Raw genomic sequence first — 72089 nt, forward strand, 5'->3', positions numbered from 1 at the left:
TCCTTAAGATAGTCAAGGAACTCAGTACTAAGATACTCACCACCTCGATCGGATCGAAGCATCTTAATGTTCCTGCCCAATTGATTTTCTACTTCCTGTTTAAACTCTTTAAACCTTTCAAAATTTTCTGACTTATGTTTGATTAAGTAGAGATAACCATATCTACTAAAATCATCAATAAAAGTCACATAATAGCGATTAGCATCCCTTGTGGCGGTTTTGAATGGTCCACATACATCAGTATGTATAAGTTCCAACAAACCCTCACCCCTTGCACAAGTACCAGTGAAGGGTGATTTTGTCATTTTTCCAAGTAGACAAGACTCACAACTATCATCCGACTTGAGGTCGAACGACTCCAAGACTCCATCCTTTTGGAGCTGGCCTATGCGTTTCTTGCTTACATGTCCAAGACGACAATGCCACAAAGATGCTTTATCCAAGCTAGTAGAAGAATCAATACATAATACATTATTTCCTAAATTATCTACAACCGATACAGCTTCATACACACCATCACAAGGTAATGCTTTAAAATAAAGAACATTATTAAAGAAAGCATTAATACTACCAACTTCATTATCAAAAGAAAAGGTAAAACCTTGTTTGTACAAAGCATGAAAGGAAATAATATTCCTCGCCATTTCAGACGAGTACACACATTTATTCAAATCTAACTTTAACCCACTATCTAGCAAAAATATATAAACTCCAATCTTGGTAACAGGTGCAACCTTCTTGTTCCCCATGATTAAGTTTATCTTTCCGTGCTCCACATCCTCACTTCTTCTTAGGCCCTGCAAGTCACAACAGATGTGAATACCACAACCTGTATCAAGAACCCAAGAATTAGAATATGGTGAGTTATTAGACAATATAGAATAAATACCTGCATGGGATGGTTTCACTTTCCCATCCTTGACATCCTGCAAGTACTTTGGGCAGTTTCGCTTCCAGTGCCCTTTATTTTGACAGTAGAAGCATTCAGCATCCTTAGGGATGGAAGAAGGAGTGATAGAACCACCTTTGGTTCCAGATGAGGAGCCTTCAAGGGACTTTCCCTTGGTACCCTTCGAAGGGTGCTTCATCTTCTTCCCTTTGCCTTGCCTGATAGCCAAAACAGGGGTAGTAGTAGGAGTAGGAGTAGCAACAGACTTACTCTTAAGACCACTTTCGGCAGTCTTCAGAAGTCCTTGAAACTTACTGAGTGTGACTTCCTCCTTGTTCATGTGGTATGTCATACGAAATTGATCATAACACGATGGCAAGGAGTGCAAAATGATATCAATTTCCAACTCCTCAGGGAAGTTCACATTCAGTTTCATTAGACGGTCCACATACCTTTGCATTTTCTGCATGTGGCTCGTGATTGGTTCGCTATCCTTCATACGGGTAGTGATCATGGAGGAGATTATTTCATACCGCTCTTGACGAGCACTCTGATGGTACCTTTCCATCAGATCCTGATGCATCTCAAAAGGGTAATAGTCCTCACAGGACTTTTGGAGTTCAGCTGTCATGGTGGCCATCATGATGCATGCCACCTTGGTGGCATCTCTTTCATGTGCCTGATACTCAGCGACCTCCTCAGGAGTAGCAGTGGACTCATCAAGCTCCTTTAGCTCCTTATCGAGGACATATTCCTTGTCCTCGTAACAAGTGACCATCCTGATGTTCCGAATCCAATCCATGAAGTTGGAACCATCAAATATGACCCTCCCACAAAGGTTCATGAGGGAAAAGGAGCCAGTAGGGTTAGAGCCCGAAGCTTTGTTGTTGGAAGACATCTGAAAAGAAGAAAACAAGTTTAGATTAGATATATCGAATCCTTAATAATACACCCAAATATAATATTAAGGCTAGGATCCAACACAATATATTATAACTTAGAAGAGGGATGCCGTAATCTAAGCTATAATATATTTGAAGGTAGGTGAATGACGATTCACCAATTTCCACCATGAAAACAAAATGAATTATTAGGTTTAATTGGTTTTTGAAATTCCTAGATTCTTTTGAGATTCATTGAACTTTTCAATGGCATGTTTCAATCTCGATTGTGCCCTTCAAGTTTTGTGATTGGGATGCCGAGGATCAAAAAACAAGGTGTGAATAACCATGCAAATTCACTTGGTACCCTTAATATTATCACCTAATCAATGTGCCGGTTAACCACACACGCTCCACCGATCTATGATAAACATTAAGTCGCCCTTCGTGATCCTTACTAGTCCAAGTTAGTGTGCCGGTTAACCACACACGCTCCACCAACGACTTGGTAAGGTACAAAGTGTGAATTTCATGGGTTAGCACCATATTCACATTTTCCTAAAGTAACTAAGATTGGGAATTTATAAAAGGTTTAGTTACTTTATAATATTCATCATACTTTTAATGAGAATTTATAAGTCCTTGTCCTACCCGTTCGGCTAACGACCCTCCACCAGTCAAGCAAGCGGTGGGTGAGAGTGGACACCCATTAAGTTGCCATTTTATAGGCAACAACCTTATTCCCACCTTATAGACTGGCTTCGTGAATGAGGCGTACTAGCGGTAAGACGACTTTGATCTTATACATATATATAATAATTAACCATTAATGTCATAAATAGTATAAGGGTTGAATTTTAACTTTTAAAACTCTAAGGGTTTGGAATTAAAGTATATTAAAGTGTGTGTAACTTTACAAATTCCAAAACTTGAGGACAAGTTTTGAAACTATTCAAAACCTTTCATTTCATAACCTATGAATTAAAGGTTCATAAAAATGAAGACTCTTCATTTCCATGTAACTTATGTGTTTTAAGTGTGTGTTTAAAAGAAGTGACCTTTGGATATCCATAACTTGAGGACAAATTATGGACTCCATTAAAACACATAAATGATCAAGAATTAATCCTAAACAATTCAGCAAATAATTCATATCATCTTCTAAATTCATAAGAACATGAACATGATTATCAAAGTTTCAAAAATTATATGAACACATACAAAGCATGAAATTTTGATATATGCTATTGTAAATGGATTAGAACAATCATTACACCAACCAAAAACAAGTTTTAAAACACCAAAACAGTTTAGGGTAATGTTTCTAGTCCATTTCCAGCAGCAAAAGTCGAAAATCTGCATTCTGAGGCTCCTACTCGCCGAGTGCACGAACCTACTCGCCGAGTAGGATGAGTTTACTCATGAACTCGGCGAGTCCCCCCATGGACTCGGCGAGTTCATCAGGCAGACAGCAAAAAAATTCGACTTTTTTCACTATTTTGCATCAAGTATCAAACAAACAAGCCTAGGCTCTGATACCACTGTTGGGTTTTGAGCATTCTAACACTTCCTAAGTGTACATGCAACCCTATTAAACCTTGGATCTATGTTTGTCTAAGATACATGCAAAATATTATTTTCCAAGGTGTATAACCTATCTAGCATGGCATGGGGTACTTTTAACCATAAAAGAACTAGATGAATTACATACCTTTTGTTGATTGTTGATTCCTTGGAGTTTGAGAGCCAAGCACCAATAATGTGAATGCCTCAAATGGAAATCACAAATCACCACAAACTTGGAAAATGTATGAGAGAGTATACTAACTCTTGATTTTGGCCACCACACTTACACACACATTAGGGTGTTTTTCATGCAACATAAGCTTGTTTATATAGTGTACATGGTTAGGGTGAAACCCTAATAACCCATGTCTTTTCCTCTTCCAAGGATCCATGGGTAAAAGCTCCATGGATCATCAATGGACTTCCATATAAGCTTAGCCCATTCCCAAATGAGTGTTAGCCCACACCATATAAATATAATAGCCCATGATTTAATTAGTCTTCGTTTTAATCACTAAATTAATTCATAATTAATTCAAGATTAAAACTAATTAAGTAACATGAATTTATATTAATATATTATAACTTATAATATATTAATAAATCGTAAGTATACAACTCTCATAAAATTATCCATAACTAGTTTGGGTGAAGTGCAACCCAAATGGACCATGCCGGGTCGGGTCAAGTATATACCAAATAAGTTATGGACTTAGACACCTTATCCAACAGACTCCCACTTGGATAAATCTAATAACTGTATTTCCCTATATTACTTCAGGAACCAACCGGCAATCGTAGCTCTCGAAAACTCTTGTGAACTATGAAGCGCCATTTTAGATAAGTGATCATATAATCCTCTGCTCTCATGATATCAGCCGGACAAATACATGGAACAATGTCTTACTTATTGTCTAGCAGTTGTTTCTCGATTTCCGATTTGTTTGACAAAGAACTTAACTGAACACATCAATTTAGTTCTGATCGGGCCCCGTACATGGGTCAACACAAAATCATCGAGGGGCCCAGATATCGCTTCTATTTCTAGAAGGAATAGATAAACTTCGACTCATATGCTTGTTCTACTACTTATTGAATTGCACACAAAGGCACGTTTTATAACATCAAGTTACTGATGCGTTTACGTGCAATCAATGCACAACCAACTCATAGGTAACAACTCATATCTCTAGGTTTGAAGACTTATATGATATTACCGTCTCACGATCACTCGAGATAAATTCCATGAAGTGATACAAGTGAGCGTGGGTTTATTCCAATACTCATAACTTATGAGTACTCATGAATGTTGTAGCAACCATTGCTATGGCTAAACACCTTTAGTCATCTACAATCCCAATTCATGACAGTCTTGATTCATACCTACTTCCGACATATGACCGACTGTAGAGAGTTTGAATTAATTAATTATTCTGGAAGTCAAAACATGCAAAACTGAAACAATAGTAAATAATTGACAATGATAGCAACATTTTACTCATAAATAAATCACAAATTTTATTCATCATCAAACGTCGATTACATTTTACAAGTTTCAGAAAAGGCTATCTAATCTGTAAAACTAATATCGTCCCTCAGCCCGATGCGCCTCGCATGCTGCAAATGCTTCACCCTCGTCAGTCCCTTCGTAAGGGGATCCGCAGGGTTCTCATCTGACGATACCCTCTTTGCCACGAGGAGTCCCTCTTCTATCTTGTGTCTTATGAAGTGATATTTTCTGTCAATGTGTCGGGATCTGCCATGATCTCTTGGTTCCTTGGCTAAGGCAACCGCACTATTGCTGTCACATAAAATCTCCATAGGCTCCTTAATAGCTGGTACAACTCCAAGGTCTCCGATGAAGTTCCTCAGCCATATCGCCTCCTTTGCCACTTCACTCGCTGCTATGTACTCTGATTCACAAGTCGAATCAGCTACAGTCTCCTGTTTGGAACTCTTCCAAGTGATTGCCCCTCCATATAAGGTAAAGACCCAGCCCGACTGAGAGCGGAAGTTATCCCTATCAGTCTGAAAGCTAGCATCACTATACCCTACTACTCTCAAGTCATCACTCCCACCAAGGGTAAGGATCCAATCCTTAGTCCTCCGCAGGTACTTGAGAATATTCTTTACCGCAGTCCAATGAGCCTTGCCAGGGTTCCCCTGATATCTGCTGACCATGCTCAAAGCGAAGGCCACATCAGGACGGGTACAAGTCATAGCATACATGATCAAACCAACAGCGGAAGCATAAGGTAATCGACTCATCTCAGCTATCTCATCTTCTGTACTCGGGCTCTGAGCCTTGCTCAGTTTGGCATTGCTTTGGATCGGTAATTCTCCTTTCTTGGAATTCTGCATGTTGAACCTTTTCAACACCATATCCAAGTAGATACTCTGACTAAGTCCAATTAGTCTTTTACTCCTTTCTCTTAATATCCTTATCCCTAGGATATATGTAGCTTCTCCAAGGTCCTTCATAGCAAAGCACTTCCCAAGCCAGGACTTAACCTCCTGCAAGGTTAGGATGTCATTTCCTATGAGTAGTATGTCATCCACATACAGTACCAAAAAGCTAACTATACTCCCACTAGCTCTGACATACACGCAGGACTCATCTTCACTTCTTGAGAAACCAAACTCTTTGACCTTCTCATCGAGACAAAGATTCCAACCTCGAGATGCTTGTTTCAATCCATAAATGGATTTCTCAAGCTTGCACACTCTATTGGGGTACTCTGCACTGACAAAACCTTCTGGCTGATTCATGTAAACATCCTCAGCCAACTTTCCATTAAGGAAAGCGGTTTTGACATCCATTTACCATATTTCATAATCATAAAATGCAGCAATGGCTAGCATAACCCTAATAGACTTAATCTTTGCTACTGGTGAAAAGGTTTCATCATAATCAATACCCTGAGTCTGAGTAAACCCCTTCGCAACCAGTCGAGCCTTATAAGTGTGCACCTTCCCATCCATGTCGGTCTTCTTCTTGAAGATCCATTTGCACCCGACTGTCTTACGGCCTGGTACATTGTCAACCAAGTTCCAAACTTGATTGTCATACATGGACTGTATCTCGCTGTCCATAGCCTCCTTCCATTTAGCAGACTCCGGGCCTGCCATGGCTTCCTTAACACTGTTAGGTTCATCCAGATTTACCAATGTACTGTCACTGATAAATGTATCACCTTCTGTAGTAATATGAAATCCATAATAAAACTCAGGTGTGTTCCTAACCCTTGTGGAACACCTCGGAGGTACAGACTCGTCAGGTGGATCAACAGGAGTTTCCTCAGGTTGATTGCTAGTGTCTGAGGTTCCTTCACCAATTGACTCTTGAATTTCTTCAAGGTCAATTTTCCTCCCACTGTCTCCTTGGCTTATAAATTATCTCTCTCGAAAGACCCCTCTCCTAGCCACAAAGACCACATTCTCACTAGGTCTGTAGAAGAGGTAACCAAAGGATTTTTGTGGGTAGCCGATGAAAATACACCTTTCACTTCGAGGTTCAAGCTTTTCATGAGTCTCGCGCCTCACGAAATCCTCACAACCCCAGATCTTGATGTGGTCCAAATTGGGAACTTTCCCAGTCCACATCTCATGAGGTGTTTTGGCAACCTTCTTTGTAGGGACTAGATTAAGGATGTGGGCGGCAGTCTCTAAGGCATACCCCCAAAAAGAGATTGGTAGCGAAGCTCGACTCATCATAGAGCGAACCATGTCCAACAAAGTTCGATTGCGCCTCTCAGCCACACCATTAACCTGTGGTGTCCTGGGAGGTGTCAATTGTGAGACAATCCCACACTCCTTAAGATAGTCGAGGAACTCAGTACTAAGATACTCACCACCTCGATCGGATCGAAGCATTTTAATGTTCCTGCCTAATTGATTTCTACTTCCTGTTTAAACTCTTTAAACCTTTCAAAAGTTTCTGACTTATGTTTGATTAAGTAGACATAACCATATCTACTAAAATCATCAATAAAAGTCACATAATAGCGATTAGCATCCCTTGTGGCGGTTTTGAATGGTCCACATACATCAGTATGTATAAGGTCCAACAAACCCTCACCCCTTGCACAAGTACTAGTGAAGGGTGATTTTGTCATTTTTCCAAGTAGACAAGACTCACAACTATCATCCGACTTGAGGTCGAACGACTCCAAGACTCCATCCTTTTGGAGCTGGCCTATGCGTTTCTTGCTAACATGTCCAAGACTACAATGCCACAAAGATGCTTTATCCAAGCTAGTAGAAGAATCAATACGTAATACATTATTTCCTAAATTATCTACAACCGATACAGCTTCATACACACCATCACAATGTAATGTTTTAAAATAAAGAACATTATTAAAGAAAGCATTAATACTACCAACTTCATTATCAAAAGAAAAGGTAAAACCTTGTTTGTACAAAGCATGAAAGGAAATAATATTCCTCGCCATTTCAGACGAGTACACACATTTATTCAAATCTAACTTTAACCCACTATCTAGCAACAAAGTATAAACTCCAATCTTGGTAACAGGTGCAACCTTCTTGTTCCCCATGATTATGTTTATCTTTCCGTGCTCCACATCCTCACTTCTTCTTAGGCCCTGCAAGTCACAACAGATGTGAATACCACAACCTGTATCAAGAACCCAAGAATTAGAATATGGTGAGTTATTAGACAATATAGTGTAAATACCTGCATGGGACGTTTCACTTTCCCATCCTTGACATCCTGCAAGTACTTTGGGCAGTTTCGCTTGCAGTGCCCCTTATTTTGACAGTAGAAGCATTCAGCATCCTTAGGGATGGTAGAAGGAGTGATAGAACCACCTTTGGTTCCAGATGAGGAGCCTTCAAGGGACTTTCCCTTGGTACCCTTCGAAGGGTGCTTCCTCTTCTTCCCTTTGCCTTGCCCGATAGCCAAAACAGGGGTAGTAGTAGGAGTAGGAGTAGCAACTGACTTACTCTTAAGACCACTTTCGGCAGTCTTCAGAAGTCCTTGAAGCTTACTGAGTGTGACTTCCTCCTTGTTCATGTGGTATGTCATACGAAATCGATCATAACACGATGGCAAGGAGTGCAAAATGATATCAATTGCCAACTCCTCAGGGAAGTTCACATTCAGTTTCATTAGACGGTCCGCATATCTTTGCATTTTCTACATGTGGCTCGTGATTGGTTCGCTATCCTTCATACGGGTAGTGATCATGGAGGAGATTATTTCATACCGCTCTTGACGAGCACTCTGATGGTACCTTTCCATCAGATCCTGATGCATCTCAAAAGGGTAATAGTCCTCATAGGACTTTTGGAGTTCAGCTGTCATGGTGGCCATCATGATGCATGCCACCTTGGTGGCATCTCTTTCATGTGCCTGATACTCAACGACCTCCTCAGGAGTAGCAGTGGACTCATCAAGCTCCTTTAGCTCCTTATCGAGGACATATTCCTTGTCCTCGTAACAAGTGACCATCCTGATGTTCCGAATCCAATCCATGAAGTTGGAACCATCAAATATGACCCTCCCACAAAGGTTCATGAGGGAAAAGGAGCCAGTAGGGTTAGAGCCCGAAGCTTTGTTGTTGGAAGACATCTGAAAAGAAGAAAACAAGTTTAGATTAGATATATCGAATCCTTAATAATACACCCAAATATAATATTAAGGCTAGGATCCAACACAATATATTATAACTTAGAAGAGGGATGCCGTAATCTAAGCTATAATATATTTGAAGGTAGGTGAATGACGATTCACCAATTTCCACCATGAAAACAAAATGAATTATTAGGTTTAATTGGTTTTTGAAATTCCTAGATTCTTTTGAGATTCATTGAACTTTTCAATGGCATGTTTCAATCTCGATTGTGCCCTTCAAGTTTTGTGACTGGGATGCCGAGGATCAAAAAACAAGGTGTGAATAACCATGCAAATTCACTTGGTACCCTTAATATTATCACCTAATCAATGTGCCGGTTAACCACACACGCTCCACCGATCTATGATAAACATTAAGTCGCCCTTCGTGATCCTTACTAGTCCAAGTTAGTGTGCCGGTTAACCACACACGCTCCACCAACGACTTGGTAAGGTACAAAGTGTGAATTTCATGGGTTAGCACCATATTCACATTTTCCTAAAGTAACTAAGATTGGGAATTTATAAAAGGTTTAGTTACTTTATAATATTCATCATACTTTTAATGAGAATTTATAAGTCCTTGTCCTACCCGTTCGGCTAACGACCCTCCACCAGTCAAGCAAGCGGTGGGTGAGAGTGGACACCCATTAAGTTGCCATTTTATAGGCAACAACCTTATTCCCACCTTATAGACTGGCTTTGTGAATGAGGCGTACTAGCGGTAAGACGACTTTGATCTTATACATATATATAATAATTAACCATTAATGTCATAAATAGTATAAGGGTTGAATTTTAACTTTTAAAACTCTAAGGGTTTGGAATTAAAGTATATTAAAGTGTGTGTAACTTTACAAATTCCAAAACTTGAGGACAAGTTTTGAAACTATTCAAAACCTTTCATTTCATAACTTTTGAATTAAAGGTTCATAAAAATGAAGACTCTTCATTACCATGTAACTTATGTGTTTTAAGTGTGTGTTTAAAAGAAGTGACATTTGTATATCCATAACTTGAGGACAAATTATGGACTCCATTAAAACACATAAATGATCAAGAATTAATCCTAAACAATTCAGCAAATAATTCCTATCATCTTCTAAATTCATAAGAACATGAACATGATTATCAAAGTTTCAAAAATTATATGAACACATACAAAGCATGAAATTTTGATATATGCTATTGTAAATGGATTAGAACAACCATTACACCAACCAAAAACAAGTTTTAAAACACCAAAACAGTTTAGGGTAATGTTTCTAGTCTATTTCCAGCAGCAAAAGTCGAAAATCTGCATTCTGAGGCTCCTACTCGCCGAGTGCACGAATCTACTCGCCGAGTAGGATGAGTTTACTCATGAACTCGGCGAGTCCCCCCATGAACTCGGCGAGTTCATCAGGCAGACAGCAAAAAAATTCGACTTTTTTCACTATTTTGCATCAAGTATCAAACAAACAAGCCTAGGCTCTGATACCACTGTTGGGTTTTGAGCATTCTAACACTTCCTAAGTGTACATGTAACCCTATTAAACCTTGGATCTATGTTTGTCTAAGATACATGCAAAATATTATTTTCCAAGGTTTATAACCTATCTAGCATGGCATGGGGTACTTTTAACCATAAAAGAACTAGATGAATTACATACCTTTTGTTGATTGTTGATTCCTTGGAGTTTGAGAGCCAAGCACCAATAATGTGAATGCCTCAAATGGAAATCACAAATCACCACAAACTTGGAAAATGTATGAGAGAGTATACTAACTCTTGATTTTGGCCACCACACTTACACACACATTAGGGTGTTTTTCATGCAACATAAGCTTGTTTATATAGTGTACATGGTTAGGGTGAAACCCTAATAACCCATGTCTTTTCCTCTTCCAAGGATCCATGGGTAAAAGCTCCATGGATCATCCATGGACTTCCATATAAGCTTAGCCCATTCCCAAATGAGTGTTAGCCCACACCATATAAATATAATAGCCCATGATTTAATTAGTCTTCCTTTTAATCACTAAATTAATTCATAATTAATTCAAGATTAAAACTAATTAAGTAACATGACTTTATATTAATATATTATAACTTATAATATATTAATAAATCGTAAGTATACAACTCTCATAAAATTAACCATAACTAGTTTGGGTGAAGTGCAACCCAAATGGACCATGCCGGGTCGGGTCAAGTATATACCAAATAAGTTATGGACTTAGACACCTTATCCAACAAAGCTCAGGTGTTGGGTCGAGTGCATGCTCGACTTTGGATGCGTTCGAATTGATAGATTAGCGCTAAGTCTCTGAGAGGTAGTAGTGGCAAGGTGGAAGTGATATAGGACTGTCAGGTGGCCCGTAGCGTTCACTAGTTAGCAGTTAGACTTGAAGTGTTGTAAGACTGCGGGGTGTCCCATATCATCCACCGGTCCCTATGCAGCAGTGAGATTATGGCAAATTTGTCATTTGCTCGTGGTTTACTTCGGATGATTTAGGCTAAGGTGGGTATGTTCGCATGGCTGTAGGAGGGCCACAAAAGGTTTGGAATCAGGCATTGGTAGGATATGGGAGACCGGGTACGAGATAAGGCTACAATTGGTCCTGTAGCGTTCAGATTAGCATCGCGTTGATGTCGTGATTGTTCGGGTAATTTTTGTCAGTCGAGTCTTTCTTTTGGAAGTTGCGTGAGGCGACTGTGGGAGTGTCGTTTGGCTCAGCAGCCGGGCGGAAATTCAGTATTTCAGATAATTGGCAGACAATTTGGGACCAGGAAGGTCTCGACTGCTTGTGGGAAGCAGCCAGGAGGCAGCATGGTACTTCGGGCAGTAGTTGTGATTTGAGGTTTCGTGTGGGAGTGGGTAACTGGTTGATTGGGAAATGCTATGTCACTCGCAGTGGGATTAAATAATCTCAGAGTAATTGATTTGTCCCTATTGTGCAACTCTCGTCTGAGTCTAATCGTTGTAGGGATGAATCTTCTACTTGGAGGATTATCTGAGCCTTTTGTCGAGTATAAGTGTTCTGTAGCTGTATATGGTCAGTGACTTTGTTTCCATTGAAGCAACAATGTGATCGGGGTTGGAAGCATTTTGTTTGGTACGTAACTCTATAAGGTTGGCATGGTGGTGGTTCGGTGTGGGAAGTCTGGCAGGGAGTCAGACCATAGACACTTTAGGTTCGGAATTCAGACAAGGAAGGGTTGGTTTTTTTTTATTCAATGGATTGAGGATTCGTTCTTTGTCGGGCTTGAAGAACTATTCTAAGGATGGTTTCAGTAGATTTGGATAGGTCGTTATATGATAGGGTTGGAAGTGTTATGTTGGGTCTGTTTACGTAACTCTATAAGGTTGGCATGGTGGCGGTTCGGTGTGGGAAGTCTGACAGGGAGTCAGACCATTTACACTTTAGGTTTGGAATTCAGACAAGGAAGGATTGGTTTTTTTTATTCAATGGATTGAGGATTCGTTCTTCGTCGGGATTGAAGAACTATTCTAAGGATGGTTTCAGTAGATTTGGATAGGTCGTTGTATGATCAGGGTTGGAAGTGTTATGTTGGGTCTGTTATTCGTTGAGAATTTGCATGGAGTTGTTCCATAATGGGCGGTCTGTCGAGGAGTCAGACCATTATAGATTTCAGGTCTCAGAAAGTAGAAGTGGTTTGCAGGGGCTAAAGGTATAATTGTTGTCTTTGGGATGGAAGTTTCGGTTTGGGTTTCGGTTGGCTTGGGAAGATTGTTCTATGCACATATTTTTCAGTTGTGTTCCTCAGGTTGTTTGTTTTGTTATGAGTGTTAGTAAGGAGCGATTTCGAGGAAAAAATCTGATTTAAGTGGGGGAGAGTTGTAACGCCTGGAATCTAGAAGGTTAATTGTTGAAAATAAGCCAAATTCGAGTTGAACTCAGCGAGTTGAAGGAGCCAACTGTCGGATTAAGAACACCTTATTCATTTTTAATGGGTTTTCATACGTATTGGATAACTCCCTAATCAGGTTGTATGTAGTCTTCTCATCGACAATATTGTAAGATATGTTCTTCTCAAATGATAATATTACCATGCCAGAAGGCTACCGATCTAGTAGATTCAAGTCCTCCTGCTTTATCGCTTCAGGTTTCTTTTTGACCAAGGATGTAATTTCTTCTGTAAATGTAATCTTTGATCTGTATTCTTTAGAAATCGAAATCGTGACCTTCAAATTTTCCGATCTTAAGCTTCTCATCATTACCCATAGTGCTTCTAACGCTCGGAATCTAGAAGGTTAATTGTTGAAAATAAGCCAAATTTGAGTTGAGCTCGACGAGTTGAATGACCCAACTCAGTGTGTTGAAGATGAAGAACCGTGGGGATTTAATGGGTCAACTCGACAAGTTGAGGAGCTTCAACTCGGCAAGTAAAAGTTGTTTTGGTCGTGAGGTTTAATGAGACAACTCGACGAGTTGAGGACGCTCAACTCGCTGAGGAAACCCTAATTTTAGGGTCCAAGCCATATAAAAATGTCATTATGTCCCATGCCCCAGTTTCCTTAGCTTGGAAACCCTAAAACCTAACCCTTGTCATCCTTATGTGTTCTTGACCTTGTAAAGATCATTTTTGGTAGCTTGGAGCCTTGGAAAGAAGAAGAGGAAGTTGGTGAAGGAGAGTTAGTGAAGCTTGAGCTAAAAGATCCGAATCATCATCATCGTTTAGCACTCATTTGAGGTATAAAGTTCAGAACTTGTCTTGTATTTGCTTAGATCTCTTCTTGGGTTAGATTGTATGTTTGTAGCCATGATTCGGTGAACAATGGGGGTATAGGACGTCCCAAGTGTTTAGTCCTTCAGATCTGAATCTTCATGAGCTCTTTTGGCCTAAAGGTGCCAACTTTATGGGTTTGAGGGCTTCATGCATTCATTAAGTCCCTTATTAAGCCCTTTTTGAGCTTTTGAACTCCTCCTAGTCATGCTTAAGTGTAAAGTTGGAAACTTTACGTGGTCATCAAGCCTTATGGGGTCAAATCTGCATTTTGGGGTCGTGTCCTTGATGATTAAGTGCTTAATGATTAAGCCCTCACCCTTTTAAGCCTAGGGTTTGGGTTTTGAACCCATTTTGGTGGTTCTTCAGGGTATAGTTGGAAACTTTACCCTTCTTGATGTCATTTCAGTTGACATGTGAGTTGTGAAGCTCTTTAATTCGTTAATGTCGACTTAATGAATTAAGAGGTTGGGTTATCGGTAAACTCGACGAGTTCATGGGTAAACTCAGGGAGCTGGCTTGGTTTTTCCCAAATTTGCAGATTAAGGTAGAAGTCAACGAGTTGATGGACAACTCGGCGAGTTGGGTCAACTTTGACTGTTGACTTTGACTTTCGATTTATGTCCTTGAGCAGGTTTGTCCCAAGGGGTACTTGTAGCAATCTAAATTTGTAATGAAGGAAATTGTGGGCTTATGATAAGGCCCATATGGGGTTCGGCCCAATTTGGAAAATTGGGCCATTAGTGGGCTTTTATGGATCTAGTAGTTTTTGGCATTTTGGGTTAGAGTTATTATTGCGCCATGAGAACACGAAGTATTGGACTAGAGAGAATGGTTGGGCCTTAAGGCAAGGCCATGTAAGGGGTTTGTGCCTAATTTGGAAAATTGGGCCAATGGTTGATTTGTGGGCACTTAGGCCTTTCAGAGTGTAGTTGAGTCATAAATTTGGACAAGGTTAGGTAGGGGTAAAATGGTCCTTTTACCCCAGGCATGGAGTTGTGGTTTGGTGTGGAACTCATGTCAACTATATGTATGTGCGTATGATAATCTGTGAGTGTATGTAGTAGGATATTTTAGGGAATTCACTAAGCTTTGTGCTTACGGTTTTGAGTTTATGTTTCAGGTACTCCAGATTTCAAAAGAAAGAGCTTGGGGCGATAGTGATAAGTCCATTTTATAAATGTACTAAATTGTCATAAATATGTTGAATTGATGTATAATTGTCCAAGAATGGCACTACTTTGATGAGTTGTTGAACTTCATATGCAGGTCAATATATTGTACTAAAAGTGGGCGGAACCTGCAAGTAAAACGGATTGCTAAAGTAATGATGAAACGTTGCTGGGAAAATTGACCATGCTTCAATGTTTTGGTCATATCTTAAGTTCTGGAAACTAGACAAGATTTGCTACAACTTTCGTGTTTTGTGTTTCTGCTAGTTATGTCGTTTTGACCACCAAAACTTGCACGGAAGATGAAGGACGCCTCCAGGCGTCTAAGACGTCCCCTAGGACGTCCAGGTCAAACGGTCAACATTTCATCGTTATTTCAGAGCAGAAAAGAAGGAAGAACCCTGTCAGCGTCTTACATGGCGTCTAAGACGTTCCCTAGGACGTTTTGGCGTTTTAGGGACGTCCCGTGTTGGAACGGTGTGTTTCGGAAAGTTTGGAAATCAAGGAAGGGCATCCTAGAACGCGTCTAAGACGTCTCCTAAGACGTCTGACATTTTTGGCCATTTTTTAGTGTATTTCAAGGACGGCAGAAGGCATGTTAGGACGTACAAAGAACGCTTGGGCGTTATACACAACGTCTAAGACGTCTCCTAGGACGTCCAACGTCCCACATCGCCAGTTTTCACTCTTTTCTGTCAAATAATATAAATAGGGACTTGTGCATTTGTTTTTAGGGTTACCACCTGCGATTTTCAGGGATTTTCCTCCGTTTTTGAGGCTTCTAAAACCCTTAGAAACATTTGGAAACACAAGTCCATTCCATTTCAATCCGGATTCAAGGCAGGATTCGATTTAATTCATCATTAAGCAACATTTGAAGATCATTCAACCGGTGATTCTCATCAATTCTAGTAATTTTCAGAAACGATTACTTCCTCCCAAGGTTTATTTATTCTATACTTTGATAATCATTAGGCTACATTTGTGTGATGATTCTACGTTTGTTTATGAATTCTATTATGCATTTTATTCATTTTAATCAAGTTATTTGTTTTATGAACTCAATGGAAGGTTAAACCGTTAGGGTTACTTCCGGGGATGTTTATGACTTTTGGATGAACACACTTGATTATTACTTGATTCTAATTAATTTCAATTGTTATTTTATGCTTCATATGATAATCTTTGGTAATGATAAGTGAAATTGGGTTGTATGAATTGTTTGATGTCATAATTAAGATAGTCTATTGTCAATTCATCATTTGTTCCAAGTTCAATTAGTTTAGAAATAAAGACAAGTTCAATTAGTTTTCTCATTGAGATTTTTATTTTTAATTAATAAATTTCCAAGTTTTTGTTTGAATTTTGTTTTAATCTTTTTCGTGACAATTGCTAGTAATACTTTTCTTTTTATTGATTGCTTTGACACAAAGTTTAACCACGAACTCCTTGTGGATTCGACCCGACTTACCCTATCTACTTAGGTTAGTTGGTTTATTTTTGACCGAGACAACGACCTCGATCAAAATTTGGCGCCGTTGCCGGGGAGATTGTGCGCTTGAGCTATTGTGTTTAAGTTGTTATAGTCTTTTACTTTCATTTTCAATTCTCGTTTGCAGTTCACGTTTTGTTTTATTTGTGTGGTGCAGGCACACTGGTGCATGCATAAAAGACATAGCGGACGCTCTTCACCGCTTGCATTTGATCCGGAAATCGAACGAACAGCTCGCTCAAATCGGGTCGCCAGAAGGAACATCAACACTATGCGTGTAGATAACGTTGTCGTGGAAGATGTGGTCGAGGGGCATGAGGATGCAGCCAACAATCCTCCACCACTAGTTCCTCAATTCCCAAACAACAACAATGGGAATAATGGGAATAACAACAATGTCGGTGCACCAATCATCCAACCAGTGCAACCACAACCAAATAGAAACAACCGTGGCGAAAATGGTGGGAATGGAAGAAATTGAGCACAAAATATGGGAGGCAATGCAGGAAACCACAACGGTGGTAATGTTAGAAATCAAAACCAAAATCCTAGAAATGTTGGTCCTCAATTCGGTAATGGTGGTAATGGTGGTAAAGAGGATGACTGGGATTTTGATGATGGAAGTGATAATGGACTTGGTTGGAATCAGAACCACAACGGTGGTAATAGGCGGAATCAAGGCAATCGGGGTGGAAACGGGAACTACAACAATAACTGGAACAACCAGAATTTTCCCAATGGTGGCAACAATGACTACAACGATGGGTTCGGAAATCAAGGCTTTGGGAATCAATATCGAAGGAATCCAAATGGTGGATTCAACAATGCAAATGGAGGATACTACAACGAAGGTAACCAATTCCCTCATCTTTACTTTCCGCAACCTAATAGACAATCCGTGGCGTCTCATTTTCAGCCGGGAGAGTATGATGATGCTTCACCTATACTCTTCGCGGAAGGAAATGAGCATCACGTGGAAGTAAGACCACAACTAATTAGCGTCTTACCCGTCTTTAGAGGCCATAAAAATGATGATCCATACAATCACCTCTATGAGTTCCTTGCAATTGCTAACGCGAATACTCCACGAGGAACTAATAGAGATTCATTTAGACTTCACTTATTTTCGTTCACTTTAAAAGAAAAAGCTAAGTATTGGTTCACTTCTCTTGCCCCCCATAGTATTACTACTTGGGAGCAATTAAAAACTAAATTTTTGCAAGAGTTTTACCCTGCTAGTAAAACAACGGAAATAAGAAAAGATATACAAGATTTTGCACAAAAACCCAATGAAGAATTTCATGATGCATTTGAGCGCCTCAAGGAATTGTTGCGTTCATGTCCACATCATGAATTTCCCCGTTGGCAACTTATACGTTTCTTTTATGATGGAGTCGACACTGCCAATCAAACTATGATTAATGCCTCATCTGGCGGCACTATCATAATGCAAGATAGTGAAGACGCTTGGCGATTCTTGGAGCAGTTGAGTCATGGTTCAAAAACCAATTACTCAGCTAAGAAACGGGACAACCCAGTTTCATCTGCTGCTTCAGTTGGACTAGACAAAAACTGGAAAAATGAAGTCAAATCTGATATTAATTCTTTAAATAAAAAATTTGACTTACTACTCTCTAGTCTAGGCAAAGATAAAGGTGTGTTTTCTTCGCAGGGACAGAAGATATGTGTAAGCTGTGGAGATTCAGGACACATTGCAGATGAGTGCATGAGAAGTCAAGAGGAAATCAGTCAAGTGCACGGCTATGGTCAATTCCAAAATAATCCACGATCATTTAATCGGAACTACAACCGTCAAGGGAATTACCAAAACCAAAATCAGCCAAAACAGTTCCAGCAGTCCAACTTTAACCAGGGTGGAACATCAAATAAGGAGGAAACGGATGGCAACAAGTTGGACAAAATCATGGAGTTCATAACACAAACATATCAGAAAGCCGACACTAACTCCAAGTCCATAGCTGCTATCGAGAAGCAGATTGCTCAACTGACGGAGCAAATTGGGAAAAGAGAAGATGGCAAGTTTCCAAGCACCACAACAGTCAACCCATCTCACACCCAAAGACCCGAAAAAGAGCATCAAGTGAATGAGGTAATCACCTTGCGTAGTGGGAAAAAGGTTGAGAACAAGGTAAGCGCTCCTACTTTAGATAATGACAGTGACACTGAGGTCGTTTTTGATGAAAAATAAGAGTTTGAGAAAAGTTTCAAATCTGAAAAACAAAAAGTAGTTAAGGGTAAAGATGACTCTAAAGTTGGGGAGCATGGTGTGGAGGTTAATACCGCACCATACCCTTCGGCTTTAGAGAAACCGACATCCTTCCCTTTTGGAAAGCGAGGGCCGAAAATGGAAGACATGTGGGATCTATTTAGTCAAGTTAAAATAAATATCCCGTTAGTCAAACTTATTAAGGAGGTACCTTCTTATGCTAAATTTTTGAAGGATTTGTGTGTTCAAAAACGCAAACTCCAAGCACACCTCCCTAAAAAGATTGACTTAACCGAGCATGCAAGTTCCATAATATCAAATAAACTTCCACCCAAGCTTAAGGATCCCGGAGCACCTTTAATTTCTGTTACCCTAGGTAATATTAATATCAAAAAGGCGCTCCTTGATCTTGGAGCTAGTGTTAATATAATTCCGGGAAATCTTTTTGATCAACATGACTTAGGCACTTTGGAACAAACTGATATTATTTTACGATTGGCCGATAAGTCAACAAAAATTCCCCGGGGTATATTATCTGATGTCATCATTAAAGTGGAAGATTTCTATTACCCAGTTGATTTTCTTGTGCTTGACACCGAGAGCACTTATAAAGAAAGTCAACCTTCTATTATTTTGGGTCGTCCATTTTTAGCAACAATAAATACACAAATTAATTGTAGAACAGGTGCAATGGATATCTCTTTTGGAAATAGGAAACTTAGAATTAATATTTTTAATACGTTTCCTAACTCACCATCAGATTATGAATGTTATCGTGTGGATGTGGTTGATGACTTAGTGCATCAATTCACTCCTAAAATCTTACACCCCGATCCGTTGGAGTTTTTCTTTCTAATGACAGGGACGAAGTTTTAGAGTTGGATGACATCAAGATGGTTGAGGAGGCATTTGAAAATGCTATTGAGCAAGAGAGGCCACGATGGAGTTATCAAGTTGAAAAATTGCCAACAAGTTTTTCGAACCTACTTAAGCCATCTTTGGAGGAGCCACCCACTCTTGAACTTAAAACTCTTCCTTCACATCTTAAATACTCTTTTTTAGGATCTAACGAGAACCTACCAATTATCATATCTTCTGATTTGACAGGTCCACAGGAGGAAGCATTACTGAAGGTGCTTTCCAAGTACAAGGGAGCAATTGGATGGACCATAGCAGATTTGAAGGGAATTAGTCCAGCCACATGTATGCATCGAATCATCACTGAAGCTGGAGCAAAGCCATCCCGAGATGCACATCGAAGGCTCAACCCAAATCTAAGAGAAGTTGTTAAAAAGGAGGTGCTGAAATGGCTTGATGTGGGTATCATCTACCCAATATCTGATAGTGATTAGGTGAGCCCGACACAGACAGTGCCAAAGAAGTCGGGCATTATAGTGGTAGATACAGAAGATGGAGAGAAGATCTCAACAAGACCGGTCACCGGATGGAGAGTTTGCATCGACTATCGCAAACTCAATGCTGCAACATCAAAGGACCATTTTCCTCTCCCTTTTATTGATCAAATAATTGAGAAATTGTCCGGTAAAAAGTTTTATTGTTTTTTGGATGGATACTCGGGGTATAATCAAATTGCCATCCACCCCGAGGATCAATCCAAAACCACATTCATGTGTCCCTATGGCACCTTTGCTTTCCGAAGGATGCCATTCGGCTTGTGTAATGCCCCCGCCACATTCCAAAGATGTATGATGGCTATTTTTTCAGACATGGTGGGGGATGCATTAGAAATTTTCATGGATGATTTTTCAATTTTTGGATCATCTTGTGAGACATGCTTAGACCAATTAGAAAAAGTTTTGAAACGTTGTATTGAGTCTAATTTGGTTTTAAGTTGGGAGAAGAGTCATTTCATGGTAAAAGAGGGAATTATACTTGGCCATGTTGTCTCCGAGCGTGGTTTTGAAGTCGACCGGGCCAAAGTACAAATTATTTCTACTCTTCCCCCACCAACTTCGGTAAAAGGCATCTGTTCTTTTCTTGGACATGCCGACTTTTATCGAAGATTTATCAAGCATTTTAGTGCAATCTCAAAACCTCTTTGTAATTTACTTTTAAAAGACGCACCATTTTCCTTTGATAAAGCATGTCTTGAATCTTTTACCACATTAAAGAACAAACTTGTTGAAGCCCCTATCTTGCAATCACCCGATTGGACTTTACCTTTCTAAATTATGTGTGATGCGAGTGATTACGCGGTAGGGGCAGTTTTGGGACAACGGGTGAATAAAAAACCCGTTGCAATTTGTTATGCGAGCAAAACTTTTTCGGATGCACAGTTGAATTACACTACTACCGAAAAAAAGTTGCTTGCGGTCGTGTTTGCACTTGACAAATTTAGATCTTACATATGGGGATCTAAAGTTGTAATTTTTACCGACCATAGTGCCATTCGCCACCTCTTGGAAAAGAAGGATGCCAAACCACGTCTCATAAGATGGATCCTTCTTCTTCAAGAGTTTGATCTTGAAATTCGGGACAAAAAGGGTTCCGAAAATGTTGTGGCGGATCATTTATCTAGAATAACTAATAATGATAACTCAACGGAAGTTATTCAAGAAAACTTTCCGGATGAGCATATTCTTGCTGTCAAAACTATACCATGGTTTGCTAATTTAGTGAATTACTTTGTGACAGGGGAAACTCCATCGTATTGGAATGCTCAACAAAGGAGGTTCTTCCACTCTCAAACAAAATAATACATATGGGAGGACCCGGATCTTTTCAAAATTGGAGCGGATCAAGTGATTAGGAGATGTGTACCACATACGGAGCAAGAAGACATTCTTCGACACTGCCATTCATATGCATGTGGAGGACATTTTAGTGCCAAAAAGACAGGGAACCGAGTTCTACAAAGTGGTTTTTTCTGGCCCTCTATTTTTAAAGATGCACATACATTCGTTAAAGCTTGTATTCGTTGCCAACAAGTTGGGGGGATCTCACGACGGGACATGATGCCAATGACCCCAATTTTAGTAGTTGAAATTTTTGATGTATGGGGCATTGATTTCATGGGCCCGTTCCCCGTTTCTTTTGGCAATCTATACATTCTTGTAGTCGTTGATTATGTAATGGGTCGAAGCCGAGGCTACACACATGAATGATTATAGTGTTGTTTGTAAATTTGTCAAAAAGAACATCTTTTCTAGACATGGAATCCCTCGAACTATTATTAGTGACGGGGGCTCCCATTTTAAAAATTGGCATTTTGTAAAGTTACTTAAACACTATGGTGTCACACATAGGATAGCTACTCCATATCACCCAGAAACAAGTGGACAAGTAGAAGTGTCAAATAGGGAAATAAAACGAATCTTGGAAAAGACTGTTCGTCCCGAACGAAAAGATTGGCCATTAAGATTAGATGATGCATTATGGGCATATCGAACAGCCTATAAGACGCCCATTGGCATGTCCCCGTATCGGCTTGTTTATGGAAAGTCGTGTCATCTCCCGGTGGAGTTGGAACACCGTGCCATGTGGGCCATAAAAAATGCTAACTTTGAATTGAGTGATGCAGGTACGGAAAGGAAACTCCAACTTGTTGAATTGGAAGAGATTCGAAAAGAAGCTTACGAAAGCTCAAGGATCTATAAAGAAAAGACGAAGGCATTTCATGATCGACATATTGTCCGAAATCAATTCGTTGGAGGACAATTGGTGTGGTTATTTAACTCTCGTCTCAAACTCTTCCCCGGAAAGCTTCGGAGTAAATGGAGTGGACCTTTTGTGGTGACAAATGTGGCGGATCATGGAGCCATTGAAATCAAGGACACGAAAGGCGGTGAACCATTCAAGGTAAACGGACAAAGACTCAAACCTTACATTCGAATGGTAGATGGCGAAACGACACTCGTTGAGAAAACAACGCTCGAGGTACCTCAATATTCAGATGCAACTTAGTCGAGGTAAACCGTCCGGCTGAAGACGTAAAACTTAACGCTTTTCGGGAGGCAACCCGCGGTTTGGTGTGTTTTTACTTTTATTTTTCGTTTTGTGTGTTTTAATTTTTTGTATAGAGGACGATCCAAGGTTTAAAGTTGGGGAGGGGGTATTTAACTTTTGATTAAAATTAAAAATTTCTTGAAAAATACTCGAAAAACGTTCCCGAACAGTCAAAAACGCGAAAAACAGCAAAGAAATAAAACAATAGCAGCTTCAGGCGTCCTAGGAGACGTCTTAGACGCCGTCTAAGACGCCGTCGGGCTGCCGTTTCTTTACCTCCAACGAACTTCCAAGAGAAATTACCAAAATACCCTTGTTTTGTGAGAGACGTCCTAGGACGCGTCTTAGGCTAGGACGCGTCTAAGACGCCGCCTAAGACGCCAATGCGTTTTTGGCCGTTATTGATGCGTTTTAGAGCTGTTTCCTGCACCTTCTTCCCCCACTTCTTTTTCTAAACTGCCGTGGCCGAGAATAGCTTCTAAAAAACCAATTTTTCTTGATTTCTTCATCAAATCTCAACCAAAACTCTTGATTTTTGTTGCATTCTTCAAGAAATCAAGTAAGAAACATCACATTGCAAGATTTACACACTCTAATCACTTATTTGGGGCCGATTTCAAAACCCACAAACACTAGGGCTTTAAATTTTCGACTTATTTTCGGGTTTTTGCTTCAAGTAATTGCTTCTTCTTCACTAGAAACACATTGTCAACAAGGTATGTGCTTCAAAACTCCATCTTTTAGTTGAATTTCGAAATTTTTTCATGTATGTTCATATATGTTTGAAATTTTGAAAAAGATGAAGAATATGATATATATTGGTATGAATTCTTGTGAATTAGTGTTTGTAGTTGTTAGAAGTATGTTCCAAACAAGTTGCATGTGTCATCTGTGAATTTTTCTGGAAATGGAATTTTTTGTTAATTGTAAAAAAAGAAAAAAAAACACATATTATTTTGGAAAATCATTGTTATGTTTACATTTGTGCTTAGATTAAAATTCAAGTTTTTAGGAAATTTTTAGAATGACACTGAATTTTGACACTGCATTATTAGTTTGAATATTTACTTGTTACAGTTCTGTTTTGGTTTCAGTTAGAACTTGTCAGTTGCAGTTAAACTTGGGTTTATCTGTGTTTTACTGATTGGATAAATTTTTGAAAAATATTTAGTTACTGAAAACATAACAGGACTTAAAACATTTATTTATTTAGATTGAATTTATTTTAACTTTGTTTGGAACAGCTTGCCAACTGAATTATTTGTTTTATTTTTGCGACATTTGATATGTTTAATGGCAAGTTTTGTTTTGTGGTTTTGTGTGTGATTGATTTTGCAGATGCCGGCAAAGAGATCAAGGGTAGCATCATCAAGTAGTGCAGCCAAACAACCAGTTAGACTGCCGGAGCCAAATGTACATGTGGCTTTTAACCCACAGTATCAAACATTGCATGAGCATCCAGACGACATTCGCCCGGCAGTTTATGAGGCGACTCATCCGATTACAGGTTTTATTGTAGAGTACATGGTGGAGCGACCGAGCTTCACTGGGTACAATATTGTGGAGACGTTTGATCGTTATAGATGGGGTGGAGCGCTGGACTTCAATCCCACGCAGATTTATGTTGATATAGTGCGGGAATGGATGAGGACACTTCGACGTGTCGAGGTGCCTGGTAGGCCGGAGGAGTTGCAGCTGATTGGGACGGTTCGTACACATGATATAGTGATGACTGTGCAGGGTATTCGGGACATGTTTCATGTAGATACTGGCTATCATCTGCATGATCTTGAGAATCAGCCGACTGAGTATAGATGTATTGACACGAGGGGGGGGGGGTAACCCTGGGGTTAGCATGACAGAAATATACCGTACAGTATTCCGTGAGGGGACGAGGGTATACGACAGATTTCGCGAATTGGTACCCTTAGCAAAGGCATTGCATAACATTATCACGGAAAATGTGAACTCGAGGAATAGTGATCCCAGGGCGGTGAGGACACGGGATTTATATGTATTATATGGATTGATGATAGGATCCATATTTATTTCTTATGCATATAATGCTATGTGCAATATATGGTCCTGTTTTGATATCCAGCACAGAGTCATCACCCCCCATGTCGCCCTGATATCGACATATGTGACTATGGAGCTGGGGAATAGGATCAGGGTCCCACGAGTTACATCATACCCGCGTATCCTTCACCCTACTGCTACTTCTTTCAGACACATCTCATTTCATGTTGAAAATGGGAGACATATTGTGAGGGATTCTGCTACAAACCTAACATACACGGCACCACTCGGAGTGGGGGATGAAGAGCCATTCGTTGGTGATTTTCAGGAGGATCATCAGCAGCAACAAGGACAAGCAGCAGGTCAGGGATGGAACATGCAGGCAACTTGGGGGGACTTTGTGGGGAGACAAAACACACATAACCAGGAGGTGCAGGCTTGGATGGGGAGAACATATATATGGATGGAGGGTGTCGACACGACACTGGCTGACCTTACTGAGCAGATGCGACATGTTGGCATTACAGCTAGCAACACTTATAGTGGTTCCACTCGTCAGCTGTACCAGCAGGAGTACTATACAGATGCTGCCTACAGACAGAGTCGTGTCCAGTATGAACCGATGGACATTAATTAGCCACAGATTCGATACCGAGCTCCAGCTCCGGTCTTCTAGCGATCCGGAGATCCGAGCAACTATCCACCGCCATCCGAGTATGAGCATTATCAGCCACCACCAGCTACAGAGGACTCTACTCGCTTTGAGGATTTAGCTGGATCGATCTTTGGGTATCCTCCACCGTACCCACGATATCCTCCACAGCCGCCCCCGCAGTGAACTTTGGTGAGATCCTCTTTTGATTTTTATTTTTATGGTTGTGTGATGAAGACTTTTTCTTTTTCTTTTCATTTTTATTTTGATTTTCATGTCTTTATTTGGGATGAATGTACTGCTATTAAACTCATTATTATTATTATTCTCTCTTGGGTTGGTTCCATGAAATACGTGATGAGTTAGTAGCATCTTTATATCTTGAATGCAACTCATCAAGATGGAAAATGATAGGAGTTTCGTACATCGAGTCATAATATCTATTTAATATTGATTTTGTGGGTTGCTCAGCTGGTTTGGAAATATTTATATTTATTTAAAAATTGGTATGTGAAATACCCAAAGTGTTTGAAAAATGAAGGTTTTTGGCTCAAGCCTACGATCTTTCAATTGAGGACCCAACCGAACAATATGTGTCATCACGCTCTGAGTACTTGGTCTTACTTACTCCTGCGCCTTTGGGGTTGGGAGGGGACTATTATTGTTTTCACACAACCAAAAAGCATCATAAGACATTGAAGAACTTCAAAGTATATATATATTCAAGCTAAAGTCAAATACAAAGATGATCAAATCCGATGAAGCCATCAAAGAACTTGAAGAATGCACAATCAAGATAAACATGAAGAAAAGTTCAAGTTGAAGATATTGTGTGAAACAATATGTGACCCCTCGATAGCAGGAGTGTATGGGTTGGTCCATTAAGTGTTACCGACCGCGCTAACTATGTTAGTGAACCTTGAAAAGGGGACTTTGGCAATGAGTTCAACTGATTACTCATGAGGTTGATTATTGGAAAGGGTTCAAAAAGTGGAGGGTTTCAAACAACAAAGTAAAATAAGCATAACATGTGTTTTGAGTTTAAAAGTCCGGATAAGAAACTAATAATCCCCGAAATCAATATATTGTGGTTATTGAAAGTATTGTGATAAAATGTACGGAATTCGTGATTCCATTGTGTTTTTCTTAGGATAAGAGAGTAAGACTACACTGATTATTTCAGGCCAATCTCGGGACGAGTTTGGAATAAAGTTGGGGAGGTTTGATAAGTCCATTTTATAAATGTACTAAATTGTCATAAATCTGTTGAATTGATGTATAATTGTCCAAGAATGGCACTACTTTGATGAGTTGTTGAACTTCATATGCAGGTCAATATATTGTACTAAAAGTGGGCGGAACCTGCAAGTAAAACGGATTGCTAAAGTAATGATGAAACGTTGCTGGGAAAATTGATCATGCTTCAACGTTTTGGTCATATCTTAAGTTCTGGAAACTAGACAAGATTTGCTACAACTTTCGTGTTTTGTGTTTCTGCTAGTTATGTCGTTTTGACCACCAAAACTTGCACGGAAGATGAAGGACGCCTCCAGGCGTCTAAGACGTCCCCTAGGACGTCCAGGTCAAACGGTCAGCATTTCGTCGTTATTTCAGAGCAGAAAAGAAGGAAGAACCCCGTCGGCGTCTTACATGGCGTCTAAGACGTTCCCTAGGACGTTTTGGCATTTTAGGGACGTCCCGTGTTAGAACGGTGTGTTTCGGAAAGTTTGGGGATCAAGGAAGTGCGTCCTAGAACGCGTCTAAGACGTCTCCTAAGACGTCTGACGTTTTTGGCCATTTTTTAGTGTATTTCAAGGACGGCAGAAGGCATGTTAGGACATACAAAGAACGCTTGGGCGTTATACACAACGTCTAAGACGTCTCCTAGGACGTCCAACGTCCCACATCGCCAGTTTTCACTCTTTTCTGTCAAATAATATAAATAGGGACTTGTGCATTCGTTTTTAGGGTTACCACCTGCGATTTTCAGAGTTTTTCCTCCGTTTTTGAGGCTTCTAAAACCCTTAGAAACATTTGGAAACACAAGTCCATTCCATTTCAATCCGGATTCAAGGCAAGATTCGATTTAATTCATCATTAAGCAACATTTGAAGATCATTCAACCGGTGATTCTCATCAATTCTAGTAATTTTCAGAAACGATTACTTCCTCCCAAGGTTTACTTGTTCTATACTTTGATAATCATTAGGCTACATTTGTGTGATGATTCTACGTTTGTTTATGAATTCTATTATGCATTTTATTCATTTTAATCAAGTTATTTGTTTTATGAACTCAATGGAAGGCTAAACCGTTAGGGTTACTTCCGGGGATGTTTATGACTTTTGGATGAACACACTTGATTATTACTTGATTCTAATTAATTTCAATTGTTATTTTATGCTTCATATGATAATCTTTGGTAATGATAAGTGAAATTGGGTTGTATGAATTGTTTGATGTCATAATTAAGATAGTCTATTGTCAATTCATCATTTGTTCCAAGTTCAATTAGTTTAGAAATAAAGACAAGTGATTGAATCAACATATATTATTCCAACTTATGATATTGAATGTTAATGCGGTAATAGGTAGTTGTAAGACATTTTATTGCTAGTTCACTAATTGTCCCTAATCCATACAGACATAAATGAGTAAGACAACTAGTTGAATGAACATCTAGTGTACCCAAAACTATGTGTTACAAGTTAATAAACCCCAATTGCATCTATGTAATTGAATTAGGATTCTAGGGAAGAAAGTGTGTGAATCTAAACTGTCCATAACTGAACCGGGAGTACTCTAGTTTTCTCATTGAGATTTTTATTTTTAATTAATAAATTTCCAAGCTTTTGTTTGAATTTTGTTTTAATCTTTTTCGTGACAATTGCTAGTAATACTTTTCTTTTTATTGATTGCTTTGACACAAAGTTTAATTACAAACTCCTTGTGGATTCGACCCGACTTACCCTATCTACTTAGGTTAGTTAGTTTATTTTTGACTGAGACAACGACCTCGATCAGATAGCAGCGCATACACCTGTGTTTTCCTTGAAATATGTGATCTCAGGGAATGAACTCTAATGATTGTTTTACTTGAAATGCTTTCCAATATTTGGACAAAGTTTACAATAGTGTTTTATTATAATAAAAATGAAAATTTTTTTATCCTTGATTTTTGGGATGTTATAGTTCTGATATAAGTTAGAAATTGAACACTTTGACAAACGATAAACAATTTCATGAAAAGAGTAATATTGCAGAACGATAAACAGAACACAATATTTACTTGGTTCACACGATCATGATGATCAGCTACGCCCACAGGCAAACATAAGAGAGTTTTATTATTTCTGCCATACGGCTTCGGTATGATAAGCTTAAATGAATTCAATGAGTATAAATACTAGTGTGTTGACCTAAAGTTGTTCAGAGGACCAAGTCTGACAACACTAGCCGGTGATGAAATTTAATGTCACATCTAATACAAGACATCATGTTTTTGGTTTGCCTAATGGCTATATGATCAAAGGGTGAATCAGTCTCCATAAATTAACACACACAAACACAATTATCTAAACGATGAGAGATATAAAAGATTAAAACAAAAATACAAAGATTTAAGTGGTTCACATTATTAGAATAATCGTGTATTATAGAACTAAAAAGAGTTTTTATTAATAACCTTCAATGTACAGCTGTCGACACATACAAGGGTAACAATCAATGAGACGTATTTTTAAAAATCGTACTCTACTACCAACAACCTCTGCCGTCAATGCTCTGTGGTCTCTATCCTCAAACAGCGACGCCTCTCATCATGGCTGAACCCTGTATCCTGGAACCTCTCTTTTCCTTTAACTTAGATTAGTCTACACGGTTGCATTAAACTAGAAAATTTAAAACAATAGAAAATCCATTATTTTTGGAGTAAATTACACGAATGGTCCCTATGGTTTAGGGTAATTTGCGCGTTTGGTCCCTAACTTGTTTTTTTAACTCGGAATGTCCCTACTGTTTGTTTTCGTTACGCGCTTGGTCCCTACTGTTTGTTTTTGTTACGCGGTTGGTCCTTGTCTTACCTAAAAAGAATATTATTTAAATAGAGAAAAATGGTGTGGTAGGTAAGATAAGGTGATGAGGGTGGAGTTGGGGGTGTGTTTATTTAAATTATTTAAAAAATCAATGGGAAAATAGTGTTTTTAGGTAAGACAGGGACCAAACGCGCAACAAAAACAAACGGTAGTGATATTCCGAGTTAAAAAAATAAGTTAAGGACCAAATGCGCAAATTACCCTAAACCACAGGGACCATTCGTGTAATTTACTCTTATTTTTTATTTCATGCATTATGCCTAAAATTAAGAAATATAGTCGTATCCATTTACAACCACCGGATTCTAGTCTTCGCGGTCGTCGTCAACAGTACACCTTTTTTTTTTTTTTTTTAATCACATTGTCGTCTTCGTCCAGTGAAGCAAACCAATAATTATTCGACTCGAAACAGTAATTACCCACTCGCTTCAATGACGTCCATCCTGTCTTTCTTTCTTCTCATCCTCCTCTCTTCACTATCACTTGCTTCCTCACAGTATGCCTTACCGGACCACTACTTTATCAATTGTGGATCAAACTCCGAGGTCGATTTCACCAACCGAAAATTCGTCGGCGACGTCAACCCCTCAACTTTCTCCATCTCCGGTGGCCATGTCGCCGCAGAAAGCAACAACCCGCCAACCGATACGCCGGCTATCTACCGAACAGCAAGAGTTTTCATTAAGAAATCATGGTACGAACTCGAAGCAGATGAAATCAACACTTTCGTCATGGTAAGCCTTCATTTTTCCCGATTCTCTACTAATGGATTTGAATTTTCCAATTCGAAACTCGACGTTTCTGTGTCCGGGTTCTCTCTGTTATCTGGTTTTAGCACCGGAAACACGACTGTGATTAGGGAATTTATATTCCCGATTGGGTCTGAACGAAAGTTTAGAATCGAGTTTACACCCTCCCGTGGATCATCTTCTGCGTTTGTAAACGCCATTGAAGCTTTCACGACACCATCGAATCTATTCAGGCCCGCCTCCAGTTTCCCACGTATTTCACCCGCCGGAAGTATTGGTGATCTGGAGAAGTTAACATCGGATTATGCTTTCAACCCAATTCATAGAGTTAACGTCGGAGGACAAACGGTCAACATAGATCGTGACACCTTAAGAAGAACCTGGACACCTGATGATTCCTTCATCTTCAACAATGGACCAGCAAGAAACGTCACTTTTGATCGCCGGATTAATTATGTTGACGGCGGAGCAACCTCATTCGATGCTCCTGATGATGTTTACAAAACAGCCAAACAATTGAACAACAGCTTGGTAAACATTACTTGGATTTTCAACGTCAATAAGAATGCCATGTATCTGCTTCGAGTTCATTTCTGTGACATTATAAGCACAGCCCTCGTCAGTCCCACCGACGCTTTCAACTTCTTTGTCTACAGCCACCACAAGGAGGAGATTCAACCGGGTAACACAATCCGGGTGTTACAAGCTCCGTTTTATCTTGATTTGGTAGTGGAATCCAATGATTCAAATCGTTTGAATATCAGTATTGGCGCAATTCGTGGTAACAATCAGCCGGTGTTCTTGAACGGAGTCGAGATCATGGAGATGTTGAAAATCTCCGGTGTGCGTGATCCAGTCAACGGGACGAAGGGAAAGAGTGTATTCATCGTGGTTGGATGTGTTGTTGCCGGTGTAGCTTTTGTGTTGGTTTTATTAGCAGGTTTCTTCATCAGATCAAGATGTGGGAAACGAAAGCAGGTGGTGGTCGGAGCAAAATCAGAGTCTCACGTGGTGCCATCACATGGCCGGAGTACTTCATACACAGACATAAACGTTGACTTCACAGTCAACCATCCATCACCAGTCCTAGACCTGAATCTTAGGGTCCCATTTGCCGACATAGTACAAGCAACAAATAATTTCGATGAAAATTTAATGATTGGTAGAGGGGGTTTCGGGAAGGTGTACAAAGGGATACTTCATGGGACCAAAGTGGCGGTCAAACGAGGCGAACATGGTCACGGTCAAGGTCGGCCGGAATTCGTGACGGAAATCATGGTGTTGTCTCGGATCCGCTACAAACATTTGGTGTCTTTGATCGGTTATTGTGATGAAAATAACGAAATGTTACTCGTATATGAGTTTATGGAAAAGGGTACTCTTCAAGATCATCTATATGATTCAGATCTCCCAAGACTCTCGTGGGAGCGGAGGCTTGAGATGTGTATCAGTGCGACCAGAGGGTTGCACTACCTTCACACGGGTTCAGAAGGCGGGATTATTCATCGTGATGTGAAATCAACGAACATTTTGTTAAACGAACATTATGTAGCAAAAGTTGCCGATTTCGGGATATCACGGTTGGATAATGTGGATGAAGGTGAACATTCGGATGTTAAAGGGAGTTTTGGGTATCTGGATCCTGAATACGTTAGATGTATGAAATTGACGCAAAAATCAGATGTTTACTCATTCGGTGTGGTACTGCTTGAAGTTTTGTGTGCAAGGCCCGCTCTCGACCACAGACTTCCTGCAAAGGAAGTGAATCTGGCAGATTGGGCAATTAAACAGATAAAAAATGGGAATCTTGAGAACATAATCGATCCATTTCTTACAGGTACAATTAATCATGACTCGTTAAGGAAATTTGTGGAAATAGCTGAGCAATGTTTGAAGGAAACGGGAGACGAAAGGCCGAGTATGATTGATGTGTTGTGGGATTTAGAATATGTTTTGAAACTTCAACTAATGTCAGTGGATCGTGAGTCGTATGATGATACCACGATAAATACTTCATTTCAGTTGCCGATGTCGATAATTGATAGGTTGCCTTCTCGACTTAATGATGATTATGATGTGAATGATAGCTCGATTTCGAGTTATCCGAGTGAGAGCCAAGTGTTTTCCCAATTAAAGATTGATGAAGCTCGATAGTTATTAATATACTTTATTGATATATCGATTTCTCCTGGATATATAATTTTGTATTTCTTTTGTGAACCATTATATAAGGGTTTGTATAAACATATTTTTTTCAAGTGGGGACAACAAAAATAGGGTCCTTAAATTACTAAAAAACTTATAGGTGAATTGTTAGGGAGAGTAAAAGACAATTACATGTGATTGAGATTTGGGAATAAAAAGCTTTGTTGATACTTCCATATTTCCCCCAAATTACCAATAAGTTGGATATATTGAAGAAAAAAGAGAGACAAACTCAAATACATGATGATGTATTGCTTTATCCTTAAAGCTATGGATTTTCTTCATCACCAATGACCCAAAGATAGTGGAAACACACATGGACATGGTCCACCTCCACCTATAAAAAAAATAGAAAACAACAGTTTAAACAACAGTATCTCCAAAACTTATTTTTCAACTTATTACTTTGCTTTATATTAGCTATGACGTATTACAGACGGAGTTTTTATTTTATTTTATTTTATTTTATTTTATTTTATATAATTTCATCTTTAGTATATTCAACTCCCTCGTCATGTAATCATATTTTCCTTTTACCCTATAATTATATTTTAGCTTTAAATATTTTTAATTTATTTACTAATTAATTATTTTTATCAGATATTTAATGACATATTACACAAGAAATATAAATCTATAACGATTATTTAATATTTTCAATTTTTTTATAATTATGACATGATAATTTTTTAGTATTTTACGTTTATAATATAAAGGCTCGGTATACATTTATTTCTATTTTTGTTTGTTTGTAGCATTCAACGTGTATAAGATATGATGTATGTTTAAAAATAAATAATTAAACAGAGAGAATTTTATAGACTATTTTAAATAGATAATGATAAATCATGTAGACTTAATGAAAAAATTATTCGAAGAGTTTAACCATTAGAGGGATTATTTAACTATAGGTTAAAGTTAATAAAATGATGAGGTGACAATAATTTTAAGGGATAATATAAGTTAACAATTGGAGATGCTATAATTAGCAACAAAGGTAAAAGATAAAGTGGTATTATTAGGAAAACCATATTTTTTCAGAGTTTTCAAGAAAGACGTGTAAATTTGAAGTGTTGATTGAATACATTTATATCTATATCTATATCTCTAATAATAAAGACATATTTCCAAACACTATATTTATTTGAAAATCTCACTACAATTCAAGAGTTTTTAAATTTATGTATATTTAGTACTTACAACCAAAGAGTTTTTAACTTATACTTATTAATTGATAATGACTAATGACTTTTTATTTCACTCTTATTTATACACTTTATAACTTATCTCTTCTCTCTGTTATAATAAAAGACTCTTTTGGCACGTGTCACTCCTCTCCTTTCAGATTTCGTCCATTGTTAAATTACCATGCTGTCTTTCTATACATATACGATTTCCAACGCTTTTTAATATAGTCAACCTCTTCTTCTTCAACCTCACACTAAACCCTAAAATCAAAAGATCAAAATTCATATTCACAGCTTCTTATTTTCTTTCCCTCCTCTATTAACCGTAAATGCTAATTTCAAGATTACATCTGCTGCAACTCTCTTATGTCTAGGTGAGTTAGATCACTTATTTCCATCTCTATGTATATATGATTTTTCAATTCCAGGAAGTATTAAAAAATTTTGTTTTCTGTTATCAACAAATCACTAAGTTTAAAGATATGAGTCTTTTGTTTCAGTATCATCGCATCTCCAATATCTATCATATTAGCAAAAATCATTGTGTTTTGCATCTTTTTTTGAGCATGACAATAATTTGATTAATCGGTTTTTAGGAAAATAAATTTTTTAAAGGTGAAGGAAAACATAGAATAACTGAAGTTTTCCTGTGTGAGACGTAGAAATGTATGAAGAACTGACTTTAAAATACAAACATGGTATTAAGTTTATGTGACTATTTGTCTACATGTGTATTTGTGGCTGTGTGCATTTATTTAATTATATATGTTTGTAACTGTGTGTGTACGTTTGTGACTATGTTTACTTGTTTGGAAATGATGGTGGTCTTGATTGGGATGCCCCTAAATTTGCTATAAAGTAATACATATATAAGGTCATTCTCAAATCGATTTTCATATTATTGTAGTGGAGATGTCAAGTACATTGCTCATAGTTGCAATCCACAGTGTTCAGATTATATGTTGATTTGCATTTTTTTATCGACTTTTCGTTCATGTATCCTCAACTAATTGAAATTGTTGTGCTTTGTTTTGTTTCACGCTAGGCCAACTATGTATCAAGTAGTGCAAGATATGGTGATTTGACAATGTTACAGTTTTCTATTTATTAAAATGTATGGAAGAATATTTGTTTCTTTTTTACGTCTTACTTTTGCTCACTTGAAGCAAGGTTGTCATGTGACTTATTGACCGTAGAGAACAACATTTGCTGAAAGATGATTAGCTTAAGGTCATTTGAAAGATGGTTCTCATGTGACTTTTCTGAACAAGCATTTTATGCTTTGACTTTACATGTATTCCCTACTAAAAATCATTTCAATGTTTGTTTTAATCAAATTTTGTAGGAAATGGAGAGTTTTCTGCCTTGATTCAAAGGAATTACAAAGAATGAAAGCATATCTCTCCCACTTTTCACCATCTCTGTAACTATATGTGTTTGTGTGTTTGTATTTCAAGAAATGAGTGTTTCTGTGAATCAAAAGTAGCTAATGTTTACTTGAAGTTTTTTGTGAACCAAAAGTAACCAATGTTAACATTCTTTAACATTTTCGGTTTCTTAAAGTAAATTGATAAAGTTTTTTGGATTTGTATATTAATTCAGCTGGAATATAAGATAGATGGTGGTATATTTGCAAAGAGTTTCGGATTATTAATAGGTCAAAATGGTTAAATTTGACATTTTAACAAGTTGACCAATTTAAGCAACACATGTGTTTGTTTAGTTCTGATTACTTGAGGATGACAGTGTTGTATTAAATCTTATAATTTATGCAGGTACAGAAGCTTAAAGCTAGCAATTCGAAATTTTATTAGGAAAAAATAAACATATTTGTTCTTCACATGATCATGTTTGTTGGGTGTGTATCAGATTGTTCTACAACGATTGTGTATTAATGCAGGTGATGTCAAATTAAACACATCTTCATCTTCAAGTTTTGTTGCTAACCTTTTGTATTCACCCATTAAATTATCCCATAGTTTCTGTCTTCAAATTTTAGACATCTAACTTCTGTTGATCACTATACATCTACTTAAAATGTTGTAATTATTTTGGGTCGTAGAGGCAATAATTTCTTTAGATTTGTGAGGAAGAATGGTCATTTTGTTGTAGCAAACCTTTCACAGTGCAACTATACACTATAGTGAAGCAAAAAGCTATACCAAAATGAACAGATCCGTTCAAGATGTTCATGAGTCCAAGGTAAGATATTCTTGGTTGCTATTTCAGTGTGTAACATTTAGTCAAACACTATCTTTTTGACTTCTTGTTCTCTATTATAGGCAGTAATGAAAACTTTCATGGAAAGCACATTGCATTCATCTAAACCTGATAAACTCTTAGGCTTATATGGTTCCATATATCAAGTTTTATGGTACTAATTTTATATTTAGATTCATATGTACCCCTAGAAGGAATCTCCATATATATGTGTATAATAACTAAGCTAGCAAATAAAACATGTTTTTTTATTGTTAATGGTGTTGTTCATATATGTGGTTAAGTACGTCAATCAAGAAAATGTTCAAGGATAAAGAAGTGTTTCCTTAAGTTATGTTCTGATAAATGTCATGATCGAATAAATGATCACTTCTTTATAATTATTCATTATATATGATGGTGTTTCATGTTTGGCAAGAGCCTTGGTGAAACTCATAAATAGTTAATATTCATATTTAAAAAGGATATAAGAATAAAAAGGGACTCAAAATTTAATAAAATTTTACAAATTTTTTACTCGTGGCTTCCACGAGTCATAAACTAGTATTAGTAGTATATAAGTAAGTTTTGTTTTCAAATATTTTTATGATTTTAAAGAGATTTGTGATTCAAAGAATTGAAGAAATTAGTTTTATTGAATCTTGAGTTAATAGTGTTTCTATATATCAAATGTATATCAATTTCTGTATATTCTTCTTAATAATTTATACGGTTTAATATTATTTTAATACAATTGTTATAATATATGTTTTAGTGTTTTTAAGTTATTAAATATTATTGTATTTATTTTTTCATACTTTTTCTTATTCGTTATATATAGATGATCATATGTTTGATATACAATTTACAAAACTTTAAACGATTTATAAAGTTGTCAATTAATGGTATGCATCACCAATGATTTAAAACTATGATGTTTAATAAAACTAATAGGTTGACTATATGTTTGATTTACTACTGGGATTTGTTTTTCAAATAGAAATAATAAACAATAAATTGTTAAAAGGTATTATTTTAATTATATAGTTATATTTTTGCACAATGCGCACAGATTCGCCTGGTTTTAATATAATATGAAGCAATAATGTATTATAATTTCTTACTTTTAAATAAGATAAAAAAGAATATTTCTGCGTCGATCCTTGCCAAGACTTGTCTGGCTTATCTTGATTCTCATTTGACGTAGAATATTTGATCGAAACAAGAAATGCAAATGTATTGCAATTTACAGGGTGAGAACTCGATAATACTCTTTGATGCCTAAGTTAGACATGGGGTCATGGGATTACTGTGAGACAATGTGAGTGCATGCAGCATGTGACTTGTTTCCTCCTTGCCATTGTAACATCCCAAAAATACTAAGTGACAATCTATGTTTTAAATCAACCAAAACCATCAATCATTCATTCCAAAACCATCAAAATATGATAATGTATAACATAGTTATCACGGTACAAATCATGTCATAAAATATGGAACACTGGTGGATACGATGCAATCACGTCGAGCTCTTCCCCTTGGAACCGGAAGTACGTAAAAAACATTTTAAACATAAACCGTAAGCCCAAAGCTTAGTGAGTTCCCTAAAATACTGCATACCATACATACATATTATCTCCAAGCTATAACTGGTCTATTCGCACCCGGGTCTATTTCGTCCCTGAGTCTATTTCTACTCAATCGGTGTTTTTCAACCGAACGGGTCTATTTCTCCCCCTAGTCTATTTCACCCTCGAGTCCCTATTGACTCTGTCGGTTTTTTCAACCGCACGGGTCTATTTTACGCCTAGGTCTATTTCAACCCACATACATATAGCACACAAGCATACATGCATACAACAGATTGCGCCCCACGTACTGTGCCTTTCTCTAATCTTCAATTTTAAGCTCTTAATACCTTAAGACCAAACATCCAACACTCAGATATGAACCTAATGGACGTCTAAAATGATAAAGTTCTTGAGTTTATGCATTTTCATGGTTTAATGGAGCACAATATCAAGCCCTAGCTCCATAACATCATCTAATGACTTCAAACCCTTGCATGGGTGAAAAGATAGCATCCAAGATCCCATTTTTATGACATAAGAGCCTTAGAAACAACAAGAAATGACAACCTTAAGCTATGGAGTAGCCCTTACTTACAAGAATCAAAATCGTGGGACTAGAAACATACAACCCAACAAGCTAACCTAGATATAACCCAATGAATCATAAAGGTGAGGACTTTATACTTCCTGAAGTTGCCAAATGAGATGAAAGCTATGGATCTTCAAGCTTGAGCCACAACAATCCATAATGATAGACTTCTCCTTCTTCAAAATGCACCAAAAACACTCAAGAGGCTCAAACAAGCACACAAGATTAGGGTTTCGAAATGACTACTTGGGAAGAGTGGAGGCTGAGTATGAAGAGGCCTTAAGGGAGTTAAGATCCTTAAATAGGGACAAAAAACTAAAAATGAGGGTTTGGACACATCGTACTTACACCCTGCGTAGGGACTGTACGCCTTGTGTAGTGCATTAAGCCCCCGCGTCTCATACTTCCTCCTATGCCATGCGTAGGATTCTTCCTACGCACCGCGTATGAATAGTGATATACTGGTTAGATTTTCCCCCATTGTCTGAATCCTGCTTCTTTGTGCTCTGTGGGGCTCTTGGTGATGTGAATTGACTATTAAGTGGATATGCAAGGTCACATGGGGCATAGGTGGGATAATCTCAGAGTGAAGGACTTAGCCCTATTACGCAACTCTTGTTTGAGTGCAACTGTTCTAGGATTGAGTCTTTTACTCGAAGGATTATCTAATCTTTGTTGCATGTGACTATATATATGAGGTAGTTGGTTGACATTGGTAGGAGTCTTTCAGCAGTTGAGGACTAGGTGGGGTCGAGAACCTAGGAGAGCCTAGGAAATGCTTTAGTATAATTGGTTGCGCTATTAGCGAGCATTCAGGGTATCAGCTTGAGAAGGTGACTTGGAGGATTCAAGATGATTCCTGAGGAAAGTATGGATTGGTGTGGAAGGTAGTATAGGGCCCGTAATACTGAAAGCACAAGATTTATACTCGAATCGGGGAGAGACTTGGAGATCCAAGAAACCTGAGGGATAAGGATTCTTGGGTATATTCGGATCTTTGGAATGTTAGTTTGGTATGGTGTTGAGCACCCAAGAATGAGATTTAGATTCTGTTTCCGGCTCAGGAGCAGGGCCTAGGCCAGTCGATGCACGATCGCAGAAGTTCATCTCATCGGAGATTACTTGCGGAGTTTTGGGAATGGACCTCGGTGGCCTTTTGTTCTGCCAAGGAAGGGATTTAGGGAGCTCTTGATAGTCGTCTCGGGGCCTTTCAGACCATATTTATTGCGGGGTAGTTAGGGGCTCATGCGGAGCCCAAAGCCTGTGGATCCTTAGAATCCTTCAGAAAGGAGGATCCTATTGTTAGTTCCCGTCATCCGGATCGGAAGGGAGTTTCACACCATGTCCTCGGAATGGTCGAGGTATCTCAGGAGGAGGTGATCAGGATTCCTCCAGATGTTCGCGGTTATGTCATTGTCTGCTACTTCAAAGTGGACATTAGGAAATCGTACCACTTTGGAATTTTGATTGAGTTCGGACAAGTTAGATCTCGGGTCGGCTCTCGGCCATTGTATGGGTTATCAAGGATTGTTATATGCCATTCTGCATGCCGAAATGTCCTTGATGAACCTACAGAGGGACATATCTTGCGGAGTGGGTTCCGCATGTACCATTATCATTCCGGATCTTTATCAGGATCTGTGCATGAGTATTATTTAGAGGATATTAGGTCAGGGTTAGAGAGATACTTCTCCAGTGAAGTCAGAGTTCAATGGTTCTATCATTTGTTCGGGTATGGATGACAATTGCCTAAGGAAGAATTTTGGAGTTCAAGGCACTACCGTTGCTAGGGAAGGACTGGTAGTATGAATATGGTGGTGTCAGTTGCGGGTGTTAGGTGCATAAGTGGTTGGTCATTGGATGTTCAAGAGAATTGTATTTTCACATGGGCTGTGTTCGGTTAAAGTTCAGTGGTGCTGCGAGATTGGAAGTGGGAACGAGGATTCGTCAGCCAGGGTGAAGATTAAGGCCTCCAATTGTCAGCATGAGGGGGGGCGGATTGAGATGTCAGACTGGACCAGATTTCAAGAGTACTCTTCAAGATTTCAGAGGATGGGCGATCTTAGGGTTTAACTAGTAAGTTATCACTAGCATTGGTAATTACAGGTTGTCATCGGTGGATTATTAGGAAGCAAGAAGGATTGGGAATCCTTCAATTCTCAAGTTCCGTGAAGACTTAGTTGAATCTAAGTGGGGGAGAATCGACTAGGTACTTAGGAACAGTAATATGTGTGAAACTATGATGAGTTTCGCATCCTCGTCAGGAAGGAAGGCGACCGAGTGGCCGTCTAGGTTGAGGATTGGGTGCGTTGGGTGTTTAGAAAACGTACCAACATTTGGTTCATGCTTTTCCTTAGCATCAGATAGCATGTTTTGGGAACCATGTTAGAGGTTCAGTTAGGACTCATGTTCAGTTGAGTGTTAGGTCGAGTGAGAGTTCGACCCGGTATGGACAGTGTTGTAAGACTACGGGAGTAGTCGTAGCATTCACTAACAGTCAGATAATAAGGAGTCAGATAGTAGGGAAAGTGTTTTAAGACTACGGGGTAGCCATAACATTCACTAATAGTCAGATAGTATGGGAAGTGTTGTAAGTCTACGGGGGTAGCCGTAGCTTTCACTAATAGTCAGTTAGCATGGAAAGTGTTTTCTGCGGGTGTAGCCGTAGCATTCACTAGGTTGGTAGATAGCATGAGCACGTTGTTAGGACGCGGAAGGAACAGGAGTACCCACCAGTTCGGGTGCAGCAGTGAGGATATGGAAATCTACGGATTGGATTATGGAATTACCCAGATGGCTTCGATCTGGTTGAACCAGCGATATGACCGTAGGAACGCCACTACGGTTATGAGATCAAGGAGGGAATGGACTGCGTAAGGTCATTTAGGATATAAGGATACCATTAGTCTGGTAGCAATCACTTTTAGCCTTGGGTTTGATGACGACAGGATTCGACGTATGGACCCGATCGGTTAGATCAGAAGGTTGTTAGAGCCACAGTGGCATGATAATTAGTGGCAACTAGTTCCAGGGAAGGATTTCGTTTAGAAGTCGTGTGAGACGACAGAGTGGGAGTCCTTTGGCTCTGCAACCGGGCCGGAACCCGATGTTTCAGATGATTGGTGAACGAATTGAGACCAGGCAGGTCTCGGTAGATTTTGGAAAGCAGCCATGTGGAAATATACTGCTTCAGGCAGTTCAGTGTTCGAGCAGTTCCAGCGTTTGGGCAGTGTTAGTATTTGTGTTTTAGGTTGCAAGTCTGGACGGAATAACTGGTTAATTAGGAAGTGACAAGTCACTCACAGCGGGATTAGCTGAGCCTTGGCCAAGTATAAGTGGTCTGCAGGAATAATTAGGTCTGTGATCCTGTTTTATAGTGGGAACCTCGAGCTATTAGAAGTTGAGTAGTCAGATGAGGGATAAACGGACTGGATTCAACGATAATGATTCAGTATGAGTGGTCTGTCAGGGATTCAGACCATCTCGAGATAACAGATTTCGGACGGAGTAGATGTGATTTTGTTGCTAGGAATTCGTTCACCTGCGGATTTTAGGGCTTTACGAAGATTGGTCACGGCTACCCTGGGAAGGCTGGGGTGTGCCCAGGATGGTGACCATGTTACTAGAGTGGTTGGGCATGTAATGAATGGTAAGGAATGATTTCGAGGACGAAATCTAATTTAAGTGGGGGAGAGTTGTAACACCCCGTTTATTAAATAAATAAATAAATAAATAAATTAATGAATGAATAGTAGCCCTAAAATCAATAATAATTTAGCAAGGTCTTGGTTTCGAGGATTTAATTGTCAATTTTAGATGTTGGGGGTTAAAAGTTTATCTTCTAGGATTTATTTTGTAATGATTTTTAGAAGAAAGGGGGTGTTTGGTATCATTTGTACCTAATATGAAAGGATTTATGGAAGCAGGGGCTAAAGAGTAAATTCTGGACCTAATTTGAAAAGGATTCGTAGAGGGAGGGACTGTTTGGTAAAATTAAGACTTAAATTGTAAAGGGTTTCAGAAGGTGGGGTTTAAATGGTAAAATTTGGGCTAGGATTGAAAGAAAAAGGGAAGGTAGGGAGTAGACTTGCCATTATGGGGTGAAGTTTCAAAGGGCGACGGGATATATAACACGTCCATAACCCTAACCCTAGCCATGTTTTTCAGCCGCCACCATCTCACAATCCTCCTCAGCCGCCGCCACCTAGTCGAGGTCGGACGCCATAGCTCGCTGTTGGTGAAGTCATGAATAGCCGAAGAAGGACCGTCGAAGACCGAGGATGGAACGTTAAACCGCCGATACAAGGGTCTTGAACGACCGGAGTTTTGTCGCCGCTGCACCACCTCTGTAATGAAGACGAAGCCACCGCTGTCCGCCGATGCTGTCGTTGTCGCTGTCGCCACCTTGCGGATGGTTCACTATGTCAAGGTTTTTCTGACTTCTTTTTGCCGCCGTTGGGGCTCCGGTCACATGTGGCAACCTCAGTTTGGTTGTGGATTTCGCACATGTATGTACTCGGCAGAATTATTATCATTGTATGGTTATTGTGTGTGTACAAGGAGTGTTTGTATCGTCGGAAAGAAAGAGCACCACCATGGCAGCCAACCATGGTGGTTACTAGGGGTGGAATTGGTATGGTACCAATTCATTTTTCTCTAAACCGTGTACCGTACCAACTATAATTGGTAACAAAAACTTTCTACCGGTACCATACCAAGTATGGTTGGTACAAATTGGTAATGGTATATACCAACTTATTTTAATTTTCTATTCTAAGATTTAAAAATAAGAAAAGACATTGAGTAAGTTTGATGTTTAATATAGAAAATAGTTACGTAGTTCTTTTATTTTACAAAAGAATTCTATTGAACTAACGCTAAAGTAACGTTTTCATTGTGTGCTTTAACGTGCGAATAACTATTGACTAATGCGACCAAATGAATTGTATAATGTTCTTAAAAATGTAAACACTAAACACAATTAGCAGTTGAAATATACGAGTTCGTTTATATATATATATATATATATATATATATATATATATATATATATATATATATATATATATATATATATAATGAATTGGTTGGTATGGTATTACCATGGCATTCTAACTTTTGTACCATTACCGTACCAACATTGCTCAATTAGTACGGTACTACCAACCAAACATGTTGGCTACCAACTATATTGGCTACCAACTTTCTTAGTTCGGTTGGTAACATGTTGGTGGGTTGTTCATGGTACAATTTTGCCAGCCCTAGTGGTTACTGCCGTTTACACCTTTTCTGCCGCCACCAGCCACCGTGAGGGGTGGCTGTGTGCGTGTTTTGGTGCGTGTCCAAGTGTACAAGTTGTGTTTTGTTTCCATGGGTTGTATGTGTGACTTTTGGCCAGAAAACCCACCGCCACCACCATGAGGTGGTGTCTGCCACCATCTACCACCGTCAGCTACCACAAGGGTGGCTGTGTGTGTCTGTTTATTTTTGGGTTAAAGCATTGTAAATTGTAATTAGTGAATAGTATAATAAAGAAAACTCATAACCACCACCGTGAGGTGGTGGCTGCCGCCACCAGCCGCCGTGTTGGATGGCGGTGTGCCTTGTTTGGGTTTGATTCGTTTGGGATGCTTGGACAAAATTGGCTAGAACCATAACCACCACCGCGAGGTGGTGGATGCCGCCGTGAGCCGCCATTGACCACCACTACCCGAGGTGGTAGTGAGTGGTGCCCGACTTATGAAACCTTAGTGGGCCTAATAAAACCCTAGTGGGCCTAATGAAACCCTAATGGATGTAAAGACTTAGTTTTGGGCCTATTGGGTTGTGATTGGGTTGGAAACCCTAATTAGGTTTTACAAAACCCTAATTTTGGATATATGGGTTTTGGACTATCAGGACCAGCATTTTGGAGGACCGGATTAGGATTATGTGTTAAGCCCGACCACACTACATGATTGACCCAATAGATTGACAGACTTAATGGATTAAGTCCTTAATAGGTTAAGTAAGAAACACTTAACCCTAATCGTCATTTTATGTGAAAACCCTAATCTTACTTGGGCCTTAAGTTGGGCCTTTCTAATGGGATTTGATGATTGGGCCACAAAGGGCCATCCAAGAATAATCATATGTACTATAATAATTGGATGGGCTTTAGGGTAAGGCCCATGTGAGGGTTTGGGCCCAATTTGGAAAATTGGGCCATATGTGGGCCATAATTGGGCCTTTATGATTGTGAGATATTGGGCCATTAATAATGCCAAATGTTTGGACTGGACCAAATGGTTTGGCCCAATTTGGAAAATTAGGCCATATGTTGGGCTTTGACTCATAGTTGACTTTTGGGCCTTTGGATTGGGCCTTGGGCTTAAATCAAGCTAAGATAGGGGTAAAGCAGCGTTTTACCCCAAGCATGGACTTATGGGTATATGTTGGAACCCAATTGCTGATTGGGTGTTATTTTGATGATTGACAGTTCGAGAACCTGTCATCCAGCACCTAGAGTTTCGTCTACGGGACTTCAGCAGTGTGAGGTGAGTTACCTTCCAGTTGAAGTGGGTCTAAGGCTACAATGCCGGCCCACTAGTAGGAGTTGTTTGTTAGATGATTGTCTTTGTGATAATTATCTGGTATGCCATTATCTGTTATGTTTGTGTGCTAGGATGCTCTGTGATACATGTTAGTAGTTGTAGGGGTTAAATAGTCACCGGTTACCGGTTGAAAGATACCGAAGGGGTCGTCAGAACCCATGCATGCCTAGCAGTACGTTATGTTATGTTATTATGTGGTAGTGGTAGGGGTGAAATAGTCCCCAGTTACCGGTTGAAAGATACCGAAGGGGTGGTTAGCTCCCGGTTAACGGTTGAAAGATACCGAAGGGGAGGTTAGCTCTCGGTTACCGGTTGAAAGATACCGAGGGGAGGCCAGCTCCCGGATACCGGTTGAAAGATTCCGAAGGGGTAGGTCGGGCACCCAGATATGACTGACATTATATATAGGTATTTTATGCTATGTTATTATGTGGTAGTGATAGGGGTGAAACAGTCCCCGAATACCGGTTGAAAGATACCAAAGGGGTAGCCCAACACCCGGATATGCTTGGCAGTATGTGTGTTGTATGGTATGTGATATGATGGGGGAACTCATTAAGCTTTGTTCTTACGGTTTTCAATTTTGGTTTTAGGTACTTCATTTTCAAAGGAAGGGAGTCGGCAATCGCAGCGCATCACACTATGTTTTCAGAACATGAGATCTTTGGGATTACACTCTGATATTGTTTTATGATAACATGCTTTGATTATTGACACTTTGGTCTTGACATGGGATGTTTTTATAGATGTTTTTATACTGTTGGGTTTATAATAACCCAATTAAAAATGAAATTTTTGGTCTTGAATTTTGAGATGTTACACAAAGGGATAAGATGAGATAAATGTTACAGAATAATAGAGATGAACCCACTACATCTATTGTTCAATCTTAGTTGAACGAGGAACAATTTGAGGAGGGAAACTACAGCTAGACTGGTAGCCAAGCTTAGCCATGGGTGGTTAGAAGAAACCAACCCGATGGAGGAAACGATGGATGTGGATGCAAGTACATAGATTTCATGGCATCCAAGCCGCCAAGTCTTTCTAGAAGCCCAACATTGGTGGAGATCATGAATTGGATCTCCGAGATGGAAATAGTGTATGACAGTTGTGAATGCAACGACAGACATAAAACCATTCTAGCAGCTAGACAACTGAAAGTCGGTGTGTTAAGTTGGTGGAAGTTATTGGATGATTCTATACCAAATGGAGAAACGGAGAAGATGTCTTGGAAATAATTTCTCGTGCAATTGAAAATGCAGTACTGCTCAGAGAAGGATCTTACGGAGATTAACAACGAATTCTAGAATCTGAAAAAGGGCAAAATGAGCATCAGCGAGTATGCTGCAAGTTTTACAGAAAATATCAAGCTTGTTCCTTACTTCGTTCCTACTGAAATCTCCAAGGTTAATAATTTTGCTAATGGATTACCAGTGGATTTTGGTCCAATGGTCAAACAAGCAACCACTTTGAAGGCCGTCATCTGGGCAACAAAGAATATTAAGACCCAATTAAGGGAAAATGGTCTGGAAAGAGTAGAGGTAGGAGAGAAGAGTAACTTTGAAGGATCTTCACGATCCAATAAGAAGAGTGGATTTTCAAAATCTGGCCCCAACAACAAGAAGTTTGGGGAAGCAGTGAAGCGAAATGGTGCGAGAAGTGTAAGAAGAAGCACTCTACATCATCAATGTTTCTATTCTTGAGGCGCAACGTCTGGAGAGTGGGATATGATAACATGTTCGGGTCTTTTTAGAAGGGTTAGAGGCTACCAAACATCCTAGTACTTTTATAACTTGTGATCAACTGAAAACCCTATTATGAAGCCATTTTTTTAGAGTAGAGGTTTGAAACCCTAATGGATAATTATTTGTTTATTAAGTAATTATCCTTACGTTTGGTAATTATCTGACTTTAAATTCTTACACTTTAACCCTTTAAGTATATAAGTTTCATTTAATTAATTAAAAAGTTAATCAATTAAGAGACAATATATGTATAACACTTATATTGTCAATATTGCTTACCTGTCCTTGCGTGTAACCCAAAGGACTCTGTCATTAATAGTAATATTAGTAACTGTTGTGACTGTGGGCACTATTTTTAACAGTCTCCCACTTGTAGAAGTTACTCAATACTCTGTCATCCAAAATTCACTACTAATGAACTAAGAGTGTGACATCCATCGTAAATAATGAACTTACTCTATCATAGCAATAAAAATCCATTACATAAGTCATCAAATATTCATTTACTCTTAAAGATATCTATATGAACCTTACACATGGATAACATGTCAATCTCAATGTTCAAGATTACTTTTCTTGATGGAGATTTCTTATGACCATAACAGACTAACTATTGATCTGATCAACTCAGTCTCAACTTGGACAAGCATTTTCTTATCAACGCCAAATCATCGAGTGACCCAAAGATATCGACTTCCCCTTGTTAAGGCAGAAGGACCAAGTAAACTTTTACTACATAGATCTTTCTTCCTTATTTCATATTTGGTCAATCCAAATATAGATTCGTGTTACAAGATATTATCATCTTAGAATTACTTATGATGGAATCTATGAAGTAATCTCTTAGTGCCAATTACTCCAATACCTAAAATATCCTTTTTAATTACTCATGAGCATTGGTCGCAATCTCCATGTTATGTCCATATCCATGGATAATCTATCGATACTCCAAGATAATCTTAAAAGACTACTTACTTCTAGAACTAGGATCGACTATGGAAGTAAAAATTAATTAATATTCTGGAAGTGTTTTAAAACAAGCAAAATGGAACAAAAATAATATATGAATGTAAGTGGTAGCAATCCAGCTCATTATTCAGTCTGCAAAAATAATCACGAAATCAAATAAAATACAAACTATATCAGTTCCAAAATATCAAACTATAAAATAAGTAATTAAACCAATTCACTAGCAAATCTAACGCATGTTGATCTAGTACGTCTCCCATGCTAGATCTATGACAGTGGTTTGGTGAACAGATCTTATGGGTTCTCTTCTGATGATACCTGACTCACTATGATGTCTTTATCTTCCACGAGCTTGCTGATGTACTGGTACTTTCTGAGTATATGTCTTGTCCCTTGTGCTATTTAGTTCTTTATTAAAAGACACTATACCCATGTTTTTGTTGAAGATATCAAAAGGTTCATAGATGCTTGGAATGACACCGAGAACACCAATGAACTTCCTCAATCTTAATAGCCTTCTTTGCAGCTTTCATTTGCTACAATATGCTCGGAACCAGTGGTAAAATTTGTTATTCTCTCTTGGTTGGCACTCCTCCAAGTCACTGCCCTACCATTGATCAAGAACACAAATCACAACTACGAACGAAAATTATCTCTATAAGTTTGGAAACTTGTATATGTGTAACCCTTTAAACTTATCTCTTCCTTGCCACTATATCCCAAGAACATATTTTTTTCCACCAAAGATACTTAAGAATGTTCTTGACTGCATCCAATGATTTCTACCAGGATTGGCCTGATAACTACTGATCATACTCAAGGTACATGAGACATTAGTCCTAATACATATCATGAGATACATGATCGAACCTATAGAAGAAGTTGTAAGGTCACACCTTATGATCTGATGAGTCAAACACTCTACAAGATAACTATCGGTGTCAACGTCTGCGTCATTATCAGCGCCAGCGTATAAAGTGTATCAGCGTTTGTGTGAAGATAGTTATTTTATGTAATCTTTTGTATATTTGTAAATGATACATATATGTATAGAATATATAGTAGATCCAATATCTTTGTTATGAGGATCAGTTCTTAGTATAGATTAGATACAATCCCTTCAATCAAGGGATATACTTCTATAGATTGGTATATATACAACATTAGGGTAAACCCTAATGTTGAACATCTTGGTGACCGTCTTTGTGACAACCTATTTTCTTGGTGAAAACAAACCCTTTCTTGGTGAAAACAAACCCTTTCTTGGTGAAAGACAATTTCTAGAATTCATTGTGTTCTTTACTTTCTGATCTTTATTTGTTTAGATTAGTTTTCTTTTGTGTTTATACTTGAAGTGTATCCGATCAATACAAACCTTCAGAGTCATATGAGACTTGACTCATTCTTTTCCAGTTCTACACTAGTATTAGGACATTGAGTCTTCATCAATATCATGTCATATTGCATAGGTAAAAAGCCTTTTTTAGAGTCTTGCATCAAGAAATTTCTTCAAGATCTGTAACATCCCAAAAATACCGACTAAAAATTTCATTTTAAATTTAGGTTAATACATAAAAACATCGTTATAAAACATTCAGAATAATACTTCATGTCTGAAAACCAGTAATATCATAATAAAATATTCAGAGTACATCCCAGAAAATCCATAGTGCGGAAAACATGAGTGTGTGTGATATGCCGCTACCGCGCCGGCTCCTTTCCCCCAGCTGAAGAGGTACCTGAAAACAAAACTATAAAACGTAAGCACGAAGCTTAGTGAGTTCCCCCAACGAACCTCATACCATAAAATCACATAGCATACATGTCTGCCGAGCATTTCTGGGTGCCCGACCTTCCCCTTCGGTCCTGTCGACCGGATCGGGGACTATTTCACCCCCCTACTACTACTACCATATAATAACATATCACATAACCCATACATTACAATCTGCTAACACATAAAGCATATCAGATAGTAGCAAACCTAGATGATTATCACACAGACAGTCATCTATCATACGACTCCTACTAGTGGGCCGGCATTGTGGCCTTAGACCCACTTCTACTAGAAGGTAACTCACCTTGAGGGTAGCTGCTGAAAACCCGCTCAACCTACGTCTGGCTGCCTGCACCGGTAACCCCTCCGGCTATAAATCTGTAAACATGGATTAGGTACTCATAAATACCCCTTAGGTCAAATGACTGGTCAAAGTCAACTTCTTGGTCAAAGTCAACCTTCTGATTGACTGGACTCGCCGAGTCCATATGGCGACTCGCCGAGTCCTTTTACGTCTAGCCCGACTCTGACTCATCGGGTCCCTGTTCCCACTCACTGAGTCGGCCTGACTCGCTAAACGGGGGCAACTAACAAACTCGCGACTGGACTCGCCGAGTCCAAGGGGGACTCGCCGAGTCCGACGAACAGATCTCACCATCGTTCCAATCTTTCATTGGAACATCAACCTTGGAGATTTGGAGATTCTGGGACCATAGCTACACGTTAAATTGCTAATTCTACGTGCGACTACGAAGGGTTGGACCTCCTACACTTAAACCCTTCTTATCCCAGTAACAGTTCATATGACTCGCCGAGTTGGAAGAACAACTCGTCGAGTTCAAGGCTATATTCAAGGGACTGGCCGAGTTTGAAGAACGACTCGCCGAGTACCAGGCAATCTTCATAGGACTCGCCGAGTTTGAAGAACAACTCGCCGAGTCTAAGGCCATCTTCATGGAACTCGCCGAGTGCACTTTGGCACTCGCCGAGTCCCCTTCGACTCTCCACCCAAACTGGCCAAATCTGAGACATGCAACGGTTCCAAACCATTGATCTAATCTCCTAGGGTCTGGCTATCACATATACACACGAAATCTGGGGGGTTTAGGGTTTGCAAACCACATTTTTGGGACAAAAAGGAAATCTATGAGCTAATGAGCAAAGTGGGAGTTTTCTTACCTGATTAGAAGCTTCTCCCAGGGTAGATTTCGCTTCTACTGCCCCTCCTAGCACTCTTCCACCTCCTTCTTCTTCTCTTAAGCTTCAAACTTCCTTCACTTGGCCAAAATCACTCACAAGGGCAAAAAGGGGCTAGGGTTTCGCTCAATAGCTCTTCTGGAAGTGAATGGGACGAAATGAGACTGAGTTATGGTGACTAAATGGGGTGCAACACCCGGATTTGACTTTTTATGACCAAACAGGGCCTACTCGCCGAGTCCAGGACCCGACTCGGCGAGTCCACGACTTAGAATCCGCGCCTCGTCCCGCTTCTACTCGGCGAGTCGATCCCTTGACTCACCGAGTCCAAGGCAAAAATGCTAAAATGCTCAAGGAATTAAATAAAAGAATACGCACCGAGAACCAGGTGTTACAATCTCCCCCACTTATTTTAGACTTCGTCCTCGAAGTCCACCACGGCCAATTATCTCAAAAACCACTTACCGCTTACATCTAGCTATGCACTTAACTTATCCGATTGAAATTCTTGAAAATGACTTATCTTGACTATCCTGATCATTACCATCTTCCAGTGCACCACCTTTACTTAATCGGGAAATCTCATCGGCACTCACAGTGTACCTACTGCTGATACACAAGGGGTTTACCCCTTCTACCCATGCATCACCACTAACCTTTCCAAGGCAACTTTCCACAAGCAACAAACCTTTCCAATAACATTCAATCCCTTACTGAGTTGCAATTCCGGCCACTCCCAGTACCGGCCATCGAACCCTCATCCACGAATAATCCCACCTGTGATGCTCCAGTACTGAAATCTCCACCCGTGCGAGAGTTCAAACAATCCATTCGAGAAACCGATCCCCCTCTTCTATGGTTAAAACTCAACTAGAACTATGAAACCACTCTGAGATTACCTGATTCCGCGGTGAGAAACTTAGCATCACCCGCCCACTTGAATGACACGGTCGCCTCCAAAAGCATACACAACCCAAAAATTGATACCGACCATAACACTGGAACTATCTAAAACACTGAACTGCCTGAGACACTGAACTGCCTGAAACATTGAGCTGCTATGTGGCTGCTTCCCAAAATATCTCGAGACCTTCCTGGTCTCCAACCATTCGTCAGTTATCTACAACACCGAGTTCCAACTCAACTGTGGAGCCCAAGGACTCCTTACTTAGTCGCTCCCACGACTTCCGAAAGAAATCTTTCTCTAGAACTAGTTTCCATTAGTTATCCTGACAATGTGGCTCTAACCACCTGCCGATCCACCGATCGGGTCCAAACATCACATCCTGACATCATCAAATCCAAGACTAAAATGATGGCTCCCTGACTAACGGTGGCCCTTAACATACACGAACCCAAGCGGTCCACTACTACTCTGATCTCATAATTGTGGTGACGATCCAGCTGTCGAATCATCGGTTCCACCATAACTGAACCATTCGGGAGATCCAAAATCTAACCCGTGGGTTCCCATATCCTTACTGCTGCACTCGAACTGGCGGGTACTCCTGCTTCCCCCGCGTCCAAACAACGCGCTCATGCTGTCTACTAACCTGATGAAGGCTACGGCTACATCCGCAGACTTACGACACTCTACTACTATCTGGCTGCTAGTGAATGCTACGGCTACCCCCCGCAGACTTACGCCGCTACTACTATCTGACTGCTAGTGAATGCTACGGCTACCCCCCGTAGACTTACAACACTCTACTACTATCTGACTGCTAGTGAATGCTACGGCTACCCCCGTAGACTTACAACACACTACTACTATCGGACTGCTAGTGAATGCTACGGCTACCCCCGTAGACTTACAACACTCTACTACTATCTGACTGCTAGTGAATGCTACGGCTACCCCCGTAGACTTACAACACACTACTACTATCGGACTGCTAGTGAATGCTACGGCTACCCCCGTCGACTTACAACACTCTGCGCTGCCAGCCAACTAAAGCTACGGGCCACCCCGTAGTCTTGCTAAGCTCACACACGATTGCTACGGACCACACCGCAGTCTTACTATACTAATGTTACGGGCCACACCGCAGTCTTACTAAGCTCACACACGATTGCTGCGGACCACACCGCAGTCTTACTATACTAATGCTACGGGCCACACCGCAGTCTTACTAAGCACACACACGATTGCTACGGACCACACCGCAGTCTCACCAGACTTCGACTCCATTTGCTATCTGCTAACCATTGCTACGGACCGCCCCGTAGTCTTATCACACTTCCCTTACTATCTGACCACTGGTGAATGATGCGGCTGTCCCGTAGTCTTACTTCCTAACTAATATCACGTCCCGCCGAGAGAATCTTCAACCTGGTCCCAAACCAATCATCTACTGATCGCTATTACACGCACTCAATACTGGGGAGTTTCCCAACTCCCAACTCACGCGTTTCTCAATCCGATCAGCCACTCGGTCTACTATCCTGCTCAACAAAGTTGCGAACTCATCCCAGCTTCGTACTTTCTTCCGTTCCTGACTATACGAGGGTTCCTCCCCCACTTTGATTCAGCTAGCTCCTTACAAATCACTGTCTGAAAAGGATTCCCGATCCTTCTTACCACCCATGACTAATCTGCTAGAACCCACGCTTACCATTGCTAGGGTTTCGATACCGACTAATCCAAATGATCACACAACTTCTAAAATTCCGAATAAATCTCCGGTAAGAACCCGCTAGACCCAGGAAGTTCCGAATCTCAATTGGAGACCTCAGAATCTCCCACTACATCACGACCTCTATCTTAGCCGAATTGACTAGAATACCCTTCTGATTGACAAGGTGCCCAAGAAATTGCGCCCCGTGCAACCAGAACTCTCAATTGGAGAACCTTGCGAAAATTCTCTCCCTCCTGGTCCCTCGAAAGCTAATCTGAAGTCTACGGTCTCCTCCCGAGACCCCTCACTATGAGCAACTGATTTGGTTCCCTCTTACAATGTGCTCCAAATCGCACTCCCGTTCTCAAGCTCTAGAAGTCATATCATTCAGGGTCTTGCACCCCGAGATGCTCACGATCTCCCTGCTATCATTCAACAGTATGTTCTGATAACTTACCTTCTTCACTTCCTCATCTGCTGCATACTGTGGTACCATATAAACTCTTTCCCGAGACTTGGCAGCGATCTCCGCCACAGTCTCAGTCGTCTAGTGGAGATCTAACAACTCTTGCGCCAACTGCTGCGCCTCAATCGCCTGGGCACACCCTGCCCAGAATCTGGTCTGGAAGTCATCCCATGAAATAGCATTAACCGCATCATCACTCGACTCACTACCAACTTCTTCCTATCAATCTCGTGCTCTATCCCTCTGGAGATAGGAAGTAAGTCAGATCTTGTCTCCTTTCGAGACAACGTCTGGTACAAAAAGCGTTGTCGACATCTGCCAACCATCTGCTGCTAACAATGGGGTCCCTAACCCCCATGACAATCTGAAGCCTCACAAACTCTGAATTTCCCAAAACATCAACGTACGGGTCTCTTTCATGACTGCTATCTCAGTGCAGAATGCACTCAACCTCTCATCACAAATCTCCATAATGCCCTTCTTGATCACACTGAGGATCACAGGAGTCTGGTCAATGCGCGTGATTCTCAGATGGAATGAACTCCCTCATCTGATCATCAATCTGCCCGGCTCCAGAGTCCGAGCCTGATCCCTCGTCGACGCCAAAACTGCCATCTGGTCTACCACGTAGCATCACTATACTCGGTAATGTACCACCACTAACATCACAATGCTCATCAAAACTCGAGGGATCTCACACACTACAAGTTCCCTGGTCTTATCTTAGCCTTCCTTGATTCGAGTACGGATCCTCTGCTTTCAGTAGTACGGGCCCATACTACCTTCCACATCTATCTGTACTTTCCTCAAGAACTGCTTTGACTCCACCAGGTCCCTTTCGCTGCTACTAACACCGCTCCCAGCACTACTCTCATCCTAGGCTTACCCTAGGGAACCTTTGACTCAACTCAAACCAGCCCTCAGCTGCTGAAGGCCTCCTTGTGATGCCAATTATCCATCACCTGAATACCATCACATGTGATGAGGCTCAGATAATCCTTCGAGTAAAAGACTCGTCCCTACAAAAGTTAGACTCAGACGAGAGCTGCGCAATAGGGCCAAATCCAACACTCTGAGATTATTCAATCCGGGCCACATGTGACGTGACGCATTCACCTAATGGCTAACTCCCATCACTCAGAATCCCACAATGCACAAAGCAAGCAGCATTCAGACAAGGGAAAATCTAACCACATAATCCAATCATATTGCTATGTCCTCTACTCAGGAATCTATTCTAGCATTCATCTCATAAAGCTCATACACATATAACAGGCACATAAGGCATCATTCCTAGATCCTTAGTCCTATTCTAGCATGTTGTTCTACTGAAACTGAAACTGATAATCATAACAATAACTTGTATGGGTACTTTGGGGAAAACTTACTTGAGCTCGGCCGGTCGCGCACATCACACACCTTGTTCTTTCTTTCTCGAAACTCTTTTACTTAGTTTTTAGAAAAATCATTTCTTTATAAAAATCTTTTAATCCCTCGATTTGAGTCCAGACATCCCCGAAGGTGTGTCCGAATCCCTCAAACCAGGGCTCTGATACCAACTTGTAACATCATAAAAATACCGACTAAAAATTTCATTTTTAATTTAGGTTAATACATAAAAACATCGTTATAAAACATTCAGAATAATACTTCATGTCTGAAAACCAGTAATATCATAATAAAATATTCAGAGTACATCCCATAAAATCCATAGTGCAGAAAACATGAGTGTGTGTGATATGCCGCTACCGCGCCGGCTCCTTTCCCCCAGCTGAAGAGGTACCTGAAAACAAAACTATAAAAAGTAAGCACTAAGCTTAGTGAGTTCCCCCAACGAACCTCATACCATACAATCACATAGCATACATGTCTGCCGGGCATTTCTGGGTGCCCGACCTTCCCCTTCGGTCCTGTCGACCGGATACTGCCTAGCATATCTGGGTGCTGGCCTACCCCTTCGGTCCTATCGACCGGATCGGGGACTATTTCACCCCCTACTACTACTACCACATAATAACATATCACATAACCCATACATCACAATCTGCTAACACATAAAGCATATCAGATAGTAGCAAACCTAGATGATTATCACACAGACAATCATCTATCATACGAGTCCTACTAATGGGCCGGCATTGTGGCCTTAGACCCACTTCTACTGGAAGGTAACTCACCTTGAGGGTAGCTGCTGAAAACCCACTCAACCTACGTTTGGCTTCCTGCACCGGTAACCCCTCCGGCTATAAATCCGTAAACATGGATTAGGTACTCATAAATACCCCTTAGGTCAAATGACTGGTCAAAGTCAACTTCTTGGTCAAAGTCAACCTTCTGATTGACTGGACTCGCCAAGTCCATATGGCGACTCGCCGAGTCCTTCTACGTCTAGCCCGACTCTGACTCATCGGGTCCCTGTTCCCACTCACTGAGTCGGCCTGACTCGCTAAACGGGTGCAACTAACAAACTCGCGACTGGACTTGCCGAGTCCAAGGGGGACTCGCCGAGTCCGACGAACAGATCTCATCATCGTTCCAATCTTTCATTGGAACATCAACCTCGGAGATTTGGAGATTCTGGGACCATAGCTACACGTTAAATTGCTAATTCTACGTGCGACTACGAAGGGTTGGACCTCCTACATTTAAACCCTTCTTACCCTAGTAACAGTTCATTTGACTCGCCGAGTTGGAAGAACAACTCGTCGAGTTCAAGGCTATATTCAAGGGACTGGCCGAGTTTGAAGAACGACTCGCCGAGTACCAGGCAATCTTCATAGGACTCGCCGAGTTTGAAGAACAACTCGCCGAGTCTAAGGCCATCTTCATGGAACTCGCCGAGTGCACTTTGGCACTCGCCGAGTCCCCTTCGACTCTCCACCCAAACTGGCCAAATCTGAGACATGCAACGGTTCCAAACCATTGATCTAAGCTCCTAGGGTCTGGCTATCACATATACACACGAAATCTGGGGGGTTTAGGGCTTGCAAACCACATTTTTGGGACAAAAAGGAAATCTAAGAGCTAATGAGCAAAGTGGGAGTTTTCTTACCTGATTAGAAGCTTCTCCCAGGGTAGATTTCGGTTCTACTGCCCCTCCTAGCACTCTTCCACCTCCTTCTTCTTCTCTTAAGCTTCAAACTTCCTTCACTTGGCCAAAATCACTCACAAGGGCAAAAAGGGGCTAGGGTTTCGCTCAATAGCTCTTCTGGAAGTGAATGGGACGAAATGAGACTGAGTTATGGTGACTAAATGGGGTGCAACACCCGGATTTGACTTTTATGACCAAACAGGGCCTACTCGCCGAGTCCAGGACCCGACTCGGCGAGTCCACAACTTAGAATCCGCGCCTCGTCCCGCTTCTACTCGGCGAGTCGATCCCTTGACTCACCGAGTCCAAGGCAAAAATGCTAAAATGCTCAAGGAATTAAATAAAAGAATACGCACCGAGAACCAGGTGTTACAAGATCGTATATAAGTATCTACTTTCTCTTAATCTAATAAATTTCTTAGATATATCTCTATAAATAATTATACCAAGTATGTACGCATCATCTCCCAAGTCCTTCATAGAAAAACATTTCTCAAGTCAAACATTTACACTTTGCAATGTTAGGATATCATTTCATATGAGTAGTATGTCGTCGACATACATCCAAGGAAGACGATAACACTCTCACTAAATCTTAAATATATTCATTTCTCATCTTGACTTGTTGTGAAACAAAACTCTTTACTTTCTCATCGAAGTAGATGTTCCAGCTGCAAGATTCTTGTTTGAATCCATAAATCGACCACTCAAGCTTGCACACTCTATTCGAATACTTGGATCGCATAAAACCTTCTGGTTATGCCATATACACGTCTTTTGCTAGCTTTCCATTAAGACAGTCGGTTTTTACATCTATCCAGCTAATCAGATGTGAGAGTGTTGTCGTCTAGTAGCCAAATCTAATAGTTCCTAAAGGACTTCCTCATCCAAAACATACCCTTTCTTCTTGTACCTAAGAATAATTCCTAGTGCATAAATCCAATCGAGATAATATGTTCCACTGAGTTTTTCCCTCAAGAAGATATGGAGTAGCGAGAAGTTTAACGTAGGTGCTGGTGCGGGAAGAATAGGTGCACTCATAGAAGTAGACATCTATCTAAACAAAGTTTGTACTTAGTTTTATCATATCCTTAGAATAATAATTACCCATTTTGTTAAAATTATTTAATTTAGGGTAGGATCCATATTTTACTCTAAAATGTGAAAAGGGTTAGCCATAATCACATCAAAGCGCTATTTAGGTAGGCAAACTGTTTGCCAGATTCAGTCTCTATGAAGCTCTTAGATCTGTCAAGATTTACTGACTTATGTCAATATCATTTTTAATCTCTTCCATGCTCATCTAACATTCATGAATGGATTAGCCGAGGGTCATCAATTTATATGGTAAATGAACCATACAAAACCATTTTATCCTCAGCTCAAGTAACACTTGAGAATCTCATGTCTCACATCACATTGCCTGTAATCTAGCTAATGCGTTGACTCCAGGTACTACCCTACATCAATATATTATAAAGAAGTGTGTTTTTTATTGGTAACATGATATTCATGTTATTATATAATGCTTTTTTATTTTAGTTAAAACATTTTAGCTTTAAAAACCGCCAATTTCAAATATTAAATAAACATTAAAATAAGAAATATGCAAACACATATCATATATGAAAGTAACGATACCACCAGCCTCGATCCGATAGATCTTACTTATGAGCCATCAAAGGAGAGACACGTCGTACTAATGAGAAAAGGAGAGTTCAAACCTACCATTCGAATAGCCACAAATTGTTGATGTCAGCAAAAGCGTCATGCGACTCCAAACTCATCCATCCTTCTCTTGGGCTTTAGTCTTCACAACAATATAATTTTCTATTCTAATACAAGTTTCCTTACTAATATATTATTACATTGAAAAGAAAAAATGTTTATTACAATTAGAAAACAAGTGAAGGTCACAACGACCGAAAGTACAACCAAACAACATAATTCATAGGTCAAAATCAAGGCTCGTTATATTAGATATATACATTTAAAAACAAACAATTATTTTGGACTTGGGTTACAACTTTTAGATTATATGAATTCTGCAAATTTTTTTGATTTTCATCAATTTATAATCTGAAGAAGATGCTCATATAGATTAAGCATGTTCCTATAAAATAAAATAAAATTGATTATGTGAGCAATAACTACATGCCACATCTAGATAGGGGCGCGTTGCATTATGCAAACCATGTTGTGATCTAGAAGACTCACATTGCGATTCACAATTAGGGTTTTAGGATCCCATTTGCGGACGCTCCGCATGCACGGGGCAATGCTTCACGCCCTACTGTGAATAATTGATTTTTATGAAACTCAATGCAATTTTTATTTTTTAAACATTTAAAACTTTACAATAATCTAGTCTAATCATTTTAACAACATCCAAATACAAGCAACACAAACAGATTGGAAATTAGTGTAATAGACTTGGACAAGTGGCTTTAATACCACTTTTAGGTTATGTAAAATTTACAAGCCACAAAGGCATATACAATTGAAGCATAAAAACAAAACATAAGCCTAATAGTCATATCCATGTTAAACCTAGTTATTGAAATAAAGCTAAAACACAACCATAGAGGGTTACAAGAACTTACATTCGTAGCCTTTGATTTACGCGTTCTATCCAGTTGATCAGATGTACAAGGATCCAAAATAGAATCCCTATGATGTAGTCGCTCCTAAGGAGTAAAATAACTAACCTTGACTTGAATGGATCAACTACCAGTTGAAACCATAAAGGATTACATATTTTGTTCTTGAGGCGCAACACGTGGAGAGAGGGGCGCAACACGTGGAGAGAGGGGCACAACACGGTAGAGGCTAACGATTCATTCAAGTTTTTTGAGAGGGTTAGAGCCTACCGATTTCATAGGGTTTTTTATGACTTGTGATCCAAAATAGAATCCCTTATGGTTGTTTTTTTTCTTTTTTCTTCCTAAGATCTGTTTTAAATAACCTTTACTTAGGAGATATTTGATCACCTTTTCTTAAGGAACAAAAGTCTTTATTCAGGTGCCCAAAATCCTCGTGATAGGTACGTCACTTGGACTTATCATTCCATGTCGAGGCTTTGTCACCTTTCTTGGGTCATATTTCCTTATCTCTAAGATCTTGTATTGCGTAAAGTTGACCTGAAACATTAACTAAGAAACAACAGTCAGATATCTAAGGATAATCTTCATCTTCCAGAGCATTAACTCTATGATTCTCTGGTCTTGAGTAGGGTTTAGCTTTATAAGTATTTTTGGAGGAAGATTTATTCTTCCTAATGGGATGAGCATAGGATGTTTTCATCCTCTTCTAGGTCTTCTCGTCTTTTTCAAGTCTAATGAATCTTAGAGCTTTTCTCCACACTTCATCTAACCTCTGGCGTGGGGTCATGAAAAGATATTTATAGAATAGATAATCTTTCTTTAGTCCCATATTAAAGGCTTCTACTACTGTTGCAACATCAAGATGTATGATATGCAGGAATTATTTCTCGATCCTGCTAACATAGTCCCTAAAGGACTTGTCATTACCTTGGATTACTCTGTAAAGACCACTTGTTAGTTTTTCAAAGGTTCTACTACAAGAAAATTGGTCATTAAACAACTCAATGAGATATGAGAATGAATTAATAGAGTAAGGAGGAACGTTTAAAATCTACTTTAGTGAGGATCATGTAAGGGTTGAACCGAAACCCTAGCATATATTAGCATCCTTAAGATGTGAGAGGGTTAAGGCGATCTCCATGGTGTCCCTGTATTGGGTCACACGCTCTTTAGTTTCTGTGGTTCCATCGTACATCTTCATGTTGGGCGTTTTGAACCATTTCATAACCTCTATATTGCAGATGGGAGGTTGAATTACACACGGGACACTTTAGATCATGTCCCTAAACTTCATGAGTTCTTTCTCCATAATAGGACTCATCTTAACATCTTGGGTGTAGGATAGGATGTTGAATATCCCTCCAAGATCTTGGGAAGCAAGACCTTATGTGTTGGGATTGGTACCATATGTGAAAATTGGGGCCTACCTTGGGATGATGTTCGTAGTTGGATGTTGCACTGGTTTCAAAGTTCAATATCATGGGTTGCTTAAATGAAGGCAGATTTGGTGTAGTATACATAGGCCTTCTTGAGTCTGAACTTAGATTTTGTTTTCTTTCGAATAACATCTTGTTTGTTTTGTTTTTGTTCAATGATGCGTTGTTCAATCCCGGTCAACACAAATGTGATTTTGGTATTGCCAACCATAACCGACATTTCTTGGGTCATCTCTCCTGAATTTTAGATTGATGAAGATGTTAAGGTAAGTTTTCTGGTAACTTCAACATTTTTTCTCTGAGGATTAATAACGGGCGGAGGCGGAAGATTTTGACATGCAGAAGAAGATGGAGCATTGGCAAAGTAGACATTTTTGTTCAAAAAAGTGTAAGTGACTAAAAATCATAGAAAAGCTTTTTTGAACAATCTTAAGAAAAAAGTAATAACAACAGTTGTCCCACAGATGACACCAAATTGTTTTGGTAAAAAATCACTTAAGTATTTTAATAACCAAATTAGTAAGTGCAATGTGATGTTTTATGTAAAGTTAATTGTAAACTATTGAAGATCTTGAAATATGCTTAAGATCTTCGATATTCCCAAGATCATGGGAATAATATAGTAAAATTAACATTTGCAATGTGATCATAATTCTTTAACTTATTTTGAAATATAAATAAGTGTGTGCTTGATAAATATGACAAAAGTAGTATTTAAGTTTTAAACTTTTTGAATAAGGTGAAAAATATTAAGATATTCAAAAAAGATCAAGATACCACAAAGTATCCTCAGGTTATACTTATGCAAATAGATGTGTATAAGTGAATAAGTGATTTTAGAACGTATTTGAGTGTTGAAATTAACAAAATAAAGTGTATAAATAAAATGAATGCAAGAACACAAATGTATGCATGTGAAGCCCTTAATCCTTTTGAATATGTAGCATAAAACCTCGGAAGGTGACAATATCACACTACATTAACTTCAATTAAATATAAATTAAATTATATGTGCTAGTTGATCGTGTAGTAAGTATAATCGCGCTGAAGAATATTCTAGAGAGGATGTGAGAGTAACAGTGAATGTGTGTCTATGAATAGTGATAAACTAGTCATTATATATAATCCGAGTACAACAAACTACCCCAAAATCTCAGGATATTCATTGATCTTTTCTTGAACCGGTTTTCGTGGTAGACTTCAACGGTTTTTTGGTTTGCCTTGGTCCATAATCTGTTATATAAGTCTTTATTCCTGTATTATAAAACAAAAAAAAACAACGACATCCTCAAGATATTGGCCAGTTCAAGATATTAGGTAACCCAAGATATTAGTGTATGTTCTAGACATGATTAATAATGAGTAAATGTGGGAATTCTATACATAGCAACCGTATCACGGTAAGCAATCATAAATAGTTATCAATAAAAACTAGCTATATGTACACACACACACACACATATATATATATATATATATATATATATATATATATATACACACACACACTAAGTTATTTATAAATGGTACTTTAAATTGTTACTCTATTTTCGATATAGTAGGATCCTTAAGATAGGATGCCTTATAATTTTACATATAGATGGTTAAAGCAAGAAATTGCATGGAAAAACATGATATTCGAAAGGATACTCATGTATGATATATTCATAATCACATCTAGCCAATGTTATTATGAATTCACAAACACATGTATGTATGTAGGCTTATTGTTTTGTGTTGACACAATTATATAAATATTGAAGAGTTCTAATTGTGGTGTAGTCACAACTATATTGATAATGGTCAACATTTGTTGGAAAATATAAGAGAATAAAATTATCCAAGTTTGGATAAGAAACTAAATGGCTTTGTATGTTCTTGGGAGACGACCCATGATGAACCAATATATGTACATGATGATGTAAATAATGGTGAGTCTAGACAACATGCAACAACGATTCTCAAGATAAATTATATTTAATGAGTACATAAAGTCAAAATAAGATTGTGGATATAATAAAAAAATGCTTGCAATAAGAGGTCGTTAAGAGGAATCGGACTAAATCACAAAGATTAATAAGTTATTATGAAGGAAAACACGACCTAGTTGATTGGAGATCCTAAGATCTAGATTGAATGGGATACCCTACTTGCATATAACATTTGTGAATCATTGTGGGGGTCAGCCCCAACCCATTCCTAACACAAACAATTATGCAGGTTAAGCTTATAACCATATATGATAAAGTCGAAAATCATTAGGAATTAGATTTTAATGATTATTATAGAATAACCTAAGTGAGAAAGAACTAGGATCACTTCAAAGGTAATTATATTGCCATATTCATAAGAGTTCTAACAAAAACCAGGAAAGTATCCATGACTATGTTAGGCGTGTCAAACCCAACAAATAATAGGGGTACAACAGACTCCAAATACACTGCTTTAATGCACTAAAAAGTAGTACAAGGCAAGCAGGGTCGAACCACAGAGACACGAGATAAAAGTTTATGCCTCTTTGCGCAAGGTACCTTGATCACAAAAGGGGATTTTGTTTGCAAAAGTAAAATAATAAAATAACAGTCTACTTTAAAAATATGTAGAAAATGAAATAAACTTTTAAACAATTTGATTGAATGGTTCTAGTTCTAGTTCTCAATGTTGTTGTTCAACTTGATTATGACTTGATATAATTCATTATTGCTATTCTAATTTGGTACTAAAAGATATTAATGTTGGATTAGGTGTCTAAGCCCATAACTATAATTGGTATGTACTTGAATTGATAGCAGCACAATCCTTTTGGGTTGCCCTCAACCTAGCAACTGGACAAGGAAATTATGAAAGGAGAGATATTAATTTATAAGATTAATAAATTGATATATAAATGATTTATTAATATGTTAGTGGATTAATATATTAATTAGAAATCATTATGTTTAATTAATAGTTAGCCAGAAATTAATCAGAATTAATTTTGGGGTTAAAAGAATTAATTATAAAGTGCAGGGACTAGTTTGCAATTAACTAATAGTTGAGTGGAAGGATCCAGAACCTCCTTGGAAGGAGGTGGACGAAATCCATAGGGGAAACCCTAGAGATTTCGTCCAAGGGGTTCTAGATAAGGCCCTTGGGCTTTGCTTAGGCCTTAAGCAAGGAGCATTAGGGTTTTCCCAAAACCCTAGTTCCCTCAACTATTTAAGGAGCCTCCTGGCTCACATTTTCGGCCACTCTGTTCTTTGGAAGAAACCCTAGGCCGAATTGCATACTCCCTCCTTCTCTCTCTTCTTCTACTTTCCTTCTTGCTAGTTCTTGGGTGTGATTCCATTAGAGGCATTACACTTGTGGTGCTAAGCTTCCAAGAAGATCAAGATCAAGATCAAGGGAATTATCAATTGTTTGCTATAACAATTGAAAGGTATGTAACTCCTAAACCCTAGTTTACTATTTTCGAAAATAGCCTCCTCCTCTAGGGTTCTTGTTTTTGCAATTCAAAGTTGTATGTTCAATAGTTAAAACATAGATCCAAAGTAGGTTGCATGTGAACTTAGGAATTGTTTTCTGGTTTATTTGTTTTACCTAAAACCCATCAGTGGTATCAGAGCCATTGTTTGTTTTAAATTGAATTGCTATAATTGTTGAATTGCAAATTAGGGTTTATAGCTATTAAACCCTAAAGGCCAAATTTTCGAAATTAGGGTTCTGGATAAAGGGTTTTCGAAAACCCTAGCCTCCAAAGAACCCTAATCGAAATTAGGGTTAGGGTTTTGAAAAACCCTAGCCTCCTCCCTTAAGAATTTTGAAATATGCCTAGTTGTTTTAGGGTTTCTTGTTTTGGATAATTGTTACTTGATTAGATTAATTGGATAATTATCCTTTACCCTAATTTTCGAAATTTAGAGGGATAAGGATTCGGATTAAATTAATTGTTTAATTTGATTAGATAATCCTTACAAGATTTAATAAATTGATTAAAAGTTAATTAATAGATAAATATTAAATCTAGTTATTTGGTTTATTTAAATTTAAATTAATGATTTAATTTTTGAAATTTACATAAACCTTAAAGTTTTAAAAAGTTTAAAACACACCTTATATATGTATTATGATTAAAAGTTTAATATTATATATGTATAAGAATATGGTCAGTCAAATCGCTAGTATGCCTCATTCACGAAGCTAGTCTATAAGGGGGGTATAAGGAAACTGCCTATAAAATGGTAGTTGAATGGGTGTCCACTCTCACCCACCGCTTCCTTGATTAGTGGAGGGTCGTTAGCAGAACGGATTTGATAGGACAACTACTTCTCATTAAAAGTATAATGCTATTAAAGAAAGTACTAGAACATTATTTTACAAAATCCCAACTCTAGTTACTTTAGGAAAAATGTGAAAAGTATGCTAATCCATGAAATTGCACATTGTGCTTTATTGGTCGTTAGTAGAGCGTGTGTGGTTAACCAACACACTAAACGACACTAATAAAGAGTAGTAATGGGTATCTCATAATTATCATTTTGATGGAGCGTGTGTGGCTTACCAGCACATCAATAGTTAATGATAAAGACAATGAGGTTACCAAGCACATTTGCATGGTTATTCACATCTTGTTTGTGATCCTCGGCATCCCAGTCACAAATAGAAGAGCATAATCTGAGATTAAAACATGTCATTGAATAGTTTCAATGTATCTCAAAAGAATTAGGAATTTCACTTCGATTGTTTCATCTAATGGTGGAATTGGTGAATCGTCATTCACCTACCTTTATGAAATTTACACTTGGATCTCGGCATCCCATTTCTAAGTTGTGAATCTTCATAGTTGGATCCTAACCTTGATATTTTATCTTTGGGTTATTATATTGAGGTATCTTGAAATCTAACTAAAACTTTCTTTCTTTTCAGATGTCTACTCCTGGAAATACTTCTGCTTCATCCTCCTCCAACAAAAACTTCTCTTTGCTCAATATCTGCTCCAAAGTCGTTATGGATGGCTCTAACTATAACTATTGGATGCGCAACATCAAGATGGCTCTTCGTTTTGAGAACAAAGAATATGTTCTTGAAAAGGAGCTCAAAGAACTTGATGAGTCTGAAGCTACTCCTGAAGAACTTGCTGCCTACAAGAAACATTACGATGATGCTACCAAAGTGGCATGCATCATGGTAGCAACTATGTCCCCAGAACTGCAGAGGTACTATGAGGACTACTGGCCTTTTGAGATGAACAAGGACATTATGGAAAAGTACCATATGCGAGCTCGTCAAGAAAAGTTTGAAGTAGTCAAGTCACTCATGGCTTGCAAGATGAAAGAAGGGGAGTCGGTTGTGTCACATGTGCAAAGAATGCAACACTAAATAGAGCGTTTGGTCATGCTCAACATTCACTTTGATGAGGAATTGGCCATTGACATGGTTTTGAACTCACTTCCTGAATGTTATGGTCAGTTTATTCTAACTTACCATTTGAACAACACTGAGCAGACTCTGGCCCAATTGCACAACTTGTTGCAGACAGCTGAAGCAGGGATGAAGGGTAAAAGTATACCCTCCACACCTGCAAGTGCCCCTGTCTTGGCTATTGGACAGGGAAAGGGGAAAAAGAGGAAAGGTCCTCCCAAGCAAAACTGGAAGAGCAAGGCTCAAGCTGGGTCATCTAGCAATGGCCCAAAGGCTAAGCCAAATGGTTCCACTCCCCATGTTTCTGATCCAAAAGAGGCCGTTTGCTTTTACTGCAATCAAAAGGGGCATTGGAAGAGATCTTGCGCACAATATCTGCAAGATATCAAGGATGGCAAAGTGAAGCCATCTTCGGCAGGTATTTACACTATTTCTGCTAATAACTCATTATCTTCTCGTTCATGGGTCCTTGATACAGGATGTGGTTTTCATATCTATTCTGATATGCAGGGGCTAAAGGAAAGTGAGGAGATAGAGCGAGGAAGGATAAACTTGATCATGGGAAACAAAAAGTCTTCACCAGTAACCAAGATCGGAGTTTATCAGCTTTTGCTTAGTAATGATGTTAGATTAGATTTGATAAATTGTTGCTATTCGTCTGAGATGACGAGAAACATTATTTCATTTCATGCATTGTTCAGACAAGGTTTTAAATATTCTTTTAATGATTTGAATGGTTCAATTTCTGTTTATAAGAATGGTGTTTGTATGTTTGAAGCTTTACCTTGTGATGGTGTGTATGAAACAGTGACTTGTGTTGATAGCTTAGGAAATAGTGTACTTAATATTGACTTGTCTAATAGTGTAGACAAGGCATGCTTGTGGCATTGTCGTCTTGGACACATTAACAAGAAACGCATAGCCCAACTCCAAAAGGATGGAGTGTTGGAATCATTTGACCTAAAATCAGATGATATGTGTGAATCTTGTCTTTTGGGAAAGATGACAAAATCACCATTCACAGGGTCTTGTGAAAGAGGTGAAGGTCTGTTGGATCTCATACACACAGATGTGTGTGGGCCCTTCAAATCAACTACAAGAGATGCTAATCGATTCTATTTGACTTTCACTGACGATTATAGCAGATATGGCTATATCTACTTGATCAAGCATAAGTCAGAAACCTTTGAAAAGTTCAAAGAGTTTAAGCATGAGGTCGAAAATCAATTGGGCAGGAAGATAAAGATACTTAGATCCGATAGAGGTGGGGAGTATCTTAGTATCGAGTTCAACGACTATCTGAAAGAATGTGGGATAGTCTCACAATTGACTCCTCCTAGGACACCTCAGTTAAATGGTGTAGCTGAGAGGCGTAATCGAACCTTGTTAGACATGGTTCGTTCTATGATGAGTCGTGCTTCGCTTCCTATTCACTTCTGGGGGTATGCCTTAGAGACAGCCGCCCACATCCTCAATCTTGTCCCTACAAAGAAGGTTGCCAAAACACCTCACGAAATGTGGACGAGGAAAGTTCCCTCGTTGGCACATATTAAAGTCTGGGGTTGTGAAGCTTTCGTAAGACGAGAGACTCACGACAAGCTAGCAGCTAGAAGTGAGAAATGTGTTTTCATTGGTTACCCAAAACAATCTTTTGGATATTTGTTCTACAGGCCTAGTGAAAACGTGGTCTTTGTAGCACGAAGAGGAGTCTTTCTAGAAAGGGAGCTCATATTCAAAGAGGACAGTGGGAGCACCATTGAACTTGAAGAAATACAAGAGTTAGCCAATGAAGGAACCTTAGATGACACTAGCACTCAACCAGAGGAAACAGTTCATATTGAACCAGTTGATAACTCATTACCTCTTCGAAGGTCCACTAGGGTGAGTGTGCCACCTGAGTTGTATGGTTTTCATATTACTTCAGATGGTGACACATTCATAAGTGACAGAACACTGGTAAACTTAGATGAACCAGTCACTTATAAGGAAGCAATGGCAGGCCCAGAGGCTTCCAAGTGGAAAGAGGCAATGGACAGCGAGATTAAGTCCATGTATGACAACCAAGTTTGGAATTTGGTTGATAGTGCACCAGGTCGTAAGACAGTTGGGTGCAAATGGATCTTCAAGAAGAAGACAGACATGGATGGGAATGTGCATACATTCAAGGCTCGACTGGTTGCAAAAGGTTTCACTCAAACCCCAGGGGTTGACTATGATGAGGCCTTTTCGCCAGTAGCTAAGACTAAATCTATTAGGATATTGCTCGCCAAAGCTGCCTTTCATGACTATGAAATCTGGCAGATGGATGTCAAGACTGCTTTCCTTAACGGGAAGTTGGCTGAGGATGTTTACATGAATCAGCCAGAGGGTTTTGTTGATGCAAAGTTTCCCAATAGAGTGTGCAAACTTGAGAAATCCATTTATGGATTGAAACAAGCATCTCGCAGCTGGAATCTTTGCTTCCATGAGAAAGTCAAAGAGTTTGGTTTCTCTAGAAGTGAAGATGAGTTTTGTGTGTATATCAAGGCTAGTGGGAGTATAGTAACTTTTCTGGTGTTATATGTCGATGACATATTACTCATTGGTAACGACGTTCCAACCTTGAAAGAAGTTAAGTCTTGGCTTGGAAAGTGTTTTGCCATGAAAGACCATGGAGAAGCTGCCTATATTATTGGGATTAGAATATTGAGAGATAGAAAGAAGAGACTAATTGGACTTAGTCAGAGCACATACTTGGATAAGGTACTAAAGAGGTTTAGTATGGAAAATTCCAAGAAGGGAGAGCTACCTATCCAGAGCAATACCAAATTGAGTAAGACTCAATGCCCGAGTACAGATGAGGAAATAGATGACATGAGTCGTGTACCTTATGCTTCTGCTGTCGGATCGATCATGTACGCTATGACATGTACTCGCCCTGATGTGGCATTTGCTTTGAGCATGGTCAGTCGCTATCAGGGAAACCCAGGTAGAGCTCATTGGATAGCAGTAAAGAATATACTCAAGTATTTGCGAAGGACAAAGGACTGGGTCCTTGTACTTGGTGGCAATGATACTTTGAGAGTAGATGGTTACAGTGATGCCAACTTTCAGACGGATAGAGATAACTTCCGCTCTCAATCGGGTTGGGTATTTTTACTGAATGGAGGAGCAGTTACTTGGAAAAGTTCCAAGCAAGATACGGTGGCTGATTCTACTTGTGAATCAAAGTACATAGCAGCGAGTGAAGCGTCGAAAGAAGCAGCTTGGTTGAGGAACTTCATCGGAGATCTCAGAGTTGTTCCAACCATCCAGGAGCCTATGGAACTATTCTGCGATAATGAAGGAGCGGTTGCCTTGACAAAGGAACCGAGAGATCATGGTAAAACCATACATATCGACAGAAAGTACCATTTCATCAGACATAGAGTAGAAGAAGGCCATCTTGTAGTAAAGAGGGTGTCATCTGAAGATAACCCAGCAGATCCCCTCACAAAGGGTCTGAGTAGGGCTAAGCATATTCAGCATGCTCGGAGCATAGGACTGAAAGATGATATTAGTTTTAGTAGTTAGATTAGTTTTTTTATGAAACTTGTAACAAAATAAATGTAATTGACTTTTGGTGATTAAATAATAAAGTATTGTTTATTAGTTTGGTTACTGCCTTTTGTCAATTGTTTATTATTGTGTTTCATATTTTGCATGTTTTACTTCCTGAATAATAAGATTATTCAAACTCCACAGTCGCTCATACTTTTGGAAGTAAGTAGTGAATTAAGACTGTCATGAACTGGATTGTAGATTGTCTAAGGATAGACATGGCAATAGAATTGCTGCAACGTTCATGAGTACTCAGAAATTGAGATTTGAGTATTGGATAAACCCTCGCTCAGAGTATCACTTCATGGAATTCATCACGAGTAATACTGAGATGATAATATCTTATAATCTTGAAACGAAGATATATGAGTTGCAATTTACAAGTCGGTCATGCATTGGTGATACGAAAACGCATCAGTAACTTGGTGTTATAAAACGTATTGTCATGTATAATTTGATGAGTAAAAGATACAAGCATATGAGTCAACGTTTATTCGTTCCTTTTGCCCTAACAGGAAAAGCGATATATGTGGGCCCCTCGATGATTTGGTGTTGACTTATGTGCTGGGCCCAGCCAGGACTAAATTGATGTGTTCAATTAGAAGTCCTACATCATCACAAATCAGGAATCGGGAAACATAGATTCTAGACAAAGAGATTGATTACATTCCATGTCTTATGTCTGGGGATACCATGCAGATTGAAGGATTATATGATCACTTATCTTAGGACACGTAACTGACTGGGTCAGAGTTCGGCAGCAGCTTTTGGAAGCTACAATTTGCTGGTCAAATTTAGAAGGCATACTAGCAATTATAGTTACAGACTTATCCAAGTGGGAGACTGTTGGATTAGGTGTCTAAGCCCATAACTATAATTGGTATGTACTTGAATTGATAGCAACATAGTCCTTTTGGGTTGCCCTCAACCTAGCAACTAGACAAGGAAATTATGAAAGGAGAGATATTAATTTATAAGATTAATAAATTAATATATAAATGATTTATTAATATGTTAGTGGATTAATATGTTAATTAGAAATCATTATGTTTAATTAATAGTTAGCCAGAAATTAATCAGAATTAATTTTGGGGTTAAAAGAATTAATTATAAAGTGCAGGGACTAGTTTGCAATTAACTAATAGTTGAGTGGAAGGATCCAGAACCTCCTTGGAAGGAGGTGGACGAAATCCATAGGGGAAACCCTAGAGATTTCGTCCAAGGGGTTCTAGATAAGGCCCTTGGGCTTTGCTTAGGCCTTAAGCAAGGAGCATTAGGGTTTTCCCAAAACCCTAGATCCCTCAACTATTTAAGGAGCCTCCTGGCTCACATTTTCGGCCACTCTGTTCTTTGGAAGAAACCCTAGGCTGAATTGCATACTTCCTCCCTCTCTCTCTTCTTCTACTTTCCTTCTTGCTAGTTCTTGGGTGTGATTCCATTAGAGGCATTACACTTGTGGTGCTAAGCTTCCAAGAAGATCAAGATCAAGATCAAGGGAATTATCAATTGTTTGCTATAACAATTGAAAGGTATGTAACTCCTAAACCCTAGTTTACTATTTTCGAAAATATCCTCCTCCTCTAGGGTTCTTGTTTTTGCAATTCAAATTTGTATGTTCAATAGTTAAAACATAGATCCAAAGTAGGTTGCATGTGAACTTAGGAATTGTTTTCAGGTTTATTTGTTTTACCTAAAACCCATCAATTAATACGCTCTAACACCTCTCGCATGCCAAATTATCTAACCAAAACACGCTCTTTAACTAGATCTATCTTACTAATTCAACTTATACACACTCTTAGATTGTATAGAATAACTACATTAAGTTTTGTACAAGCTTCCCAACAAGGTTCATTTCTTGTCATACGCTCGGAAGTGTGGAAACACGTGATATATGTTTTACAATAAGAAAACTTATTGTTTGTTACCAATTATTAACTTAATAGAATGATTAGGTACCCTAAAAGTTAATTAACTACACAAAAATTCAATTCATGAAAGTGGCCAATCAAACACAAATTAAATTCAAGGGTTCTAGTTTAAACAAAAACATAATCACTAGAATAGAATCACAAATCAAACATCAAATCATATGCTTCAAGTCAAGCAATCAACATGTTTTGAACAAGAACTAGAAATTAGGGTTTCTTAGCCACAGATGGCTAAGAACAAATCAAACAAGAATAAAGATGGAATTTGAAATATTTAATGCTTATAAAAGGAAATTAAAATTGTTTGCAATGATTAGTAGCCTTGAATAATTCCCAAAAATCTCTCAATATTGCCAGAGAAAGCTCCCAAAACCGTCTGTCAATAAAAAGTGACGTCTACTCTAATTTAGCACCACAATTAACTGTTCACGTGCATTCCATGAGACCATTTTAGCTTGGCCATGCCTTTTGCCCATGTGTTTTTGGCATGACCATGTGTCTTGAACATGTTTTTTAGCATCGCCCATTTTTTTGCTAAAAGTCTAATAATTCTTCATTGTTAGCTCCTTCTTCAGCCTGGCTTCACCACGAGTCATGTTGATTAAATATAAGATGAGAAAGTACAAACATGACCCGTGTCGGGGTGACACGAACCGTGTTTCAAACGTAGTCCTTTGCTATGATGATATTTCAACAAGGACTCGAGTTATGTCTTCATGTTTTATTCCATGGCATGACCGGTCAATCTTCTCTTCATTCTCCAAAGGTCCATGCTCCAAGCTCCATGATGCCTACAAAATAAATCAAAAACAGTGAACTACCAGGCATTCTAAATAAAACATGCAATTTCTGAAAT

At 39.0% G+C, this 72089-nt stretch overlaps 1 protein-coding gene, 1 non-coding gene and 1 pseudogene across 2 annotated transcripts; 2 read left to right on the forward strand and 1 right to left on the reverse strand.

The window, feature by feature from the left end:
* Positions 1–17619: 17619 nt before the first annotated feature.
* LOC145110241 (small nucleolar RNA R71) lies at positions 17620–17726 on the reverse strand. Its single transcript, XR_013709624.1, has one exon. It is a non-coding gene; the product is annotated as a small nucleolar RNA R71 (small nucleolar RNA).
* Positions 17727–18735: 1009 nt separating this feature from the next.
* LOC145106774 (uncharacterized) lies at positions 18736–19473 on the forward strand. The gene has a single exon (XM_079043702.1). The coding sequence runs from the start codon at positions 18736–18738 to the stop codon at positions 19471–19473; it is 738 nt and encodes a 245-aa protein (XP_078899828.1).
* A 10237-nt stretch (positions 19474–29710) lies between these two features.
* LOC145109149 (putative receptor-like protein kinase At2g23200 pseudogene) lies at positions 29711–32460 on the forward strand (annotated as a pseudogene).
* Positions 32461–72089: the final 39629 nt, after the last annotated feature.

This window comes from Lactuca virosa, chromosome 4, assembly GCF_052849685.1.
Source record: "Lactuca virosa cultivar CGN04683 chromosome 4, Lactuca_virosa_CGN04683_v6, whole genome shotgun sequence".
NCBI classification, from domain to species: Eukaryota; Viridiplantae; Streptophyta; class Magnoliopsida; order Asterales; family Asteraceae; genus Lactuca; species Lactuca virosa.

What these genes read in the sequence shown, in the direction of transcription:
- LOC145106774 (XM_079043702.1), top strand. Translation starts at nt 18,736, where the DNA reads ATGGAAGACATGTGGGATCTATTTAGTCAAGTTAAAATAAATATCCCG.